We start from the raw sequence: 72,089 nt of genomic DNA, 5'->3' as shown, positions 1-72,089 counted from the left end.
AAATGATGTTGTGTGCATGTCAACTACTCCTATATGTAACATAGTACCGCTTTTTTGACTGTCCAGTCGAGAATGAATGGTGAGATCAATGTTAACAGAACTAGGTCCACAGCGCACGGAGAGTACGGTGCTACAGTACTCCACGAAACATGAACCATATGAAGCACGAATAGTATTAGGCAGGGTGTATGAAGGGTGCACGGGATGGGAGCAAAAGTTCCCTTCTCGGCCCACTTTTGGGTGTTTGGCAGAGTGCATGAAGGGTGCATGAGTCCACACTAGTAGGTTGACAAAAATACATGAAGAGGAAACAACTATATTGAGATGAGAATGCAACCAAACACACCCACACGCTTTGTGCTACAGTGACTGATCTGCACCATCTGAGTCTGATCCAACGGTCATGTTGCGCCGAGACATGGACATGCCCATGCAGAGGGCGCTTAAACACCACCGAAGTCCCTCTGCTTCTCGAGGCGCACGACGTTGGTGATGCAGGGTGCAACCGCCCGCAGAGCCCGCTCCCGGTCGACGGGAGCCAGCTCGTCAAAGAAGGCGTCCAATGGCACGAATGGATTCCGGTGACGGAGCCCTGAAAGGATTCGCCCGGCAACGGCGATGGCAGCCCGCAACCCCTCCTTGTCCAGCTCAGCCCCCACCATCATGCGGAGACGGCTCAGCTCCTCGGAGATATAGGTGAAGAAGGAGACCAGGTCAGGAAGCCGCAGCTCGTTGAAGTCGACCGGGTGGTCGAACGGGTTTAGCCCGACGGCCGGCATTGTCGCGCTGGCACGACGGTAGGTAGCATGCAGCCGCAACACGTGCGTGGCAACTTGGTTCACCAAGTGGCTGAGGCGATCCTGGACCTTGTCACGATCGGCCCGCTCGCGCTCCAGCGGCTCCCCTGACGGCCTATCATATCTCCCGCTTTCTGCAGCAACGCCGCCGACGCCTCGAGCATCTTTGTGGTGGACGCCTGCCGCTTTTGAAGCTCCGTGAACTCCCGCACATAACGGAGGAGCATGGCACTCCTCTCCTCCTTGAGCTCACGGAGCTCCACGTCCTTGGCCCTGAGCTCCGCATCCTTGGCATGGAGCTCCTGTGTCAGGAGCCTCACCTCGGACTCCGTGATCTGTTGTGCCACCATGGCACCAGGTAGAAGCAATGGGTAGAGGAAGCAAAGGGGGCGAAACGGTTGAAAGGCAATGCAATCTACGGGAAGGCGGAGGGAGCGGGGAATCTTTTGGTTTTCACCACGGTAAAACACCAGTCGACGACTTCTCACATCAGGGAGCAGTGGGTATAGGCGGAGTCATCGTGACTAATTGCTGCCGCGCCTGCTCCCGTCAATCAAAAAAATAAAAATCCTGCCGCGCCTGCTCTCGTCAATCAAATATTTAAAATCCTGCCACACCCAAACAGCAGAGCAACGCCGCGGTGGATATTTAAATTTATCTGCCAGCAAGTAGATAAAAAAAGGGGTGAAAAAACAAATGTGGCGGCAGCCTAGCTAATCGGTCGAATTAGCCCAACTAACTAGCCACTGTGCTTCACTGATGTACTCGGCGGGAAAGGTGGTCTTTCATGATTTGACGACTCATTTACTTGCTTCGGCGCTACGACCGAGGAGGACCCAGAAAACGCGCGGTAGGGCATCCCATGTCAGGAAGAATATATGCATGCACCACCCAGGAGGACCCCGAAACCACGCGGTAGGGTGTGCCACGTCTCGGCACGGAGGAAAAATGTGCGTGTAAAACTATACTGTATCAGACGTAGTACCTATGGTTCGACCTCGGGACCCAGCCAGTCGGTTGAAAACACCCCACTAGCCACACAGCTTCATCATGCAAACGTGGCACGAAGGATAGATGTGGTTAGCTCCGTCTCGACCAGCCACAACGTCTCTTGTTCTAGGCGATTCTTCTATTTTCCAAGTTTTTTTAGTTGTAATAACACCACGGCAAGCTAGCGCCGCTCTTCGTGTGTGCCCGTGCAAAGGTTAGACGATGGAGAGAAGAGAGATTGAGATCGCAGACCTGGGACCCACCAGTAAGTGAGATAACGGTCATGCACGTGTTGACGAGGCACTCCCTCTACTCTGCTCAATGCAAGTACTGTATAAAATCAAGTTATGGGACAAAGCCAACAACCGTTCGTTTTTTCAGGCTATCGACTTACGCTTTGTAGTCCAGGTTGCCAGTTCGAATCTTGTCTTTCAGATTTGTTAGTTTTAGGTCCAAATTTGATTAATGACAAGTGGGACCCCCGTGTGTTGTTCCGATATTTTAGTGTAGGATTGTTTTTTTGAACAAACACTTTGCGCGGTTAGACAAGTAACAGCATGATTTACACGTTTTTTGCAAGTTTACAAACAAAAATGGCAGCGGCATAGAATATCACATCCACCCCGCAGCTTAGATACTATGGTGATACGAGTTTTTACACCGTTGGAAGTGAGATCCAATGGCTTGGGAGTAGTCTTTGTAATTATGCACAATTTCCAAACTCTCCAAAGGTTTTTTTGCAAATAAAACATTCAGGCCTTGTGTGTGCCGCTGCATCTTCGATCCAACGGCTCCCCGGTGCTCATATTAGGTGCTCCCCGTAGCTTAATTACCCGCTACGGTGATTGGAGTAGTTGTGGGCTGAATGCTACGATAATATAATCTAAACCGACCGGAATAAATGCCTACACAAATTAATCCAAGGTTGGAGTGCCCATCGCAATGTAAATAGCTCTGGCTTTGCGAGGGATGGAGAGGTAGTAGCTTCAACGCGTGGAAGATACGGTGTGAGAAAGCGAGGTCAATCGAGAGACATATAGATAGAGAGACAAAGTGAGTGTGGTCCGACATTCATTGAACAAATATATATGCTCTGGAGAGATATTATCCGATTGAGATTTTTGGCAAGGGTGAGGGCTGTAAGATAGAGCTTGAGAGATGATCCAGTCACAGACGTGTAGATATATTTTGTGCGTGGGAGGAAGCAAGGTCAATCGATCACATAGGGTCGCCGTGCGATCGTAAGAGTGAGACGGGTTGGAGAGAGTGACCTAGATAGACGATGTGCGTGAGAGAGTATACAATGTGAATAGGTCGAACTGGGCTCAAACATGGTGATATATCGTTTTTGTCCGAGAAAGAGCGAGGTCAATCGAGACATACGGAGAGAGAGAGAGAGAGTTTGAGTGAGCATGGCCCACCATGAGGTCGAAAGAGTGGTGGCGGCTTGGATGGACTGACCTAGATAGACAATCTGCGTGAGAGAGTATAGAGTGTGTCGATCGAGGCCCGAACAGGGAGATATATCATTTGTGTGTGTGAAAGAAAACGAGGTTAAACGAGACTCAGATAAAGAGAGCGAGATTGAGCTAGTGTGGCCCGCCGTGCGGAAGAAAGAGTGAGACAGTCTCGAGGGAGTGACCTAGATATATAACGTGCGTGCGTGCGCATGCATGAGAGGTTGGGGGGCTAGATAGGCAATGCATGTATTTAGCGCGAGAGGGTGAGAGGGAGAGGGGGAGAGAGAGAGAGAGCTCGGCATGGGGTGCAATGGTGGGTGTGTGAGGTAAATACATTTGGTAACAGAGTGGAAAAAGGGGTTGTGTAGTTGAGAGACTTAGAGATCGAAACATGGAGAGAAGGAATGAACGTGTGTTGGAAACCGATAGCTTCCTAAGGTGGTTAGGAGAGGAAGATTGACCGATACAGGAAGTATGTAGCGTTTGTGCAGGGGGGGGCTAAAAACAACATTTGAATGTACATAGTACGAGACTTAATATCGATGTTTCAATTCGGTGTACACTGTAAGATTTGAACTGAGGACCGGGCATACGGGTAATTATTTCGAATTCGTGCCATACTAAGTTTCAAAAAGTTGACATTGACTCAGTTTGTTGTGCTATTTTGTAGGTCATATGTTTGAATCCATCCAAAAGTTTTATCACTACCATGGTGTTCATCATATACATATGAATTTGTATTAAAAAAGTAGCGTGGATACAGTGAAATGCGAAATCCACGTAGAATTGGAGATCGCTACGTGACACACACTCTAATTCAAATAACTAACTACGTGACACACACTCTAATTCAAACAACTAATTATGTGACACACACTCTAATCCACGTTAGCGTGGGTACCGTTTCGATTTCTTTTCCAAATAACTCCTCATTAATTAATTTATAGTACTCCCTCTGTGCACTTTTATAAGACCTTGAAGACATTTCAGACAATGTGCAAAACAGTTCATTTTAAGTTGTCTGAAACGACTTACAAAAGTGAATGGATGGAGTATCTCGTTTCGAATGACTAATTATCGTAAGGAAAACACGGGCATGGTAATACATATAGATTCGTTTGCATTCTCAAATGTAGGCGCACCAGGCAAACCAGGGTCGTGTCGGGGTGGACGCTGCTTCGGTGCCTTAAAGGCAACTGCCTTTGGGTCACTGACATGTGGGCCAGCCACCTGTTGGGCCCATATGTCATGGACACAAAGGCAGGTGCCTTAAGGCACCGAAGCATAGTCCTGTCGGGATGGTTGCTGTGTCGGACGGACGCGTAGCACCCAGCCACCCACCCCCTCCCCCCAAAAAAAAGGACGACGACAATATAAGTTCGCGCTTCCATGTTTCGGATTGAAATATCTGGCGGCCCCAATTCCAGCCCTACAAAATCTCTCTTCTCCACCGTCCCCTTCCGCGCCCAGATTGCTCAAATCCCTAATTCACCGCCAACCCTTGAATCGCCCCTCGTCTCGTCTCTTTCCCCACCGTTCCCCACCTCTGTGCCGGACGACGACGACGAAGACGATGGTCGCGCTTCACCACCGCACCGGAGCTACCTCATCTATGCCCTCGTCCATCGCACCGGGTGGTCCACCGACAACGTTGGCCGCCACAACCGACGTGCCTCACAGACACCGAGTTCCACCGCATCAGGTGCGCTTCACCGACGCCGTCTCCCAGCTCACCGGGGCTACTTCACCGAGCACATCATCGCACCTCCGCCCCCCGAAGCCGTTGGGGCTTCACCAACGGTCTCGTCCACCAGATCGTAGTGCTCCACTGCCACTCAAGATCTGCATCCGTGCACGGCCAGCCAACGCCAGCGCATCACCCTCAACGGCTCTGAAGTGACCCGCACTCTAGCTAGGCGAGCATGCCCAAACGCCGTCCCGAACTAGGTATCCACACATCACTCCCTTGTGCACTGTTCCGATGATGTTTGGATATCCTTTCACTACTCTCTTAGCTTACACGCCTATGCAACTCTGACCTTAACTCTTATTTCCTCTGGAGATATCATCTGAAACAAGCAAATCCATATTTTAGCGAAGCATGACGGCGCTACGTGATGTGGTACACATCCTGCACACCCGTATAACCTTGTAAATATCTGTCCTCCGGTACAACATCAAGGTCGATTCCTCTTATTTGATCAACCGTTCGCCGTGTCAAAAATGCAGAGGGGGATGCAAGGAGCACAAGGCCTGCACATCCAAGCAAGTGGTAACATGGACTTGTACATGGAACATCCCAAGTGCAAGCAGAGCTACAGTGAGCCTGTACAACGAGCTAGCGCAAGTCCCTGCATTTCATTTAATTCGTATTGGCATTCGTGTATGATTTGTGTGCAGTGGCTGATCCACGAATTCGAGTTACCAGGGGCGAACATTTAACTTAAAAAATACGAAGGCACTTGCACTCCGGAAATCAACATAACTTGAGAAATGTGAAGCTACATGCACTTTGAAAACCAGCTAATGATCCAAAGTAGTTCAGATTATAAACACTAAATGATGCAAGCACCAAAAAACACAAAATGCAACATGGTGTACAAGGACTACAAACATGGTCTGTACCTGCTTGAATTATTCGTTCTCTGGCTGAAAATATCGAAGTGTAATTGCACGTATAACCAGTGCGCAAACTGCATATCAATATATCTATCCTGCACAAGTATGCCAATAGTTTCAAACAACAGATTAGAAAAGTATTTATGCTATGTTGTGATGATACGGGAACTTTCTGGTAAATGGCCTCGACATTTCCTCAAGCTATGAAAATGCACTATAATTTGCTTGTCATCAATGCCTGCAAATCTCTGTCTCTCTCAACATAGTAGAACGTCATTAGACACTATATCCTTCAATGAGCTTGCAAAATGCTTGCATTAGATCCCTCATTAGACACTATATGTTCATCACCAGGAGCATGTAAAATGTCTGCATCAAATCCTTCATTAGCAGTCTGTTCATTAGACACTTCAAGCTCAAGAACAACATGAGCTTGTATGTTTGCACCGGAAACTTGATTAGATACATCAGATTCAGTCAGTTCAGTATTGATTGGGGGAGTTATAAAATACGTAGAAATTGGTTTCATTTTCTCATAGATTCCCTACATACAAGCAATTTTACAACACCGTCAGGTTTAACTATTGGCCAGAAATTGAAGAGTTGAATTAGATATAATCAGGGATGTGATGTACCTTCTCGTTGTGCATGCTACTCTTGCAAGCTGCGACTGTCCATTTGCGCAAGCTCGATGCCATGCCCGTGCTGCCGCCGCTGCCTCCCACGCAGGCTACACCCAGGGTTGGATCTTCATCTTCTTATCCTTCCGTTCACTTGAAGCCCGGCGATTGCCCTCCAACGAGGCCGCGAGGAAGTGCTGTGTCGGTCTGTCCAGCAGCGGCTAGGTTAGGAGCGAACCAGACTGGAGGCTGGAGCGAATGAATTGGGACTTTTCCTGCTGTCGATCGATATGGGAGGCGCTCGTTTGGGCCGCGAGCCTGCTATAGGGCCTGCCTTGCACTTATGTTATTGGCCCATTCAAATTGAAACATTTTTCTTCATTTTTTACATTGTCTGCTCGTGCGTTGGGACGAACAAAACTAGCGTGGGCCAACCTGGACGACTCAAACTAGGTACACACTTTCCAGCCACCTGAGGCGGCCGCCCATACCAGCCCCTATGGTGGCGTCGCCCCTTTTTGTGTGTATGATTGGATAGTGAAAAATATTCCAGTGGCGCTTTTGATTTACCCACAGAATGGTTGAATTGCTTGTTTCTATGAACTGAGTTCGCCAATAATGTGTAGGATGCCGGTCTTTTCATTCTATTGTAGATTGCTTAGATTCGATATGCCAAAAGTAATCGCATTAAATATACAGTAAAAGCCAGTGTGATGTGTTTGGCTACAACTAGTCTGACTACACGTCCTCATATAACATATCAAGGACGCACCATCTTACCAGATTAACCATTCGACTTACCCATTGTCGGTGTACTAGAGTAGGGGTACCCTAGTATCCCGAACTTGTGCACGGGCAGTCGCAGCACCCCGCGGCAAGACTTGCCAGGTGACCGCCAAGGTCCTCCGTGGTTCCTTTGGAGCCATTCAAGGACAAAGTATCCAAGCCAAGGAGACAAGACCCCGGCAAGAGGAGCTTGCCGGGAAGGCCAACAAAAGCATCTCAAGACCCCAGCAAGAGGAGCTTGCCGGGAAGGCCAACCAAGGCACTTCAAGGAACTTGCCGCGACGCGCCACGCGTCCCGGCAAGGCCCGGTGAGCGACAAGTTCCCGGACGCGACAAGACAACGACCGCGGCAAGGCGCTTGCCGCGGCAAGCTACCACTCTGTGACCGCGCTCCAGCACATCCACCAACGTGTCGCTCTGGGACCCTTCCAGGCGTACGTGGCGGGGGGCTGTGCAGCCAGCAGTGCACGGTGGCGAGCGGCCCTGACAAGATTGCCATCGTGGCGGGCGGTGGCGCTCCTGACGGTCCCTTTTGCACTTTTTAGGCGACGCAGACGGGCATCTAATGCCCTTGTCCCCTGCCGTCAGGGTTAGGTATGATACACTGTAGCAGGTAGCTGTACCTACCGCAGCACCTTTCCATTTTTACCCTTTGTCTCCGTTGCCACTTGTCGGTGACCCCTTGAGCATATAAAAGGAGGCCCATGTGCAACGTAGAGAGGGGTTGGGGGGTTCGGAGAAACAGAACACTCACGCTCGGTCTCGTTAGCTACTGGGGTGTACTGTAGCACTCCGCGCTCCCGAGCAAGAACTCAATACAAACCACAAAGCAGGAGTAGGGTTTTACGCATCCGTGCGGCCCGAACCTAGGTAAACCGCTCGTGTGCTTCGCCTCGATCCGCTCTTCGTGCGACCTCCGCCCCCGCCGAACCGAAAGGGACTCGGCCCGCCGGTCCCATAGGTGCTCGTGGATCAGTACCCCAGCATCTTTGGCGCTCCAGGTAGGGGGCGTCGAGGTTGTGTGAACCAGATCCGGTGTTCACGCGAGCTAGATCTTCATCATCTTCATCGACATGCCGCCGAAGAAGAAGTCTTCGGAGGCGGCTGCTCCGTCCGCCCTGCTACCACCGGAGCAAACGGCTGATGGGGCGGACGCCGGCGGAAGAACGGGCATCGACGAGGGAGCTCACGGTGCTGCCAGGTCCAAGGACAAGGCTGCGCTGCCCATCGGCGGCGTAGCCGGCTCCCACAACGACCGGGCGCACTCCAAGAGCTCGGCGTCCGTACATGCACCGCGCCCATCTCAGGAGGCGCGGGACCGGCAGCGTCATGGTACTCACGGTACCATGCGTTTGCTGGACCAAGATCGAGCTGGTGGATCTCGGAGTGCTCAAGACCAGCATGCACACCAACATGCTGGCACGAGCGAGGCACGGTCGCTTGGACGGGATACTGCTCCTTCTAACATAGTTAGAAGTCCGAGCATATCCCGCTCCTCGCATCGTTCGCCACCACCACCCGCCACTGCAGCAGAAGCTTTGGCGCGAGCTCAACTGCTCCTGGACTACCCTCCAACAGCAGACAAGATCGACGACTGGAGGGCCACCATCCAGAGTCTCATCGGCTTCACCAACGGCGACACTCAACGGCAGCCGAGCACGTCGCAGCCACGGCAAGTCAGCCAGACACGAGCCGGTGGCGACAAGACCGGTGGGGGTGCAACTACTGTGCACTCTCCACCCTGAAGGCCAAGATCGCCGACTCGCCGGATCCACCTCGACAGCGATTCCACCGCATCATCAGATCCACGAGCTCGTCGCGATCAGCGCGAAGTTCTTCACGAACGACAGCAAGAAGACGCTCGTACTCGCATCGAGCGCCGAAGAGAAGCGCGACGTCAATCAGACCGGCGCGCTAGGCCCTCTGTCGACATGCATGCGCCAGGGGAACCAGGCGACTTGCCGTACGCGGTAGGTTGCCCTGCGTTCACTCGTGAGCTGCGGCAAGTCCAGTGGCCCAGCATGAAGAATTTCAAGCCAGACGTACCAGAGAAGTACGACGGCAAGTCGCATCCGTCGGAGTTCCTCAGCATCTACACCATCGCGGTGCAGGCTGCTGGGGGGCGGGACGACAAGATCCTTGCCAACTACTTCCCGCTGGTGCTCAAGCCCAACGTCAGGTCCTGGCTCATGCACTTGCCGGACAACTCCATATCCTCCTGGGCAGACCTATGCCATCAGTTTGTCGGTGCCTTTACAGGCGGCCACAAACCTCATGGCCAAGAGAGTGACCTTCATCTGCTCGCCCAGAAGGAAGGAGAGCCCCTGCGCAAGTACATTCAGAGATTCAGCCGTGTACAGCACAACATCCCAGATGTCCACCCTGCCGCGGTCATCAGCGCGTTCCATCAGAACATGCATAACCGCAGGATGCGGGAGGAGATGGCGATGTGCAAGATCAGAGACGTTAGTGAGCTGTATGCCCTGGCCGACAAGTGTGCACGTGCTGAGGAAGGGAGGAAACTCCCTGGAGAGAATGCAGGAGCAGGAGGATCTGACAGCGAGGATGCTGCCCCGGCAAAGAAAAACCGGCGGCGGAACAGGAAGAAGAAAGGCAAAGATGTGCTAGTCGTTGAGCAGTCCGGCAACGAAGGTGGCGCCAAGAAAGCCAAAGTTGGTAGCTCCGGCAAGGAGATTGCCGCATGCACCAACTGCCAGGCTGTGGCGGTCGCCGACAAGTAGGACGGCACCGACAAGCAGTACTGCAAGATCCACCGCACCAAGGGCCATGACCTCCAGAGCTGCAAGAAGGTCGAGCAGCTTGTCCAGCAACAAAAGGCTGAGTATGAGCGACGAGACAAGGAGAGGGCCCAAGGAGGCGCTGGACAATCTGGCAAGAAGCGCGCCGGCCGGGGAGGACGCCGCGGCAAGGCCAAGCAGCGGCAAGGAGACAGACCTCCCCGCGGCCGCGATAAGGATGAAGATGACGACGACGACGAAGACATGGATGATGTCGAGACCAGCGAGCAGGAGTTCCAGAAAGCCACAGAGGTCTTGTGCGTTGACGGCGGTGCTTCTCTACATACTTCGCACCGCCAACTCAAGCAGTGGGTGCGGGAAGTCAATGCAGCGGAACCACCTGTCGAGTCACGCAAGCTTCTGAAATGGTCCAGCATGCCTATCATCTTTGATATTGAGGACCACCCTGATCACACAACTGCGGTCGGGTGCTTGCCGATGTTGGTTTCACCAACTATCCGCAACCTCAAGGTCACTAAGATGCTAGTTGACGGCGGGGCTGGCTTGAACCTGATCTCCTCCGCTGTACTCCAGAAACTCCAGATCCCTGACAGCGAGCTTGAAGAGACCGGCACATTCCAAGGAATCAACCCGGGAAGGAGCAAGCCGAAGGGGAAGGTCACGTTGCCAGTAACATTTGGCAGCGAGCTGAACTTCAGGACTGAGAGGGTCACTTTTGACGTTGCTGATTTTCCATTGCCTTACAATGGGATAATCGGCCGTCCAGCACTCGCCAAGTTCATGGCAGCCTCTCACTACGCATACAACATGCTGAAGATGCCAGGCCCGATAAGCGTCATCTCTGTCCCCGGCGACAAGAAGGATGCTCTTATCTGCACCGACAAGATCTACCGGGAAGCGGCAGCCGCAACAGACCGCAAGTCACTTGCCGTTGAAGCTCCCGGGGGGAAGAAGAAGACCAAGTCCGGCAAGAGTTCTGATGCCCACTCCGGCAAGCGCACCTCTTCGGAGTGCTGCGCCGCCGTCGAGGACGCACCATCGAGCTCCACCGGCAAGTGTAAGAAGACAATGGCAGCTCCGCCAGAGACCAAGAAGGTGTCCGCCAAGGAGGACGGCACTGGTGGTACCTTCACCATCAGTGCCACTCTAGACCCTAAATAGGAAAGCGCGCTCATTGCTTTCCTGCGGGCGAATGTCGACGTGTTTGCGTGGCAACCGTCTGACATCCCCGGTGTTCCCAGGAAAGTAATTGAGCACCATCTTGCCGTTTGTCCTCATGCACGGCCCGTCAAGCAGAAAGTCAGGAAGCAAGCAGTGGAGCGCCAAGAATTCATTGCAAAAGAGATCAAGAAGTTGGAAGCGGCAGGCCTTGTCAAAGGAGTGCTCCATCCTACGTGGTTGGCCAATCCTGTAGTCGTGCGCAAGGCGAACGGGAAATGGAGACTTTGTATCGATTTTACCGATGTTAACAAAGCTTGTCCCAAAGACCCATTTCCTTTGCCGCGCATTGACCAGATTGTTGACTCCACAGCCGGATGTGATTTGCTTTCATTTCTTGACGCATACTCAGGATACCATCAGATCTTCATGGCGGAAGAGGATGAGGAAAAGACCGCATTCATTACTCCATGTGGCACGTACTGTTTCATACGGATGCCTTTCGGATTAAAAAATGCTGGTTCAACATTTGCAAGGGTAGTCCAAGTCGCTCTTGAGCCACAAATACACAGAAATGTGGAAGCCTACATGGATGACATAGTGGTCAAGAGCAAGGACAAGGCAACTCTGATCCAAGATTTAGACGAGACCTTTGCAAATCTGCGCAAGATCAGCCTCAAGCTCAACCTAGAGAAGTGTGTGTTTGGAGTCCCCTCCGGCAAGCTTCTCGGGTTCTTCGTGTCTCAGCGGGGAATTGAAGCCAATGCCGACAAGATCAAGGCCATTGAGCAGATTGAAGCACCAAAGCGCGTCAAGGATGTACAAAGACTTGCCGGTTGCGTGGCTGCTCTCAGCAGGTTTATCTCTAGGTCTGCTGAGCGCGCCCTGCCGTTTTTCAGAATATTGAAAAAGGCAGGTCCAATGAAATGGACTCCGGAAGCGGAGGCTGCGCTGCAAGACCTGAAGAGATACCTGTCCTCCGCTCCAACACTTGTCGCACCTAAGCCACAAGAGAAGTTGCTGCTGTATATAGCGGCAACCAATCAAGTGGTTAGTGCTGCGTTAGTGGCAGAGAGGGAGGCAGATGATGAGCCAGCAACCATGGCAGGCGCATCCAGCGACAAGCGGGGGGCTTCCCCGACAAGCTCTGGTCCCGACAAGGATGGATCTGCGCAGACGCGCGAGGAGATACAGAAGAAAATGGTACAGCGCCCAGTTTACTTTGTCAGTTCCCTTCTGCAGGGGGCTAGGTCAAGGTACTCTGGCGTGCAGAAATTGCTTTTCGGCCTTCTCATGGCCTCGAGAAAGCTGCGCCATTACTTCCAAGCACATGAGATCACAGTTGTCACTCGCTTTCCGCTGAAGAGGATACTACAGAATCCAGAAGCGACAGGCAGGATTGTTGAGTGGGCACTAGAACTGTCAAGTTTTGGCCTTAAGTTTGAGAGTACTTCAACTATCCAAAGCAGAGCATTGGCAAAATTCATAGCAGAATGGACGCCAACACCAGATGAAGAAATTCCAGAAACGAGCATCCCTGTCGACAAAGCAAGCAAAGAGTGGCTGATGTACTTTGATGGTGCCTTTTCGCTGCAAGGCGCCGGCGCTGGCGTGCTGCTTGTCGCACCCACCGGAGAGCACCTCAAGTACGTAGTCCAGATGCACTTTCCCAAGGAGCAAGCAACAAATAATACTGCAGAGTATGAAGGCTTGCTTGCCGGTCTCAGGATCACAGCAGACCTTGGGATCAAGAGGCTCATTGTCAGGGGTGACTCGCAGCTTGTCGTCCGCCAAGTGAATAAGAGCTATCAGAGTCCGTTGATGGAAGCCTATGTCGACGAAGTGAGAAAGCTAGAAGAGCACTTTGAAGGCCTACAGATGGAGCATGTTCCAAGAGCTCAGAACGCCATCGCCGATGGCCTGTCAAAGTGCGCCGCACTTAAGTTACCTGTGGAACCAGGGATCTTTGTGCTCAAGCTGACTCAACCGTCTGTAACACCATCAAGCGGACAGAGCAAGAAGAGGAAGTTGATTTCTGGTGACTATTTTCCGGCAGAGCTTCCCGAAGCCGCCGCCAAGAAGGTCCCCAAGATCAACGCCAAGACCGCTGAGGAGCAATATGCTCCGGCAAGCCCTAGGGTTTGTTCCGTTGAAGCAGAAGCTCCCGACAAGTTTTGCTCCAGCAAGCTTGCCGGGGAACGTCAAGCTCCGGTAGATTCGCAGGTTCTCGCCATAGAAGCGGATGTTTCCGCAGCAGCAGATTTGCCTTTAGTCCTTGTTGTCGAGCCGCAAGCTCCAGCATGGGCGCAGCAGATTGTCCGTTTCCTTCAGACAGGAGAACTTCCCGAAGAGCAAGAAGAAGCGGAAAGAGTAGCTTGACAGTCAAGTATGTACCAGTTTGTCGACAAGACACTATACAGAAGAAGACTCAACGGTGTGAAATTGAATTGTATTCACCGGGAAGTCGGACAAAAGCTGTTGGCAGAGATACATGGAGGCATATGTGGACACCACATTGGCGCAAGAGCACTTGTCGGCAAAGCATTCCGGCAAGGTTTCTTTTGGCCGACAGCCCTCCAGGATGCAACTGCACAAGTAACCAAGTGTGAAGCGTGCCAGTTCCATTCCAAGCAGATACACCAACCAGCTCAAGCTCTCCAGACGATCCCTTTATCCTGGCCATTTTTGGTCTGGGGGCTCGACATCCTCGGCCCCTTTCCCCGAGCAGCCGGGGGCTTTGAGTACTTGTACGTTGCAATCGACAAGTTCACAAAGTGGTCGGAAGTGGAACCAGTGAGGAAGGTGACAGCACAGTCAGCAGTCAAGTTCTTCAGGTCGATTGTTTGCCGCTTCGGGATCCCTAACAGGATAATCACCAACAACGGTACGCAATTCACGAGCCGCACCTTCATGCAGTACGTCCAAGATCTTGGCGCCAAGGTCTGCTTCGCTTCTGTTGCTCACCCGAGAAGCAACGGTCAAGCAGAGAGGGCAAATGCTGAAGTGCTGCGTGGGCTCAAGACCAGAACTTTCGACAGGCTGCACAAGTGCGGAAGAAACTGGATCGAGGAGCTGCCGGTGGTTCTTTGGTCGATCAGGACGACGCCAAATCGAGCCACTGGCCAGACACCTTTCGCTCTAGTATATGGAGCAGAGGCAGTTCTCCCCACGGAACTCGTATACGGGTCACCTCGAGTGCTCGCCTATGATGAGCTTGAGCAAGAGCAGCTGCAACAAGATGACGCGCTACTCCTTGAGGAAGACCGTCTTCAGGCTGCTGTGCGAGCTGCTCACTACCAGCAAGCTTTGCGCCGCTACCATAGCCGCAAAGTTAATGCCAGAAGTCTCGAGGAAGGCGACCTTGTTCTTTGGCGTGTTCGGTCCGCCAAGAATTCCAACAAGTTGACGCCGAAGTGGGAAGGCCCTTACCGGGTGAAACGAGTCACTAGGCCTGGCGCTGTCCGCCTTGAGACCGAAGATGCCATTCCGGCGAGCAACTCCTGAAATATTGAGCATCTTCGTAAGTTTTACCCGTAAGGCGCGGTTGCCGGAACCTGTTCCGGCAACCACCTTTTGTACAAGTCTTGCCGCTGTTGCATGTAATCCTTTGTACAAAGCCGGGCGCAGACCCCGTGCATAAGTAAAGCTCATGTGCACCGCACATCTTGTCAATTTCATGCTTTCTATTTTTTGCATGTGTTATCTGACACTTTGTGCAGCACCTACTCCCCGGTAAGCAATAACGAGCCGTAAGGCTCCATATCTTTATTTTCTCTACTTTCTTTTTTCTCAAGGAAAGGAAGGTTCCCTCGCCCACAAGTTTGCCGGGGGGGAAAGGAGAAGATAATGGTATGGACCAGGCGTCAGGCGTCGTTCAAGAAAGTTTCGCCTTGCTGGGAAGCAAACAACAGAAAAGCTAAGTTGCCAAAGTTTGAGCAATCAGATTTTTAAATTTTTTAAGTTATCTCCCTTGAACGACCGCACTTTGTATGGAAAACCTGTGCGCGGAGGAACCAACTCGTAGCTAGTTGCGCCCTTACTTTGTTTCGAGTCCGCTCAACAACTTAAGTGAGCTGCAACTAGTTGCGACAAGGTTTCTTGTCGGTAGCGGCACCGCCAGCAGGCTGCTGACGTCCCGCACTCAGTGCTCGCGGCTCAGGTGCCTGCACCGGCAAGTTCCCTAAAAGCGTAGGGTAAAAAAAACATACAAAGGGAGGAATCAAGTAAAGGGAATAACATTGCAGTCATTACCCGGAATGGAGTTATATTACAAAGATAGCTTGTCGCGGCTCTAACAGATTGTTTTCATAACATGACAAACAGCGACAAGAAAAGAAGAAACGGGCGACCTAGTCTACGCGATCACCCTCGATCCTCTTGATCCCGCTCACCTTGTCCACAATGGGTGCGACAAGGGTCTTGAGCGCCTCCAGATCAGCATCCGGTGGCAGGGTCTTGAGGATGTTGGTGAGGTTGAGGCCCGGATTGCGGAAGGCCACCTTCACCAACACTTTCTGAAGAGCTCCCGTGCAGATCTTGCGTGACTCGTCGGCCAGCCGCTTTGGATCTTCTCCCGGAGCCGCTGAAGGGCCGTCGCCACGCCTTTGAAGAACAAGGTGAGCTTGGCGCTGGCTTGGAGGTTCTCATCAGAGGGATACCCAAGATCCTCCACCCCCAGCTGCGCCAGCTCCCTGTCAATATCTGCGGCAGCACTCACGAGGCTCTCCGTCCAGTGCTCCACATTTTCCCTGAAAGCATTCTGGCCGGCGACAGCACTTTCCAGCAGCACCTTGTCGGCCTTGATCTCCCCCTTCAAGGCCACCTCCTGCTCCTTGGCGCCGTCCAGCGTCTTGATCAAAGTGGTCAGCTTCAACTCAAGATCCGCGTTGGAGTCCTTGGCGGCGCTGAGCTCTTTGCCCTTCTCGGCGAGATCGGCCTCCAGCTGCGCCACCTTCGTCTCCAGCTCCTTCTTGGCGGCCTCGGCGGCTGCGGCAGCATCCTCTGCTTGCTTGAGGGCTCCGCCGAAAGTTCGCTCGCGCGCGGCAAGCTCCTCCTCGTGGGCGTCAAGATTGACCTTCCGCTGCGCCAGCTCGCCCTCCTGCGCAGACAGCTTCTCAGCGGCAAGCCGCTGTTGCTCTCTGACTTCAGCCTTCTCGAGGAGGAAGGCTTTCTGCTCTTCGGCGAGTTGCTCCCGCTCCTCCGCCAGGGACCGGAGAGCTTCCTGGTGGAGACCCCGGAGCTCCTCCGCGCGCTTCTCGATGTCTGCTCCCGCCTCCGCGACAAGCGCCTCGCGGGATTCCAGCTTGGCCTGCCGCGCGCAGTAGAGCGACAACAACTTCCGCAGCAGCCGCTCTTCCTCAGGCTCGTTGCTGCTGCTGCTCGGCGCGTCAACCAGCGTCAGCCCAGCGGAGGCGAGCACCTCCCCGTCGAAGATCTCTCCCTCGACCGGTGCCCTGGAGCTTGACGCCCAGGGGAGGTTGATGAAGACGCCATCGCCGGCCTTCAAGTAGACGCCTGGCTGGGGCTCTTCGGAGCCTGGCGCTGCGGCAGCGGCGGATGGGTCGGCGGTCGACGTAGCGCCTGGCGCTCCTGCGGCCTCAGGGCCGTCTGTGCGATCGCCAGACCCCTCGCCAGTTGCTGCGGCGGTAGCCTTGGCGGCCTCTGCACCGGCTGCTTCTTCGGTGGCAGCGACGTCGCCGGCAGCAACCTCGGTTTCCATCGGCTCCGTAGTAGATGGGTCTGACAACCGGAAAAGGGAGAAGGGTCAAGCAAAAACCCAAGAAGATCAAAAGAAGAAGAACCCAAGGGAAGTCTTGCAGCGAAAGGATTACCTGTACCGGGTTCTGCAGTCGTGGTCTCCGCCGTCGGGGGGCCGCTGGTGCTGTCCCTTGCCGGAGACTTCTCCCTTATCGGAAAGCTCTCCCTTGCCGGAGGACTCTCCCTTGGCTCCTGGTGGGGTTGCTCTGCTCCTACACAAACCAGCAGTCAGATATCAGCAAAGATAGAGTATCCATGCGCACCTCACAGCAGAAAGCGAACCATATACTTACGCTGGGGGCTGCTCTGGAGAAAAGTTGCCGGGTCCGGCAAGGTTGTCTCGGGCGCACCCCCTACTGTCGCAGTGGGTTCGTCCTCGATGACGATCACCGGGACCTTGGCTCTCTTCGCTGCTCTCTGGACCAGAGTCCTAAAGAGGAACAAGTTCAGAGTAAAGCAAATGAAATACAAGACAAACAGCAAGAATTGAAGAACTACAAGTACAACAAGAGAATCTTACTCTTCTTCTTCTTCCTCGTCGGAGCTGAACGCGGAGAAGTCGAAGTCCGGCTCACGTCCGACGCGAGGAGGCGGAGGAGTGGTTTCCCTTGGCCGCTTGGCGGGAACAGTGGCGGTGGTCTGAGACGACCCCGCTCCGGTTGCCGTCGCGGCGTGAGAAGCGACAGGAGCAGAAGCGGTGGTCCGGCTAGACCCCGCTCCAGTTGCCGTCGCAGCATGAGGTGCTCCCGCGGCAACGGTTTGCCGCGGTGGAGCATGTCACGCGGCGCGGCGAGTGTTGACCCGCCTGCCGCTCCGCTACGTCACCGGCCTTGCGGAGACGCCTTCTTGGTGGAGATGGAGGCCCTGCTTGCGGCGAGCTGTCTGAAGATGAGGTGGAAGACGAGTTGATTTCCAGCGAGCCGCTCGTATCCTTGGCGGGCTCGCTCGACCCGGCGCCATGCCCGGCAAGTTCTTTCTCGCCGACGCGCTCCTCTCGCTCGGCACGGCTTCCCGCCTCTGCTGCACCTGCCTCCTCCATGGTGAATCCAAATTCGCCCGCGGCTGCGGCTGCCGCCGCCTCTTCCAGCCTAGTGGCGATGCGTGTCATCTCCTCATCGGTGGTGTCGCGAGTAAGGCTATCCTTCTCGTCGGGGCGGATCGGCACTTCTACTAAGCCATCGAAGAATTGCTGCACGACGTCGTCTGCAGGCTCTTGCCAAGTTGGGACAATTCCATGCGAGTCGCACAGCGGCATCATTGCACGGATGCGGTCGAGCGCGGAGTTGTTGCACAGCGGAACGACACTCCCCGGCAACCTGAACACTTCGGGATGTTGGGGGTCATACTTGAACAGCTCCTGGAGCATCGCGTTGAGCTCCAGAACAGTGAAGTTGAAGTTGAGGCCCGGCCGCAGCCTCATGATATCCGCCGCATTCTTGAACTCCAGGCGGGTCTCCCTCGTTCCTGCAGGGGGGCGATGCGGCGGCAAAGGAAATCTGCGCCAACAGCGCCTACAGTGAGCCCGACAAGCCTGAGGCGTAGGATCCGGGTGACAGCAATCTTCAGCCTGTCGTCTTCCGGGGCCACGTCACTCCAGTCGCTGCCGCGTGCTACTGGGGCTTGGCGCCGGGCGGTGAATGGCTGCGGGTTCTCCTCGTCAATCCAGCACCAGTCTGCTCTCCATTCCTCCCACTTGCCGCGGAACTCTCCCTCCAGATAAGTGTCCTTCTTGCCGGCCCTTGAGATCCAGGCGATCCCGCCGGATAAAGGCCCTCCTCTCTCTACTCGGGGCATAAAGAAGTGGCAAAAAAGGGCTACATTGGGATGGACTCCGACAAAGTTTTCGCAGAGATGTGCGAAAACTGCCATCGTCAGAACGACATTGGGGGTGAAGTCAAGGAGGTGGAACCCGTAGGTGTTCATGATATCGCAGAAGAACTCAGAGAAGGGCGGGCAGAACCCACGGTAGAAGAACAAGGCGAAGAAGGGATATCCGTTTGGAGCCCTCTTCCAAGCGGTAGCTGGAAGTACCTTCGTGCGCGGATGCGCTCGCGTCTCCATCGACCAGAAGAGGTAGTAGTTCTCCCTCAGCTCCCTCGCGGCGAGCTTGGGGGGGGGGGGAAGACTGCCCGCTCCTTTCGCAGCGCCGCAAGCCGCTGCGCCTCGGTCGACTTCACAACCTTCCCCTTGTCAGCTTTTGGAGCCATGGCGGAAGTGGTGGAGGAGGTCGACGGCGTTGGTGGTGCTGGTGGCGATGGGGGGCGGAGCGCTGCTCTCTTTCGACTTTGGGAAGACAAGGGAGCGGCGGAGATTTCTGAGATTGAAGCAGCAACTGACGAATGGGCGAACTACCCCTGTTTCCTCTGCTTATAAAGAGGGAGGGGGCGGACGTTCCGCATTTCTGAATAAAGAAACCCCCCACGATCTCTCCCACGATGCCGCATTCAACGCGTGCCGTTCGGGGAGGGCGCGGTGGATGCGGAGAGAGATACGGCGTAACCTAGGCCGCGCGTGCCCGTGCCCTGTTTTGGGCCTGGCCCAACAGCGCTCGGCACCGTGTATGGCCCAGGCCCGGGGGCTCCAGTCGGTGTACTAGAGTAGGGGTACCCTAGTATCCCGAACTTGTGCATGGGCAGTCGCAGCACCCCGCGGCAAGACTTGCCAGGTGACCGCCAAGGTCCTCCGTGGTTCCTTTGGCGCCATTCAAGGACAAAGTATCCAAGCCAAGGAGACAAGACCCCGGCAAGAGGAGCTTGCCGGGAAGGCCAACAAAAGCATCTCAAGACCCCGGCAAGAGGAGCTTGCCGAGAAGGCCAACCAAGGCACTTCAAGGAACTTGCCGCGACGCGCCACGCGTCCCGGCAAGGCCCGGTGAGCGACAAGTTCCCGGACGCGACAAGACAATGACCGCGGCAAGGCGCTTGCCGCGGCAAGCTACCACTCTGTGACCGCGCTCCAGCACATCCACCAACGTGTCGCTCTGGGACCCTTCCAGGCGTACGTGGCGGGGGGCTGTGCAGCCAGCGGTGCACGGTGGCGAGCGGCGCTGACAAGATTGCCATCGTGGCGGGCGGTGGTGCCCCTAACGGTCCCTTTTGCACTTTTTAGGCGACGCAGACGGGCATTTAATGCCCTTGTCCCCTGCCGTCAGGGTTAGGTATGATACACTATAGCAGGTAGCTATACCTACCACAGCACCTTTCCATTTTTACCCTTTGTCTCCGTTGCCACCTGTCGGTGACCCCTTGAGCATATAAAAGGAGGCCCATGTGCAACGTAGAGAGGGGTTGGGGGGTTCGGAGAAACAGAACACTCACGCTTGGTCTCGTTAGCTGCTGGGGTGTACTGTAGCACTCCGCGCTCCCGAGCAAGAACTCAATACAAACCACAAAGCAGGAGTAGGGTTTTACGCATCCGTGCGGCCCGAACCTGGGTAAACCGCTCGTGTGCTTCGCCTTGATCCGCTCTTCGTGCGACCTCCGCCCCCGCCGAACCGAAAGGGACTCGGCCCACCGGTCCCATAGGTGCTCGTGGATCAGTACCCCGGCACCCATGCAGTGTGGGAAGAAAGAAGTATTGGGACTGTGTATCCAAGCAATTGATGCCATGGACTACTTCGTACAACCTTCTAAGCGAAAAAGAAGTTGCAGTGTGCCTGTACAAAGAACTAGCGTAAGTTCAGTTACCCGCTTCTCGGAATTTTAGTTAGCCACTTATTGCAAAATTGTTCAATTACGTTGCTTGGCTTAATTTAGTTTGCTACTGATTGCATAATGGCACAGCCTGTTAATCATATTGTAGACTGCGCCTATCTATGTGTTTGATACTTACTGTTAAGAATTACCTGTTTGCCTTAACTTAAATATCTACTTGTTTGTTTAACTGCTTTGCTGCTACAACAGCGGGTTACAATGATGTTAATAACTACTTTTCAGCATCCAATTGAAACTCTTTAATTCCTTGTTTGTTTAACTGGTTTGCTGTTATAACTCCCAGTTGAGATGTTTTGCTAACTTCAACTTTTCTGAATCCAATCTGAACTTTAATGGCAAAATAGGTTAGCCGAAGATCAAAGAGCGAGGTCCCCATGGACGTTGCATCATCCCACAGCAGTGGCACCGGCCCAATCGTGCATTATGAATTTCCAACTGCTGATGCTCTAGAGACAAAACTAGTGGTAGAAAGAGATTCTGCTTCTGCACTTAGAGATGAAGTTGACATGTTGAGGAAGCAAACAGTGCAATCACAAGCAGTACTCAAGACAACCGTTAAATATTTGGTGGATTTCAAAACGAAGCAAGCTGAGACTGACCAGATTGTTAAGGTCCTGAAGGAAAAAAGGAAATTAAATTCTTACTTGGTAAATCATAGGTGAAATGTTCTTTCCACAGTTGAATAACCTTTGTGTTGTATGTTCATGTAATCAATCAAACCATTTGTTTTAGAGATCATGTAATAATTGTTTTTTTGTAATTTTATTTGAGCACAAGTCTGTATTAATTGATAAGACTCGGAGGCATTTCATTTGGATTGCTGTGCCAGACCTACAAATATGCCAATCGGGTTGAATGTGCATTCAGCAATAGTAGTATAGATGGACCATAAGTGGCACGCATCGGAAAGGGCCAAGATGCTGGCTAAAAAAGGATGATGTTGTAGCCAAAAAAAAGTACAGCGGCCTGGCTTATGTATGTTAGTTGATATTATTGATCCATATACTCTATAAGTGTTTATATGTCTATTAGTTCCGTACATTCTTGGTTGATTGACTCGGTACTTGAATCTTGATACATCGCTTGTGTACATATCTAAATGGGAGTACACATTATGCTGCGTTTGACATTTGAGTTGGACATGAAGTGTTCCAAATATTCGAATTCACCTTAAACTGGATTCTAGTTTCTGAATTTGAGTATCGGCATTTGTAAACCATATTCATATATGACAGTGGAATACATCTTTGTCGTCCTTCTGAAGATATATAAAAACACATAGAATGATTTATAAAGGTTCATATAGGAATACAAAATGGATTTGAATTTAGTTGCCAGGGTAAACGTGGATGCTTATTGTCCCAAAATTCGAAACAAACAACAAAATGTCCACTCCCACATCGGCCGCCCGAAGCCAAGTGTTTGGGAGATGGAAATTACTGTCTACCCATTACACGGACAATCCATCGGCCCGATTTCCACTTCTCTAAATAGGGGTAGGTTAGTAACTTCAATTAGACATGACACGACCGCCTCTGAGCCCATTCCGACATGGTGGGCGTCAAACATGGGCGGCAAAACTCATTTGATTCAAGCTCGTCCGAAAGACCTCTGTTTCTCCCTCCATTCCCCATTCATACACGGTGGGCGGCGAAACACCCTCTCCTCGTCCGAAATAGATGTAGGCTAATATTTTAAATAGGGGCAGATGTGTAACTTCCATTAGACGTGACACAACCGCCCTACCTGTCAGCCCCGTTCATACACCATGGGCGCCAACCGTGGGCGGCAAAACACCCTCTCCTCGCCCGAAATCGATGTAGGCTAATATTTTAAATAGGGGCAGATGTGTAACTTCCATCAGACATGACACAACCGCCCTACCTGTCAGCCCCGTTCATACACCGTGGGCGCCAACCGTGGGCGGCAAAACACCCTCTCCTCGCCCGAAATAGTTAACGTCAAATATTTGGGAGATGCGAGATTACCGACCTATCCCCAACCGACGAGACGTCCAAATTTGAAACGGGGGATAAGTTCGTAACTTTCCCATATTTCAGACAGGCGCGTCCCAAAAACATGGTTCCCCGTACCTCTCCCTCCATTTTCCCATTCATACATCGTCCGCGCTAGAACACCCCATTCCCACACCAGCCTCCGTCCGCCACCCCATACATCGCCGCCGTCCTCCACCACATCCATCGCCACCGTCCTCCACCATGCCAGAGCGCCTACCAAGACCGCGTCGTCCACTGCTAGAGATGGACGTTTCTCATCCACGGCGACGGACCAATAGCCTTGCATCGCGTCCTCTCGCTTCATCGGCGCCGGCGTCCTCTTTGCTGGGGCCGCTCACACGATGTTCTCTTCCACCACAACGGGACTTATCCCCCGATGCACCCGTCTACCGTCGCAGATCTGCTTCAACGCCACCGACAGCCATCGCACCCCCGATGCCTACACGGCGCCGCAAGAGAGGTGGTACTTCATATCTCCTCAACTTTTTGATCTCAACCAGAAAATAGATCTTAACTTGGTTACACTACTTTCTTTTTAGCTCTTAGAATTTAGTTCTTAGTTCGCAGCAAACAACGGATGCTAAATATCATTTCTCCGGTTTGCAGCTTCAAATCTGCCATGGCCCAGCCATAATACTGTTTAATTGATCATGCTTAGGGTTTAATTGATCATGTTGGTTCCGTGGTGGTTTCTTTAATAGAAATCAGAGGGGAAACCCTCTTTTGCTAAAAAATATATGCTTAGAGTTTCCCCCTTTTATGATCACTATATGATCAGAATACATGCTTCATGTCATAATAACACTGCTCCTCCCATAAAGCTAAGCAAGCTTAGTTGTTCAAATACGAATCTGATATTATTAAAACAGAGTTGTTTAATTGGTCATCTAAATGTTCCTAAATTAGTTTCAAAAATGCATGTTCGCCGCTCGGGTGTGTATCTCTGTGTGTGGTCTGGTCAGCACGGTTGGGGAGGTGAACTTTGCATATGCAGGGGTTTATAGGGAGACACTCTCCGAGTTGAAACCGCAATGCATTCCATAGATAATCTGACTACTTTTTATGTTTTCATGAATCTCAGATTCTGAACAGCATCATAATGATTATGAGCTTGCACGCATGAAAAGAATAAAGCAGAACAATGCCATGGCGGTCAAACTTGGCATTAAGGGACTGAAATCAAGTCTGGATGCAATGCAATGCAAACACTCTCCACCTACAGATTCATGCTCAGAATATGATCCTAATAGTGATTCTGAGCTAGAGGGAGACCTAAGTCAATGTAGCTCCCTAGTGAAGGAGTCAGAGGAAGATGCCCTATCTTATTCACCCATAAAGGTACTTGCTCTAACTTTCCAAGGTTACATTGCTCGTACATATCTTGCAACTGATGCTTTGCATTGCTTCTACTTTGTTGAACTGCCATTAGCTTAGTTTACACATCGTGTATGTGAATACGCCCTGCCTATCCATTTTCAGTACATATTCCATCTGTCATCATACCATATTTATCCATTCAAATGTTGTTCTTGTGTATCAGACGTTCAAAAGGAAGAGGGCGATTGCTGATCGTGGAGGAGCACAAGCAAATTATTTGGAAAAGGTAGTGGCACTTGATAAATCAAATAGCCCATTAGGTGTAGTTGCAATATCACCTGACCCACAAAATACGCCAACTCTAGCAGACTCTAGCCCTACTACACTGGTCATTTCTGATGCCCCAACTTAGCAGACCCCAACTGCAGCAAACAGTATGATTATGCCAGTTGACATAGCACCAGCTGTACGATGCAAAACCCCCATTCCAACAAAGAGTACACCAAATCCAGTTGCCAAATCCCTTTTCGAACTAGAGAGAGCCCCAATGGCAGCAAATAGGACCCCTGTTCCATTTCTTCCCAGTTTAGAAGACGAAGCTTATGTTGTTGTCAGGAACTTTGTGCGCATATTTCCTTCATTGAAAGATTATACCGTAGACACAGAACAATTTCCAGTCTTCCTCCACAACTTACGCATAAGTAATGTACTAATGTTATTCATGGTCTTTACTGCATATGTTTCTGCTGACAGAAGACACAAGATTTCATTCTTTTAAATAGGCGAGGCGCATACTGGATTGTGATGACGAGCAAGGGTTGGTTGCGCTTTTCAAGCACTCGTTCATGAAGTATCGTTCCTACCCGAGGCCAGCGCACTTCGATGGCAAGCCTCTGAATGAAATTTCTGTAAAGTCTCCGGTGCTACATTTATCCGACGGTGACTGGAATAATCTTGTTACACATTGGTCTCGGCTGCAGCGTAAGGTGCTGTCTATGATATCACATCACAATTTGAACTACATTTCTGCATTTGCCTTAATGTCTCACTTGTACGAAAACTGTTAGCAGAAGAACATTCGTTCTCAAGGGACCACAGAATCTCGCAACTATACTGCACACTGCATTGCTCTTGTGAGTACCTCTTGCCCTGTATGACCATACTTACTTTCATAGTTGTTTGATTATGTAGCATCACTACACATGTTAGCCTCGTAATCGTCCATTTGGTGGACATTATAAGATCCGCATGGACTCTTACATAAATTCAGAATCAACCCAATGCTTTTGAAGAGGTTTAGCTCTGCAGTCCTCTTGTAAGGACTGAATGTGGTCTATCACTGTACTTACATTAACAGCTACTACCTCCGTCCCATAATATAAGAACGTTTTGTACAGTACACCAGTGTTCAAAACACTCTTGTATTATGGGAAGAGGGATTGGTTCATTTTGTAGCATTCTGCATCTTATCTCCCTCGCCCACCATTTACTAAAAAAGATCAGATCTATATTTAATCTTACCAACAAGTAGATTACACAGACAATGCCAGTGCAGAAGTGTAGCCCATTGCTCTTGTCAGTACATTTTGTCCTGTAACGCTTGTACTTCCAGGGATTGGTAGTTGATTATGTAGCATCAATCTGCATCTTATCTTCATTATCCTCTATCCCTTCCAGTATTATCATATCTATAATTACTCTCTACAAAATGTAGAGTACAGGCAATGCTTATGAAGAAGATTATGTGCTGAAATTCTTGAGTTATCCTTCCCTTGCCATGGAGAAGGGCATTATAAAGCCGGTGTTAACTATTAATGTAAGTTAGTCCTTCTAAAGCCTTTATCCTCAACTGCTGTTTAATTTGCTCATACTCCCTATCGTTTACTACTGTTTAGTTTGATGTTTCTACCAAAATGCATGTTCGTAAGAACCGTAAGTTCTAAGTTTTACTTATAAAACCAAATTCCTTATTCATACCATGCACATTACTTAATACTCCCTATATGTATGCTTGTTTTTGTGGATCTATAATCCAGTGTGTGGTGAAGCAGCCCACGTTTGCACCTTGTCATCTCCTGTTTTATCTTACTGATGTGGCTGATGATATGAACAACATGCCATGCACATTATCCAAAATAGATACAATGATTTTCTTTGCCCTTCATCTATGCTTGTTATGTTGACATGGTAATCCAATAGTGTGGTGAAGCTCCCCGCATTATGAATAATGCCAGATTATGCTATTGATATTTTGAACGTACTCTTTAATTTCTAATTTGAAATTGGATAGAATTGACAGAACAGTTATCATCTTTGTTTATACACGTGCAAAACCTGTCATCTCTCTGCTTTGTTTCAGGGTGATATGCCTGATGGCATGCACAAGTCTACTGAAGGCTGTGAGACAAACCCAACATATATTGCAGCAAAGAAGGCAAAACATCTTGAAGATAGCGAGAAAACCCGAAAGTCTTGTCTTGATGCAGTGTTCAAGTTACTTGAGACTAACAGTCAGACAAGCTCACAGAATTCGTTGTCTGAATCAGTTCGACTTCTTCAGTCCCAAGTTCTAGCAGAAAGGCATTCTGCAACTCAACTTCGACTTGAAGTCCTATCTCTAAGAAAGATTGCGGAGAACACCAATGAGAACCTCATCGCTAAACAGCTACACCTGGAAGCTATGACTGACATGCTAGACCGGTCTCACAGTCTTGCTCAGCAGCTTGCGAAGCAGTTCCCCCGCAAGGCTAACCTTTCTTGAACAGTCTTGGAAGTGGTCTCGGTTCAGTATTATTTTGTTACGCTGCAATGGTGCCCAGTTTTTGTAATCTGCTTCTTCATTGCGCTTTATGATCACTGGTGGCGAACTTTGATGCCCAGTGGATGTAATATACCTTAAATCCTTTATTGTGTAGTGTAGGTTTATTCTTAGTTACTATGCCGTAATTTCTTTATTGTATAGAGTAGGTTTGTTCTTAATTCCTACTAGTTATGCAGCAGCCCGAAATGAACCCCGGCACATGATTGTGCGAATCAAATCACGGGCTTTTAACAGGCCAAAATTGTCTGGGTCCTTGTTTGGCCCAATCAGATATCGGCTGTGAGCAGGCCGGATGCAAACCGGGCCGTAGTTAGGCCCAACTATATGACGGGCTTTTAACAGGCCGAAATTAATATAGGGCCGAAATGTTAAACGGGCCCTTAACAGGCCAAAACTAATATTAGGCCGAATTACTAAGTGGGCCTTTAGCAAGTGGGCCCAAAATCATAGTGTCTAGTTGATGGGCCAAATCTGATATGGGCCATAATTGAGCCCAAAGCCTCTTAGAGGCTGGACCTGATCTGGGCCGTAATTTGGCCTAGAACGTGGTAGGCTTTTAACGGGCCGGATCTCATATGGGCCACTATAAGGCCCGGAGCGTGGCAGGCCATTAATGGACCGGATCAAATATGGGCCAGCATTTGGCCCAAAACATGGCAGCCAGTTAATGGGCCGGCCTACTAGGGTCCTCAAAATCTTGTGGGCCTACAGCTGGGTCGGCCCATTAATGTCGGCGAAATCTCGTGGTCCTTTAGCTGGGCCGACCCATTATGACCCACAAGAATCTTGTGGGCCTTTACCTGGCCCGACCCATTATGGCCCGCAAAATCTTGTGGGCCTTTAGCTGGGCCAGCCCATTATGGTCCGCAAAATCTCGTGGGCCTTTAACTGGGCTGGCCCATTATGGTTCGCAAAATCTTGTGGGCCTTTAGTTGGGCCGGCCCATTTAAACTTGTTGGGCCGTGCCACGTGTCGACGTATCATAGGAGCCTTCTGTCCAATGAGTGGATGACATCTGTCGTGACGATGAGCTGACACATGTTTCCTCTAGCCAATGATGATTTTACACGTGGAAAATCCCCATTGGTCGGGGCTATTAACGGGTTATCGGATCCAAAACCCGACCCGATAGCTTAACGGCGTTCCGTTACGGTGGATGCCACGTGTCGGTCACCCTTGACGAAAGCACTTCTGTGACGCGCGATTTATCATCATGGAAGTGGACACTTCCGTGATGATAATTTTGGTAATGTCATGGAACACTTCTACGACAGCACAGGTATGACTATCTTAATTCTGTCATAAATTTGTCATGGATGTACATGCATGACAAAAAAAGCGACCTACTGTGACAAACACGTATCATCACGGAAGTGTATTTTTTTTGTAGTGCAATAAGGTTCAGTAGGGTAACATGGGTCATATCCTTGGGGATACATGAGGTGTAGTCATTAAATGCCCAAAGATTTTGTCTGATATTTCTATCTTAATTATCGAGCAACCCCGCAAGACGGATAGGGCCTTCGATAGGACAACTGATTCTTGATGCAGGACTTGTGCCGGTCAAGATGTAATTTGGACATATCCCCCATTCCAAATGAAGCAAGCACCTATTGTTGGGTGGCTTCCCGAGCACAAACTAATATCATTTTGATCCCAACACTAATACATGGTTGTAAGCATTAAGACCCCATCCCCATACCTTCTTTTTATTATAAGTATTTGAATCACTATTTGCTCATTGATCCGGTCAAAAGCTGGATTTGACACTTTATCAAAAACTTGCTAGAGACCATCGCTTCAAGGGAATCTTCCTCTCATGGGTTCGATAACCTAGGGTCACTGTCGGTGTCAAAACCGGCGGATCTCGGGTAGGGGGTCCCGAACTGTGCGTCTAAGGTCAATGGTAACAGGAGATAAGGGACACGATGTTTACCTAGGTTCGGGCCCTCTCTATGGAGGTAATACCCTACGTCATGCTTGATTGATATTGATGAATACGAGTATTACAAGAGTTGATCTACCTCGAGATCGTAATGGCTAAACCCTAGAGGTCTAGCTGGTATGGCTATGATAATGAATCTCTCCTATCCGAACTAAGTCCTCCGGTTTATATAGACATCAGAAGGATCTAGGGTTACACAAGGTCGGTTACAAAGAAGGGAATCTACATATCCGGTCGCCAAGCTTGCCTTCCACGCCAAGGAGAGTCCCATCCGGACATGGGTACAGTCTTCGGTCTTCGTATCTTCATAGCCCATCAGTCCGGCCCATGGCTAACAGGCCGGATGTCCGAGGACCCCTTAGTCCAGGACTCCCTCAGTAGCCCCTGAACCTGGCTTCAATGACAAGATATCCGGCGCGTAGTTCTGTCTTCGGCATTGCAAGGTGGGTTCCTCCTTCCAAACTCCAAAATAGTGTTCGGACGAATTGATCGTGTCCGAACCTGTAACACGCACCACACACAGCCGTAGAGAGAATACAATAATCCATGAGTCCAATTCGCTGACAACTTTTTACAACATGACATCACGTCCGTCTGGTCATAATTTCGAACCATTTTTCTTCTGCCACTCTGCGTTTCGAGACGCGGTTGCCAATGGCACATCTTGTCAAAGCAGAGATCGTGTCCCCTTATTACGACATTCTCATCAATACGGGCGTGGGTAATCCAACCGTGCCGTTTACACAGCCTTCGGGAATAGGCGAGTTTTAAGGCGAGCAGGAAGGCGTTTGATATTCGCTGCCCTTATAAGGAGATAAGATTCCCCTTTCCTCTCCCACTCCTTCTCTCTTCTTCTGCCTTTCCACTCTTGAGCTCCAGCGCCCAAGTTCTCATCTGTTCCCACTCAAGAAAGCACTCAACCATGTCCGGATCCGGAGGTCAAGGCAAGTGGATGGCTTCCTCCATCAAGGAGGAGGACATCGCCGAGCTTCGGGCGGCCGGGTACCTGGTGAAGGAAATCGCCCACCGTCTTCCAGCCCAAGGTCAAATCATTCCCATGCCGAAGCCCAATGAGAGGGTAGTATTCATCCCCCATTTCCTTCGCGGGCTAGGGTTTCCACTCCACCCCTTCATCCGCAGGATAATGTTCTACTACGGGATAGACTTCCACGACCTATCCCCGAACTCCTTCCTCAATATCTCGGCGTTTATCATCATGTGTGAGGCCTTCCTCCGCATCCAACCCCACTTCGGGCTATGGCTCAAAATCTTCAATGTGAAGCTGTAGGATCGAAAGTATGTCTAGAGGGGGGGGTGATTAGACTACTTGACCAAATAGAAAACTAGCCTTTTCCCAATTTTAGTTCTAGGCATATTTTAGCAACTTAGCACATGTCAACCAATCAACCTACACATGCAATTCTAAGAGTATAGCAGCGAAAAGTAAAACAATTGCATCTGAAGGTAAAGGGAGGAGTTTGGAGTGTGCAAACACAATTAGAGACACGAAATTTTTTGGCGTGGTTCCGATAGGTGGTGCTATCGTACATCCACGTTGATGGAGACTTCAACCCACGAAGGGTAACGGTTGCATGAGTCCAAGGAGGGCTCCACCCACGAAGGGTCCACGAAGAAGCAACCTTGTCTATCCCACCATGGTCGTCGCCCACAAAGGACTTGCCTCACTCGGGTAGATCTTCATGAAGTAGGCGATCTCCTTGCCCTTACAAACTCCTTGGTTCAACTCCACAATCTTGACGGAGGCTCCCAAGTGACACCTGATACGTCTCCAACGTATCTATAATTTTTGATTGCTCCATGCTATATTATCTACTGTTTTGGACAATGTTGGGCTTTATTATCCACTTTTATATTATTTTTGGGACTAACCTATTAACCAGAGGCCCAGCCCAGAATTGCTGTTTTTTGCCTATTTCAGGGTTTCGAAGAAAAGGAATATCAAACGGAGTCGAAACGGAATGAAACCAACTGGAGAAGTTATTTTTGGAAGGAAAGCTACCGGAAAAACTTGGAGTGCACGTCAGGAAAGGAACGAGGGAGCCACGAGACAGGGGGGCGCGCCCACCCCCCTAGGGCGCTCCCTCCATCCTTGTGGGCCCCTCATGGCTCCCCTGACGTATCTCTTTCACCCATATATACCCACGTACCCTAAAACTACTGGAGAGCACAATAGATCGGGAGTTCCGCCGCCAGAAGCCTCCGTAGCCACCGAAAACCAATCTAGACCCGTTCCGGCACCCTGCCAGAGGGGGAATCCTTCTCCGGTGGCCATCCTCATCATCCCGATGCTCTCCATGATGAGGAGGGAGTAGTTCTCCCTCGGGGCTGAGGGTATGTACCAGTAGCTATGTGTTTGATCTCTCTCTCTCATGTTCTTGAGGTGGCACGATCTTGATGTATCGCGAGCTTTGCTATTATATTTGGATCCTATGATGTTTCTCCCCCTCTACTCTCTTGTAATGGATTGAGTTTTCCCTTTGAAGTTATCTTATCGGATTGAGTCTTTAAGGATTTGAGAACACTTGATGTATGTCTTGCGTGGGATAACCGTGGTGACAATGGGTTATTCTATTGATTCACTTGATGTATGTTTTGGTGATCAACTTGCGGGTTCCGCCCATGAACCTATGCATAGGGGTTGGCACACTTTTTCGTCTTGACTCTCCGGTAGAATCTTTGGGGAACTCTTTGAGGTCCTATGTGTTGGTTGAATAGATGAATTTGAGATTGTGTGATGCATATCGTATAACCATACCCACAGATACTTGAGGTGACATTGGAGTATCTAGGTGACATTAGGGTTTTGGTTGATTTGTGTCTTAAGGTGTTATTCTAGTACGAACTCTAGGGCTGTTTGTGACACTTATAGGAATAGCCCAACGGATTGATTGGAAAGAATAACTTTGAGGTGGTTTCGTACCCTACCATAATCTCTTCGTTTGTTCTCCGCTATTAGCGACTTTGGAGTGACTCTTTGTTGCATGTTGAGGGATAGTTATATGATCCAATTATGTTATTATTGTTGAGGGAACTTGCACTAGTGAAAGTATGAACCCTAGGCCTTGTTTCAACACATTGCAATACCGTTTACGTTCACTTTTATCATTAGTTACCTTGCTGTTTTTATATTTTTCAGATTACAAAAACTATTATCCACTATCCATATACCACTTGTATCACCATCTCTTCGCCGAACTAGTGCACCTATACAATTTACCGTTGTATTGGGTGTGTTGGGGACACAAGAGACTCTTTGTTATTTGGTTGCAGGGTTGCTTGAGAGAGACCATCTTCATCCTACGCCTCCTACGGATTGATAAACCTTAGGTCATCCACTTGAGGGAAATTTTCTACTGTCCTACAAACATATGCACTTGGAGGCCCAACAACGTCTACAAGAAGAAGGTTGTGTGGTAGACATCAAGCTCTTTTCTGGCGCCGTTGCCGGGGAGGTTAGCGCTTGAAGGTATATCTTTAGATCTTGCAATCGAGTCTTTTAGTTTCTTGTTTTATGACCAGTTTAGTTTATAAAATAAAACTATAAAAAAGTGGAATTGAGTTTGTCTCATACGCTTCACCTTTTTAATATCTTTCGTGAGTATGATGGAAAGGATAATTGTGCTCAAGTGCTAGAAGAAGAAATCTATAAAATGTTTGGCACTAAATATTTGAATGATGAGCATGATTGCAATGTTGTTAGTACAAATTCTTTGAATATCCATGATACTAATGATGATTGCACTAGTTATGATCAAAATGTCTCCTATGAACGTGTCAATTTTTGTGGAGTACATTGGGTTTGTAAGTATACACCAAATAGGGAAGATAGATATTGCAAGAGGCATAAGTACTTAGAAACTAAATTGTTGCAAAAAAGGCTAGATGAATGTGCTAAAAATTTAAATTATCTTGGCCATACTTGTGAGCTTTGCAATGAACATGATCATTTCAGTACCCAATGCAAATTGTTTCATGATCATATCGTGTCCAAAAATTGTGATGACTTGATTTCCCTTGCACATCATAATGAACTTAGTTTGCTTATGGGTTATGAAGAAATGAACTAATTATCTTCCAGAATTTTCCCGTTATAAACTTCTTGGATTTGATCTAGAGGAAATTTATATGCATTGTGCGGTGAATTGTATTGAAAATCCTTATATTGCCAACTACATAAAGAAAAGAAAACAAATAGAGGATGAAGAGAATACTAATGAAAGGGAAGAGACTTCCCAATATCCTCCTATTATTTCTTATGATGAATCAGGTAACGAGGAGGAGCCTCCTATTCAACTAATCTCATTAATAAGGAGCTCCAAAAAGAGGATTGAACCCACACATGATGTGGTGAAGAAGAAGAAAAGAAAAAGGAAGAGAGGTAAAAAGATATCTCCCCCAAATAGTGCTGCTCCTATTACTATTGTTCCTCATGAAAATATAATTGTGGAAGATAATGATACTTCTTATGATCTTGAAAATCTTTTTGGCACTTGCTTGGACGAATATGATAATTGCTATACTATTGGTGCTATCCATACTATTAATGATGAGAGTGATTATGCTTATGATATGAAAAGGCCCAAGCATAGGGATGCTATGTTTGATGAAGATGATGTTTTTGAGAATATATTTTCCGCAATTAATGTTTGTCACAAGCTTGGGGATGCTACGCTTAATGAAGATGATATTTTTAGTCTCCCAAGTTTTGATATGCAAATTTATAATGATGGTAGCATGCCTCCTACTTATGATAATTATTGTGATGATACATATGCTATAAAAAGTAGTGATGGTTATATTTATAAAACTTGTCATGATTATGATTACCCTTTTTCTGAACATTACTCTTTTAATGTGGAAACAATTTATAGTATTCGAGTTTCCTATGATACTCCCACTATTCCGAATGAGAAGAATTTTGCTTATGTGGAGAGTAATAAAATTTCTATGCTTGTAGATCATGAAAAGAATGCTTTAGGTGCTGGTTATATTGTTGAATTCATTCATGATGCTACTGAAAATTATTATGAGGGAGGAATATATGCTTGTAGGAATTGCAATAATATCAAGTTTCCTCTCTATGTGCTTAAAGTTTTGAAGTTATGCATGTTTTCCTTTCCTATGCAAGTTGATTCTTGTTCCCATAAGTTGTTTGCTCACAAAATCCCTATGCATAGGAAGTGGGTTAGGCTTAAATGTGATAGTCATATTCTTTGTGATGCCCTCTTTATGTTTCAATTCTTATCCTTTATGTGAGCATCATTGAAATCATCATGCCTAGCTAGGGGCGTTAAACGATAGCGCTTGTTGGGAGGCAACCCAATTTTATTTTTGTTCCTTGCTTTTTGTTCCTGTTTAGCAATAAATAATTCATCTATCCTCTGTTCAGATGTGGTTTTATGCTTTTAATTAGTGTTTGTGCCAAGTAGAACCTTTGGGAAGACTTGGGTGAAGTCTTTATGATCATGCTGTAAAAAACAGAAACTTTAGCGCTCACGAGAATTGCTGCCAGTTTTTATTAGAGAGTGCTATTGAGTTAATTATTTTTGAAGATGATTAATAGACAAATTACTCACGTCCAGAAATTTATTTTAGAATTTTATGAGTTCCAGAAGTGGTCGAAACCTACAGATTACTTCAGACTGTTCTGTTTTTGACAGATTCTGTTTTCTATGTGTTGTTTGCTTATTTTGATGAATCTATGAGTAGTATTGGAGGGTATGAACCATAGATAAGTTGGAATACATTAGATATTACACCAATATGAATTTAGAATGAGTTAATTATAGTACCTTATGATGGTGATTTGCTTTCTTATACTAACGGAGCTTACGAGTTTTCTGTTAAGTTTTGTGTTGTGAAGTTTTCGAGTTTTGGGTAAAGATTCGATGGACTATGGAATAAGGAGTGGCAAGAGCCTAAGCTTTGGTATGCACAAGGCACCACAAGGTAATATTCAAGGACAACCAAAAGCCTAAGCTTGGGGGTGCCCCGGAAGGCATCCCCTCTTTCGTCTTCGTTCATCGGTAACTTTAATTGGAGCTATATTTTTATTCACCACATGATATGTGTTTTGCTTGGAGAGTCAATTTATTTTGTTAGGATTTGCTTGCTGTTATTTAGAACAATGTGTTGCATCTTTTATTTCAATAAAAGTGGCATTGATAGCCTTTACTATGCCTATTTTAGAAGTCCACATGTTGCTGTTTGAAAACAGAAAGTTTACTGCTGTTGCAATAATTCCCTAGAAAAGTAAGAATGTGATAAAATGTTGAAACCTTTTGAATATTAAGCTCTGATAAATTTACTACAGTGGGAATTTTCTTTCATAATTTTTGGAGCTAGGTAAGTATGGATGTTGCTGCATTCTTTACAGACTGTCCTGTTTAGGCAGATTGCTGTTATGTTTGCATTGTTTGCATATGTTTGCTTCTTTAATGATTCTATTTGAGGATACGACTATTAAATATGCAGAGGCATTTAGTATGCAATGTTGAATAATAGTTTTAGTGATTTTCTACAGTAGATTATGATAAGGTTTTTGCAATGGTTTATACTAACCTATCTCACGAGTCCTTGTTGAGTTTTGTGTGGATGAAGCTTTTGAGATTTAGGGAGACCGTGATATGAGAGGAATTAAGGAGACACAAAAGTTCAAGCTTGGGGATGCCCAAGGCACCCCAAGATAATATTTCAAGAAGTCTCAAGCGTCTAAGCTTGGGGATGCCCCTGTTGGCATCCCACCTTTCTTCTTCAACAACTATCGGTTAGTATCGGTTGATCCTAAGTTTTTGCTTCTTCACATAATGTTTGCTATTCTTAGAATTTCATTTTCTTTTGCTTTGCTTGCTTTTTGAATAAAATACCAAGATCTGAAATTATTAAATGTTAGAGAGTCTTCACATAGTTGCATAATTATTCAACTACTCATTGATCTTCACTTATATCTTTCGGAGTAGTTTGTTGTTTGCTCTAGTACTTCACTTATATCTTTTAGAGCATGGTGGTAGTTTTATTTTGAAGAAATAGATGAACTCTCATGCTTCACTTAGATTATTTTGAGAGTCTTAATAGCATGGTAATTTGCTTAAAATCTTAATATGCTAGGTATTCAAGATTAGTAAAACTTTCTTATGAGTGTGTTGAATACTAAGAGAAGTTTGATGCTTGATGATTGTTTTGAGATATGGAGGTAATATTATCAAATTCGTGCTAGTTGAGTAGTTGTCAATTTTAGGAATACTTGTGTTGAAGTTTGCAAGTCCCGTAGCATGCACGTATGGTAAATATTGTGTAACAAATTTGAAACATGAGGTGTTATTTGATTGTCCTCCTTATGAGTGGCGGTCGGGGACGAGCGATGGTCTTTTCCTACCAATCTATCCCCCTAGGAGCATGCGCGTAGTGCTGAGGTTTTTGATGACTTGTAGATTTTTGCAATAAGTATGTGAGTTCTTTATGACTAATGTTGAGTCCATGGATTATACGCACTCTTACCCTTCCATCATTGCTAGCCTCTTCGGTACCGTGCATTGCCCTTTCTCACATTGAGAGTTGGTGCAAACTTCGCCGGTGCATCCAAACCCCGTGATATGATACGCTATATCACACATAAACCTCCTTATATCTTCCTCAAAACAGCCACCATACCTACCTATTATGGCATTTCCATAGCCATTCCGAGATATATTGCCATGCAACTTTCCACCATTCCGTTTATCATGACACATTCATCATTGTCATATTGCTTAGCATGATCATGTAGTTGACATAGTATTTGTGGCAAGGCCACCGTTCATAATTCTTTCATACATGTCACTCATGCATCATCGCAATCCCGGTACACCGCCGGAGGCATTCATATAGAGTCATATCTTGTTCTAGTATCGAGTTATAATATTGAGTTGTAAATAAATAGAAGTGTGATGATCATCATTTTCTAGAGCATTGTCCCAAGTGAGGAATAAAAAAAAGAGAAGGCTCAAAAAAAGAGAAAAAAAGAAAAGAGAAAGGCCATAAAAAAGAAGAAAGGCCAAATAAAAAAATGAGAGAAAAAGAGAGAAGGGACAATGCTACTATCCTTTGCCACACTTGTGCTTCAAAGTAGCACCATAATCTTCATGATAGAGAGTCTCTTGTTTAGTCACTTTCATATACTAGTGGGAACTTTTCATTATAGAACTTGGCTTGTATATTACAACAATGGGCCTCCTCAAGTGCCCTAGGTCTTCGTGAGCAAGCAAGTTGGATGCACACCGACTAGTTTCTTTTGTTGAGCTTTCATACATTTATAGCTCTAGTGCATCCGTTTCATGGCAATCCCTACTCCTTGCATTAACATCAATCGATGGGCATCCCCATAGCTCATTGATTATCCTCGTTGATGTGAGACTTTCTCCTTTTTGTCTTCTCCACATAACCCCCTCATCATATTCTATTCCACCCATAGTGCTATATCCATGGCTCGCGCTCATGTATTGCATGAAGGTTTATGAGTTTGAGATTACTAAAGTATGAAACAATTGCTTGTCTTGTCATCGGGGTTGTGCATGATGAGAGCATTCTTGTGTGACGAAAATGGAGCATGACTAAACTATATGATTTTGTAGGGATGAACTTTCTTTGGCCATGTTATTTTGAGAAGTCATAATTGCTTAGTTAGTATGCTTGAAGTATTATTATTTTTATGTCAATATGAAATTTTATCTTGAATCTTTCGGATCTGAATATTCATGCCACAATTAAGAAGAATTACATTGAAATTATGCCAAGTAGCACTCCGCATCAAAAATTCTATTTTTATCATTTACCTACTCGAGGACGAGTAGGAATTAAGCTTGGGGATGCTTCATACGTCTCCAACGTATCTATAATTTTTGATTGCTCCATGCTATATTACCTACTGTTTTGGACAATATTGGGCTTTATTATCCACTTTTATATTATTTTTAGGACCAACCTATTAACCAGAGGCCCAGCCTAGAATTGCTATTTTCTTGCCTATTTCAGTGTTTTGAAGAAAAGGAATATCAAATGGAGTCGAAACGGAATGAAACCAACTGGAGAAGTTATTTTTGGAAGGAAAGCTACCGGAAAAACTTGGAGTGCACGTCAGGAAAGGAACGAGGGAGCCACGAGGCAGGGGGGCGCGCCCACCCCCCTAGAGCGCACCCTACATCCTCGTGGGCCCCTCGTGGCTCCCCTGACATATCTCTTTCACCCATATATACCCACGTACCCTAAAACTACCGAAGAGCACAATAGATCGGGAGTTCCGCCGCCAGAAGCCTCCGTAGCCACCGAAAACCAATCTAGACCCGTACCGGCACCCTGCCGGAGGGGGAATCCTTCTCCGGTGGCCATCTTCATCACCCCGGTGCTCTCCATGATGAGGAGGGAGTAGTTCTCCCTCGGGGCTGAGGGTATGTACCAGTAGCTATGTGTTTGATCTCTCTCTCTCTCTCGTGTTCTTGAGGTGGCACGATCTTGATGTATCGCGAGCTTTGCTATTATATTTGGATCCTATGATGTTTCTCCCCCTCTACTCTCTTGTAATGGATTGAGTTTTCCCTTTGAAGTTATCTTATCGGATTGAGTCTTTAAGGATTTGAGAACACTTGATGTATGTCTTGCGTGGGATAACCGTGGTGACAATGGGTTATTCTATTGATTCACTTGATGTATGTTTTGGTGATCAACTTGCGGGTTCCGCCCATGAACCTATGCATAGGGGTTGGCACACTTTTTGTCTTGACTCTCCGGTAGAATCTTTGGGGCACTCTTTGAGGTCCTATGTGTTGGTTGAATAGATGAATCTGAGATTGTGTGATGCATATCGTATAATCATACCCACGGATACTTGAGGTGACATTGGAGTATCTAGGTGACATTAGGGTTTTGGTTGATTTGTGTCTTAAGGTGTTATTCTAGTACGAACTCTAGGGCTGTTTGTGACACTTATAGGAATAGCCCAACGGATTGATTGGAAAGAATAACTTTGAGGTGGTTTCGTACCCTACCATAATCTCTGTGTTTGTTCTCCGCTATTAGTGACTTTGGAGTGACTCTTTGTTGCATGTTGAGGGATAGTTATATGATCCAATTATGTTATTATTGTTGAGGGAACTTGCACTAGTGAAAGTATGAACCCTAGGCCTTGTTTCAACACATTGCAATACCGTTTACGCTCACTTTTATCATTAGTTACCTTGCTGTTTTTATATTTTCAGATTACAAAAACTAGTATCTACTATCCATATACCACTTGTATCACCATCTCTTCGCCGAACTAGTGCACCTATACAATTTACCATTGTATTGGGTGTGTTGGGGACACAAGAGACTCTTTGTTATTTGGTTGCAGGGTTGCTTGAGAGAGACCATCTTCATCCTACGCCTCCTAGGATTGATAAACCTTAGGTCATCCACTTGAGGGAAATTTGCTACTGTCCTACAAACCTCTGCACTTGGAGGCCCAACAACGTCTACAAGAAGAAGGTTGTGTAGTAGACATCAACACCTAACCAATCTAGGAGACACCACTCTCCAAGAGGTAACAAATGGTGTGTTGATGATGAACTCCTTGCTCTTGTGCTTCAAATGATAGTCTCCCCAACACTCAACTCTCTCTCATAGGATTTGGATTTGGTGGAAAGATGATTTGAGTGGAAAGCAACTTGGGGAAGGATAGAGATCAAGATTTATGTGGTTGGAGTGGAATATCTTGACCTCAACACAAGTGTAGGTGGTTCTCTCTCAGAAAATGTATGTTGGAAGTGTAGGCATGTTCTGATGGCTCTCTCCACGAATGAAGAGTGGGTGGAGGGTTATAAATAGCCTCCACACAAAATCTAACTGTTACACATAAATCACCAAACTTGGTGGGACCGAATCATGAAACTCGGTCAGACCGATTTAGTTCAAAATGTGAACGTTAGGGTTTTCAGTGGGGCCGACATGTCAACTGCTTGTCCTCAAGCAATTCAGTTGACAAACTGAAAGAAAGAAAGAAAGAAAGAAAGAAAGAAAAACTTTTACAAACTCTGTTTGCTCTTGTTGTTGTAACTATGTCAAGCCAGCATTCAATTTTTTAGCATAGATCATAACTAACCACATTTGCAATAATTCTCAGGTCTCACAATTACTCATATCAATAGCATAATCAACTAGCAAGTCATAATAATAAATCTCGGATGAAAACACTTTCTCAAAACAATCATAATATGATATAACAAGATGGTATCTCGCTAGCCCTTTCTGAGACCGCAAAACATAAATGCAGAGCACCTTTAAAGATCAAGGACTGACTAGACATTGTAATTCATGGTAAAAGAGATCCAATCATAGTCACACCCAATATAAATTAACAGTGATGAATGCAAATGATGGTTGTGCTCTCCAGCTAGTGCTTTTTAATAAGAGGGTGATGACTCAGCATAAAAGTAAATGGATAGGCCCTTCACGGAGGGAAGCAGGGATTTGTAGAGGTGCCAGAGCTCGGTTTTGAAATAGAGATAAATTGTATTTTGAGCGGTATACTTTCATTGTCAACGTAACAACTAAGAGATGGCGATGTCTTCCATGCTAAACACATTATAGGCAGTTCCCAAAAAGAATGGTAAATTTTATACTCCCCCTCCACCAACAAGCATCAATCCATGGCTTGCTCGGAACAACGAGTGCCTCCAACATACATCAGGTCCCAGGGGGAGTTTTGTTTGCAATTAATTTTGATTTAGTTTGCATAAAGCATGGGACCGGGCATCCCGGTGACCAGCCATTTTCTCGTGAGTGAGGAGCTGAGTCCACTCCTCTTGAGAATAACCCGCCTAACACGGAAGATAAGGACAGCCTTTGTTGATACATGATCTATTCGAGCATACAAAATAGAATATTTATTTGAAGGTTTAGAGTTTGGCACATACAAATTTACTTGGAACGGCAGGTAGATACCGCATATAGGAAGGTGTAGTGGACTCATCTAGAATAACTTTGGGGTTTAAGGATTTGGATGCGCAAGCAGTATTCCCGCTTAGTACAGGTGAAGGCTAGCAAAAGACTGGGAGCGACCAACTAGAGAGCAACGACAACCATGTACATGCATTAAAATTAATAAACATTAGATGCAAGCATGAGTAGGATATAATCCACGATGAGCATAAATATCGTGAAGGCTATGTTGATTTTGTTTCAACTACATGCGTGAACATGTGCCAAGTCAAGTCACTTAAATCATTCAAAAGAGGATACCACCCCATCATACCACCTCATAACCATCTTAATATCATGTTGGCATACAAGGTAAATCATTATTACTCATAGCTAATCAAGCATGGCACAAGCAACTATGATCTCTAATTGTCATTGCAAACATGTTTATTCATAATAAGCTGAATCAAGAACGACGGGCTCATCATATTTACAAAAACAAAAGAGGTCAAGTTCATACCAGCTTTTCTCATCTCAGTCAGTCCATCATATATCATCATAATTGCCTTTCACTTGCACGACCGAACAGTGTGAATAATAATAAGAGTGCACGTGCATTGGACTAAGCTGGAATCTGCGAGCATTCAATAAACAGGAGAAGACAAGGCAATATGGGCTCTTGGTTAAATCAACAATAATGCATATAAGAGCCACTTCAACAATTTAATTACGGTCTTCTCCTACTGACCCCCAAATAAAAGAAATAAAACTATTTACACGAGAAAGCTCCCAACAAGCAAAAGAAGAACGGGAAGTATTTTTGGGTTTTCTTTTTAATTATTACTACTACTAATTTTTTTGGTCTTTCTTAAGGTTTAACAAACATATAAGAAGAAAGTGGGAAAAGGAAAATAAACTAGCATGGATATTACAGTGAAAAAGTATGAGCACCGACATCTAGCAATGAGTGTGTGTGAACATAAATGTAATGTCGGTGAGAAATACGTACTCCCCCAAGCTTAGGCTTTTGGCCTAAGTTGGTCTATGGCCACGGCTGGCCTGGCGGATATCCATAATAATAGTTGTTGGGGCCGTACTGTGATGAGGAAGAAGAAGGCTCCAATTGCCACTGGCTGGCAATCATCTCCGGATCCCACTGATAGTTAGACTGCCGTGAAGGATCAAATTGTGGTTCCGGTTCTGGCTCCTCGACTGGTGCATGGTTTCGGTAGGCGTGAATAGCCGTCAACGGAACAAGGTACGTGCCTGCAGTCAAATCAAACAAAGAAGGAGCAGGCAAGGTAATAGTCTCAGGATGATGTTTATTAAAGAACAATTGATATCTAAGCTCCCCTGCCCTATTTTTAACAATAAAATCATGTGCCACCATACTTTTATGATCTAGATAAACACGGGGTAGCACTTTTTCTTCTTTCTCAGCATGCCTAATAGGTATGTTAAAATGTGCTGCTAGGCGTGTGGCATAAATGCCTCCAAAGATGGGGCCCTTAGTACGGTTCATATTTAACCGTCTAGCAATAATACCACCCAAACTAAAAGTGTTATCACTATATAAACCTTGGAGCAGAATAATTAAATCAGATACTAAGGTTTCCAGAATTTCCGCGTCCAATTAAACAACGACTAGCAAATAATGCAAAGTAACGCAAAACAGGAAAATGTATGCTAGTGATTCGTGCATCGGAAACCTTCCTGGTTTCTCCTACAGTGATATTATCAATAAACCCAGCCACATCATCATGATGTGGTTCTTCTGTCTTGCCCTCAAAAGGGACTAAAAAAATCCGACAGAAATCATAAAGTGACATCTCCTTAGGCTCATCATATAAATGAAATTCCACCGTAGGTGGTGAGTTCCTAGGATGAAAATAAAAGTTTTGCACAAACGTATTTGTGAGTAAGAGATACTGATCGCATTGGTTGTGGAGGAAAGCGGCGAGGCCTGCATTGTGGGCTAATTCATGAAAATCTTCATACATATCGGCTGCTCTCAAGAAATCTTCAGAAGGCCATTCACACGCCCGAATCTCCGCGGTGCGTGGCAAATTATACTTAGGCTTCGGTGCCTTTTTCTTTGAGCTTTGGCTTGACGAGCCCCTCAATAATCTCCTCATCATTTTTCTAAAACAATCTGAAATTTTTAGTAACTTCAAACAAAAATGAACCAACTTCAATAATACTGATAGCAACTACTCCTACAAGTGCCTAGAGCCTATATCAAGCATTAGAACTACTTAGGACCATAAAAATTTGACATGCAAGCTCAAGAACATGGTCACCTATGCAGCACAAATTTGCAAAGAATAAAGCACTAGAACAAAAACTAATTGGACCAATGGAGGAGTCACATACCAAGGAACAATCTCCCCAAGCAGTTTTGCGAGAGGTGCTTTGAGCAAGGAGATCGAAAATGGCAGCAAAAGTGGCTGGAACTCGTGCTTGAGTTGGTTTTTCGGGTTTGTGTGAGATAGAGGAAGAAGATGAGTGCTGGGATAAGTGGAGGAGGGCCACCGTGAGCCCACGAGGCAGGGGGGCGCGCCCTATAGGGGGCGGGCGCCCACCACCCTCGTGGCCAGGTGGCAGCTCCTCCCGTGGTAATTTTTGCATAGTAAATTCTCAAATATTCCCGAAAAAATCATATTAAATTGGCATGGCATTCTGAGGACTTTTATTTTCGGGATATTTTTATATTGCATGGATAAGTCAGGAAACAGACAGAAAATACTATTTTTTACTTTATTTAATATAAATAACAGAAAGTAAAAGTGGGGTATAGAAGTTTGTGCTTCTAGTTTCATCCATCTCATGCTCATCAAAAAGAATCCACTAACAAGGTTGATCAAGTATTGTTAACAAACTCATTCCGATAATCATGAAACCGGAGAAATTTCGAATAACACTAAGTTACCTCAATGGGGATATGCACGTCCCCTATAATAAGAATATCATATTTCTTCTTGACAGTAGGGAGAGGAAATTCAAAACCTCCAAACTATGAACTTGAGGTTGTTTCCTCGGAAAGTGTACCGTATGCTCATTACCATTAACATGAAAAGTGGTATTGCCTTTGTTGCAATCAATAACAGCCCCTGCAGTATTAAGAAAAGGTCTTCCAAGAATAATATACATACTATCATCCTCGGGATTATCAAGAATAACAAAGTCCGTTAAAATAGTAACGTTTGCAACCACAACAGGCACATCCTCACAAATACCGACAGGTATAGCAGTTGATTTATCAGCCATTTGCAAAGATATTTTAGTAGATGTCAGCTTATTCAAGTCAAGTCTGCGATATAAAGAGAGAGGCATAACACTAACACCGGCTCCAAGATCACATAAAGCAGTTTTAATATAATTTCTTTTGATGGAGCAAGGTATAGTAGGTACTCCAGGGTCTCCAAGTTTCTTTGGTATTCCACCCTTAAAAGTATAATTAGCAAGCATGGTGGAAATCTCAGCTTCCGGTATCTTTCTTTTATTAGTAATGATATCTTTCATATATTTAGCATAAGGATTTGTTTTGAGCACATCAGTTAATCTCATACGCAAAAAGATAGGCCTAATCATTTCAGCAAAGCGCTCAAAATCCTCATCATCCTTTCTCTTGGATGGTTTCGAAGGAAAAGGCATGGGTTTCTGAACCCAAGGTTCCCTTTCTTTACCATGTTTCCTAGCAACAAAGTCTCTTTTATCATAACGTTGATTCTTTGATTGTGGGTTATCAAGATCAACAGCAGGTTCAATTTCTACATCATTGTCATTACTAGGGGTAGCATCATCATGAACATCATCATTAATATTTTTACTAGGTTCATGTTCATTACCAGATTGTGTTTCAGCATTAGACATAGATATATCATTTGGATTATCAGGTGGTTCAGCAATAGGTTCACTAGAAGTTTGCACAGTTCTATCATTTTTCTTCTTCTTCTTTTTAGAAGAACTAGGAACATCAATATTATTTCTCTGAGAATCTTGCTCGATTCTCTTAGGGTGGCCTTCAGGATACAAAGGTTCCTGAGTCATTCTACCAGTTCTAGTAGCCACTCTAACAACATAATCATTTTTCTTACTATTCATTTCATCAAGCACTTCTTTTTGAGCCTTAAGTACTTGTTCTACTTGAGTGGTAACCATAGAAGCATGTTTGCTAACAAGTTTAAGTTCACCTTTAATATCAGCCATATAATCACCCAAGCGTCTAATCATATAAGCATTTTCTTTTAATTGTCTACCAAAATAAGCATTGAAGTCATCTTGCTTAAACATAAAGTTATCAAACTCATCCAAGCACTGACTAGCAATTTTAGTAGGAGGGACTTCAGCTTTATCATATCTATAGAGAGAATTTACCTTTACTACCTGTGTCGGGATATCGGGATCAGGAGGTTCTTCAGTAAATAAATAATTGAGATCATATGTTTCTTCAACAGGTGGTATATTAAGGCCATGTATTTCTTCAATAGGAGGTAAATTCTTAACGTCTTCCGCTTTAATACCTTTTTCTTTCATAGATTTCTTTGCCTCTTGCATATCTTCGGGACTGAGAAATAGAATACCTCTCTTCTTCGGAGTTGGTTTAGGAATAGGCTCAGTAATTGGAGCAGGAGTTGGCTAAGGAGCTGGCCAATTACTTTCATTTGTCAACATATTATTCAATAGAATTTCAGCTTCATCCGGTGTTCTTTCCCTGAAAAGAGAACCAACACAACTATCCAGGTAATCTCTGGAAGCATTGGTTAGTCCATTATAAAAGATATCAAGTATTTTGGGTTTCTTAAGAGGATAATCAGGCAAATCATTAAGTAACTTGAGAAGCCTCCCCCAAGCTTGTGGGAGACTCTCTTCTTTAATTTGCAGAAAGTTGTATATTTCCCTCAAAGCAGCTTGTATCTTATGAGCATGGAAATATTTAGCAGAGAAGTAATAAATCATATCCTGGGGACTACGCACACAACCAAGATCAAGAGAATTAAACCATATCTTAGCATCGCCCTTTAATGAGAACGGAAATATTTTGAGTAAATAGAGGTAACGTGATCTCTCATTATTAGTGAACAGGGCAGCTATATCATTTAACTTAGTAAGATGTGCCACAACAGTTTCAGATTCATAGCCATAAAACGGATCAGATTCAACCAAAGTAATTATATCAGGATCAACAGAGAATTCATAATCCTTATCAGGAACACATATAGGTGAAGTAGCAAAAGCAGGGTCGGGTTTCATTTTATCTCTAAGTGATTCTTTGTTCCATTTAATTAATAACCTCTTAAGCTCATATCTATCTCTGCAAGCTAAAATAGCTGAAGAAGCATCCCTATCAAAAAGATAACCTTTAGGAATAACAGGCATGTTTCCATCATCACTATCATCATCGTATTCAGATTCAATAATTTCTCTTTCTCTAGCCCTAGCAATTTGTTCATCAAGAAATTCACTAAGGGGCACAGTAGTATCAGGCATAGAAGCAGTTTCATCATAAGTATCATGCATAGCAGAAGTGGCATCATCAATAACATGCGACATATCAGAACGAATAGCAGAAGCAGGTGTAGGTGTCGCAAACTTACTCATAACAGAAGGTGAATCAAGTGCAGAGCTAGATGGCAGTTCCTTACCTCCCCTCGTAGTTGAGGGATAGATCTTGGTTTTTGGATCTCTCAAGTTCTTCATAGTGTCCAGCAGATATAAATCCCAAGTGACTCAAAGAATAGAGCTATGCTCCCCGGCAACGGCGCCAGAAAAAGGTCTTGATAACCCACAAGTATAGGGGATCGCAACAACTTTCGAGGGTAGAGTATTCAACCCAAATTTATTGATTCAACACAAGGGGAGCCAAAGAATATTCTCAAGTATTAGCAACTGAGTTGTCAATTCAACAACACCTGGAAACTTAGTATCTGCAGCAAAGTGTTTAGTAGCAAAGTAATATGATAGTGGTGGTAGCGGCAACAAAAGTAAAGACATCAAAAGTAATGTTTTTGGTATTTTGTAGTGATTGTAACAGTAGCAACGGAAAAGTAAATAAGCGTAAACCAGTATATGGAAAACTTGTAGGCACCGGATCAGTGATGGATAATTATGCCGGATGCGGTTCATCATGTGACAGTCATAACATAGGGTGACACAGAACTAGCTCCAATTCATCAATGTAATGTAGGCATGTATTACGTGTATAGTCATACGTGCTTATGGAAAAGAACTTGCATGACATCTTTTGTCCTACCCTCCTGTGGCAGCGGGGTCCTATTGGAAACTAAGGGATATTAAGGCCTCCTTTTGACAGAGAACCGGAACAAAGCATTAGCACATAGTGAATACATGAACTCCTCAAACTATGGTCATCACCGGGAGTGGTCCCGATTATTGTCACTTCGGGGTTGCCAGATCATAACACATAGTAGGTGACTATAGACTTGCAAGATAGGATCTAGAACTCACATATATTCATGAAAACATAATAGGTTCAGATCTGAAATCATGGCACTCGGGCCCTAGTGATAAGCATTAAGCATAGCAAAGTCATAGCAACATCAATCTCAGAACATAGTGGATACTAGGGATCAAACCCTAACAAAACTAACTTGATTACATGATAAATCTCATCCAACCCATCACCGCCCAGCAAGCCTACGATGCAATTACTCACGCACGGCGGTGAGCATCATGAAATTGGTGATGGAGGATGGTTGATGATGATGACGGCGACGAATCCCCCTCTCTGGAGCCTCGAACGGACTCCAGATCAGCCCTCCCGAGAGGTTTTAGGGCTTGGCGGCGGCTCCGTATCGTAAAACGCGATGATTTCTTCTTATTATTTTTTTCTCTCCGAAAGCAAATATATAGGGTTGGAGTTGGCGTCGGAGGGTTTCCAGGGGGCCCACGAGGTAGGGGGCGCGCCCCCCACCCTCGTGAGAAGGGTGTGGGCCCCCTGGTCTTCATATTTGGCGAGGATTTTTTATTATTTTTTGTAAGACCTCCCGTGGAGTTTCAAGTCATTCCGAGAATATTTGTTTTCTGCACATAAAACAACACCATGGTAATTCTGCTGAAAACAGCGTCAGTCCGGGTTAGTTCCATTCAAATCATACAAGTTAGAGTCCAAAACAAGGGCAAAATTGTTTGGAAAAGTAGATAAGACGGAGACGTATCATCAACTCGGTGGGACCGATTTTGTTAGGGTTAGGGCATAACGTAAGCTCGGTGAGACCGATTACACAAACTCGGTGAGACCGATTTTGGTAAGGGACTAACAGAGAGTTGGTTAGGAAAACTCGGTGGGACCAATTCGTTCATCTCGGTTGGACCGAAATGTTACGAAAGGGAAACAGAGAGTTTACATTGCAATCTCGGTGGGACCGATCGCTCATCTCGGTTTGACCGAAAAATTACGAAGGGAAACAGAGAGATTACAATCCCATCTCGGTGAGACCGAGATCCCTATCGGTGAGACCGAAAAGACTGGGGTTTCTGGCAGTGGCTATGTCAACTGAACTCGGTGGCGCTGGATAGAAAGTTTCGGTGGGGCTGAGTTTGACTTTTGGTTTGGGACATATGTGGATGTGAGAAAGTAGTTGAGGACTTTGGAGCATATCACTAAGCACTTTGAGCAAGCAAGCCATTAGGCAACACCTCATCCCCTCTTAATAGTATTGGCTTTTCCTATGGACTCAATGCGATCTTGAATCACTTAAAATGAAAAGATGTAGAGTCCCAAGCTTTGAGCTTGAGCCAATTCTTTGTCCTTAGAATTTTGAGGGATCCACTTTTCTCATCCATGCCATGCCAATCATTGAGCTTTCCTGAAATGTTTATCTTTAAGTAGCATTAGCTCAATGAGTTATATGTTGTTAGGAATTACCAAAACCACCCAGGGATAGTTGCACTTTCAATCTCCCCCTTTTTGGTAATTGACGACAAGATGACCAGAGCTTCGAAAAATGATAAATAAGATTAAAAAAACATCGTCTCTTTGAGAAGTATGTGATAAGCAAGAGCTCCCCCTAAATTTTTGCATTATTTAAAATTTTCTTTTGAATGCAAATGCACAACCGATTAGGATCATGGGTTACTCTTCCATGTCACATACATTTTGGTGGAGCACTCAAAATGATAGAGATTAAAAGCATGCACTCATCACCAAGCAAGTGAATGAACATATAAGGATATAAGAGATAGCATCATTCAACCAAGCATTAAGGTAGCATATGATCAAACACATGATCAACAAGTATCTCACAAGGACATAAAGTATCTCACACAAGCACTCAATAAAGAAGTTCAACCAAAATAGCACGAGAGATAAAAAGAACGACACTCTCTCTCGAAGCCTATGATCTATACATTTTTCTCCCCCTTTGGCAACAAGTTACCAAAAAGTTCAAAAATGCATAGTGCTAAACAACTCTCAGGCTTGATCTTCGGGAGGTGGTGTAGAGAGAACTCCAAGGATGAAGGCTTCCGATGAAGTAGTTGGAGCTGATGGAGTGGCTGCTGGAGGTGGCACTGGAGCTGTGGCTGCTGGTGCTGGTACTGAAGCTCGAGCATCTGAGACTGGCACTGCAGAAGACCTCTGGCTTTGGGGCACTCTAGCAAAAGCATCTGTAGTTGACTTTCCCTTCTTCTCCTCTGCTTTCTCTTGAAGTTGCTCAACTGCAGTCTGAATCTCAGTCACCTTCAGATCAAGATCATAGAATTTTGTTTCCACAATCCTTTCCAGGCTCTCCCGATTCTGAGTCAGGGTGGCCAAGCCCTTCTCAATCCTCAGTGTAGCTTGAATCAGATATCCAAGCTGATCTTGCTTGCTCTTCAAGAAGACCTGAGATGCCTGTTCAGCAGTTGGCATCCTTGCAGCTTTCTCTGCCCTTGCCTTCCCTCTCTTCTCATGTGCTTGCATAGATGATGGATCTTCCTCAGTCATTACAATAGTATTGTCTTCAAAATCAGGGTAGATGGGCAGGTGCTCCTTATCCAAAAGATACTTGCTTGTGCCCATTGAGTTGATGAGCTCCTGAATTTGTGGGGCATACCCACAACTCCTCTTCTGATCAGCTGCTGTCCTTTTGATTGTCTCCACAATCAGACTCATGACTTTGAATTTTTGAGGCACATCAAACAAATGTAGCAAGTTGATGGCATGTCCTGTGATCATCTTGTGATCACCTGACTTGGGTAGCAATGTGTGTTTGAGGATCCAATTTATAGTAGGCAGACTAGACAACAAGTAGTGGACAGATCCAAACTTGTGAGTATCCAAAGCAGCATCTGGGATCTCTTTGTACATGTTGGCCATTGTGTTGTGGTCTTTCTTCTTCTCAGCATATACATCCAAGTCATCTTCAGATCCTTCAGATTCTTCATAGTGATAATATGATAATAATCCCAAGTGACTCAACAAATATAGCTATGCTCCCCGGCAACAGCGCCAGAAAAAGGTCTTGATAACCCACAAGTATAGGGATCGCAACAGTTTTCGAGGGTAGAGTATTCAACCCAAATTTATAGATTGCACAGAAGGGGAGCCAAAGAATATTTGAAGGTGTTAGCAGCTGAGTTGTCAATTCAACCACACCTGGAGATTAATTATCTGCAGCAAAGTGATCAGTAGCAAAGTAGTTTGATAGTTTTGATAGTAGTGACAGCAGCAATAGTAACAGTAACAATGATACCAGTAATTTTGTAGCAAGTGTAACAGTGATGATAGCAGTAATAACTTAGCAGAAACAATATAAGATAAATTCGTAGGCATTGGATCGGTGGCTTGTTGGATGATATTCCTAGGGCGATACAGCACTAGCTCCAGTTCATCAATATAATGTAGGCATGTATTCCGTAAATAGTCATACGTGCTTTATTAAAAGAACTTGCATGACATCTTTTGGCCTACCCTCTCATGGCAGCGGGGTCCATATTGGAAACTAAGGGATATTAAGGCCTCCTTTTAATAGAGAACTGGAACAAAGCATTAACACATAGTGAATACATGAACTCCTCAAACTACGGTCATCACCAAAAGTGGACCCGGTTGTTTCCACTCCGGGGTTGCCGGATCATAACACGTAGTAGGTGACTGTAACTTGCAAGATCGGATCTAAAACATGGATATAATGATGATAACATAAATGGTTCAGATCTGAGTTCATGGCACCTGGGCCCAAAGTGACAAGCATTAAGCATAGCAAAGTCATAGCAACATCAATCTAGGAACATAGTGGATACTAGGGATCAAGCCCTAACAAAAGTACTAACACGATTACATGATGAATCTCATCCAACTCCTCACCGACTAGCGAGCCTACGAAGGAATTACTCACTCCCAGTGGGGAGCATCATGGAATTGGCGATGGAGATGGGTTGGTGATGATGAAGAACGAAGATCCCCCTCTCTGGAGCCCCAAATAGACTCTAGATATGCCCTCGCGAGGAAGAATAGGGCTTGGCGGCGGCTCCATCTCGTGGACCACGATAATTCTTTCTACCTGACTTTTTTTGGAAAAATATGATTTTATAGCATCGGTTTCAGGGTCTGCGGGGCCACCGGGTGGGGACAACCCACCTGGGCGTGCCAGGAGAGGGGGGCGCACCCTGGTGGGTTGTGCGCACCCAGGTGCCCCTCTCCGGCAGGTCTTGGCTCCAGAAATTCTTATTATTGATATAAAAAATCCTCACAAAGTTTCGTTTCATTCCGAGAACTTCTATTTCTGCACAAAACAACATCATGGTAGTTCTGTTGAAAACAGCGTCAGTCCGGGGTTAGTTTCATTCAAATCAGGCAAATTAGAGTCCAAAACAAGAGGAAAAGCGTTAGGAAAAGTAGATACGTTGTAGGCGTATCAGCGGGCAACCGCTAACAGGGGTGTCCCACGAGTAAAACCATGCCCAGTAACTGTCAAAGGCTTTGACCCGACGACAAACCCCCGTTTAGGCTCTTGCGAGGGTGGGCCGCGCCGTGGAGGGGAAAAGTGAGGACTGGCTTAGAGCATGGGAAAAACTGAGGACTAAGGGAAGAGGGGCACTGAAATAGAAATCCCTTTTTAAACCAATTTAACCTCAAACCTTTTCTATGATTAGTACACAACATCCAGAGCCCCATGTTCAAAATTTGCCACCTTTTGAGTTAGTTTGCAATTTTTGCGATATTAATTGACTTTCCGACAACTGAAAATGGCAAAAATCTTTGAGCCTGCAAACAAGCTCGAAAAGCGATGAAACTTTGCATGGTGTCTTCATTGGACACCTATAGGTTGTGGTAAAAAAATCGAGATTGTTACGGCAAAAACTTGATGCACGTAATGTACAAACCGGACACTCTCCCACCAACTGTAAGGGTTTCGAATGAAAACCGCCGCCCTAGACACACAACTCAATTTTTAAAAATTATTTCAACTCAATGTTGAGGATATTGCTTATCGTTAGCGTCTCGGTCTACTGGGGATTAGAGATATCGGAAATCGACCGATTAATCGATTTTATTGGTCGACTATTAATCGGCCATTTTTTGAAAATCCTAGGTCCTCAACACTAAAATATGCTATATTCAACACCAAAAAAATATTGGACAGAAGAGTTACCATGATTCCAATCATTTGAATCCTCATATAATGACAAACAAAATAGGACAGTAGTACATATTGCATAACAAGTTCCACAAAACACAAATAAACAAAGTTTTTGCAAACATAGTGCTAGGAATAGGCCCGATTTATCAGTATATTCCCGACATATCGCTTGTCAGAGAGATAAATCGGCCCAAATGATAAATGGTGAAGATAAGGCATAATCTTATTAGTCAGCCCCCAAGTAGTGATAAATCGTTGTATCGGACGATTTTTTTAACAGTGTTTCAACTTCAAACTTTTTCCATCAGTAATAGACACTACCGGAAGCCCCATGCTAAAAATTTGTAACTTTTTTAGTTGGTTTGCTATTTCTCCCGCATTAGTTGACTTTTCGGCAACTAAAAGGGGAAAAATGCTTTGAGTGTACAAATGAGCTCGGAAGGGATGAAACTTTGCATGGTTTCTTCATTGGACACCTATAGGGTGTGGTAAAAAATTGAGATCGTTTCGGCAAAAACTTGATGCATATTGTGTTCAAATCGGACACTCTCCCACCAATCGTAAGGGTTTCAAACGAAAACCATCTCCATACACACACAATTCATTTTTTAATACTTTAAACTTCAAACTTTTTCCATGAGTAACAGACACTATTGGAAGCCACATGCTCAAAATTTGCCACTTTTTGAGTTGGTTTGCCATTTTTGCAGCATTAATTGATTTTCCGGTAACTAAAAAGAGCAAAAAAATTGAGCGTGCAAACAAACTCGGAAAGGGATGAAACTTTGCATGTTGTCTTCATTGTATACATATAGGTTGTGGTACAAATTTGAGATCATGACGGCAAAAAGTTGGTCACGTTGTGTACAAACCGAACACTTTGCCACCAAGTGTAAGGGTTTCAAACAAAAACCGCCGCCTTACACACATTTTTTAAAAATTATTTCAACTTCAAACTTTTTCCACGGGTAATATACACTATTGGAAGGCCCATGCTCAATATTTGCCACTTTTTGAGTTGGTTTTCTATTTTCGCGTCATGAATTGACTTTCTGGCAACTAAAAAGGGCAAAAAGCTTTGAGCATGGAAATGAGCTCGAAAAGGAATGAAATTTAGCATGGTGTCTTCATTGGGCACATGTAGGGTGTGTTAAAAATTTGAGATTGTTATGGAAAAAAACTAGATGCACATCGTATACAAATCGGACACTCTCCCATGAAGTAGCGGACAAACAAGCTATGATAGGTTTAGTAAATACGATTTCCTTAGGAATTTTTGGACCCCCTTCAAATTTGAGCCTACTCTAAGTTTAGTACATATGGTTTTCTTTGGATATTTTGGACCTAACTTATGTGTGGCGGGCGTCTATTAGGGTTCGCCACAGTAGACTTCAAGATATTTAGAATTTATTTTGATGCGGGTTACCACAATTTATCTGTGGCAGGCATATGTTTTGCCTACCACAGTTGCATGTTAAACTAGTGGCGGGTCCTTTTTGGCGCCACCACTGGTAGCTTTCATCATGTGTCCAAATTTGGAAGAGTTTACTTGTGGCAAGTTGAAATATCCGCCCACCACTGCTCTGCGACACGAGTGGCGGGGTCTTTTTGTTTCCCGCCACTATTACTTGTCCAAAATAGCAGTGGCGGGTCCCTAGCCATGCCCGCCACTAATTTGAGGCCACCTATAAGCCTTTCCCAGTAGTGTTGTGAGATTGTTGAGATACTTCTATTTTCTGGTGGAAATTTGTTCCAGAAATCCCTCCATTATGTTCTAGGATTTCGAACCATGTGGGATTAATTACCCACTAAAACACAATGATACATCATCAACAACATCATGGATAGTTTACAACCTGTTCGATTATAAATAACTAGTAGTTAATTATTCCAAACAAGGATGTTGTTACTTTGGTTTGTATGTAGATCATCTTAATTTGCAACCAAGGAGAAATAGGTCAAGGAACTAAACAATTTGAGATGTTTTTTCCTTTAGTGGGAATATGCAAATTAATGAGTTTAGAGCATTTAATTAACAACACCATACATTTCTTTCCTCTTGCATCAAGCATATGGATTTCTACTCTAGTTAGTGTAGATTGAGTTGATGTTTGTGTGACTCTTTTTTCCCCTTCATTTGAACTAATATGTTGATATGTTTCTTTTTTGGAGCAAGAAGTGTTGCTTCAGGAGACTTCAACTTTGTATCAATTTTGCAAGAAAATGTAACAAGCTATGCCATTTCTCCTTTGGATTCCTTTACCAATGATTTAAACCCCTTTTCCTCTACTAGTCTTGATAATGGTATGTCCTCTTATGATTTACAAGGCCAAGGGGCATCAAGAAGAGATCAAGCTGAAGTTGGAACATCAACTAACTCTGGAGAAAAGAGAGTAGTGCCTATGAAAAATAGGAAGAAGAGCCAAGCCAGTATGGTACTCGTGGACTACATGGAGTTTTGGAAGAAACTATCTACAAAATTGGCCGAAGAGTTGTAGGAATCGAAGCAAGATGACATGCTCTCGATTGCAAACTGTGTGGTTGTGCTAGATCCAATGGAAGATATATCAATTGTAGAAAAAGCAAAGGCACCGCGGCTTTCAAATGCCAAATGAATCAAGAAATATTCATCAATACCAATGACTCAAAGCTTTGGCTTTATTTGTTGAAGGAGGAAATTTATGTGATGGAGAGAGCATAAGGTATCCATATTTGTCATGTGGTTTCTTATCCACCGCTAGCTATACATCATGTTCTGTATTTGGCATTATAGTTTCATTCATTCCGAACAAACTTTTCACCACCGAGAGAATGTTCCATTGTCTTCTTCATATCATTTTGATTTAGTGGAAGCCCCAACTTTAGTAGATTGACTAAGAAAAACTAGCTTCAGCGAAACATTTGGTAATATGTAGGCATCACATAAGTGTTGGAACTAATCTTGTATTAAGTGCATAGGATCAGGCCCTGTTTGTGTTGTTGCATGTTGTCGTAGTCATGTAGAACTAGCAGGGTTACCCGAGCAATTACGCAGCTAGAATAACCCTTTTTGATTATTTCCTCTATCCACTATATGATTTCCCAATAAACTATTATTTGGTTAAATAGGCCATGAATTATATGTCATATACATAGATTATGATCAAAACTGAAGTCACAATGATACATTCTAGTGCATTATATTGTTAAACAAATTCCTGGTTGTGTGAGGTTGAAAGATTGATGCAAGACAATATATGAAGGCAATATATGGGGTTTGATACAGATTTTTGTTTCCCCCTCTTTGATCCACTCCTCCTCCTCCCCGTTTTGTATCATTGCAGCCATATGTGTTTGAGGGATACATCACCAAGAATTACATCTATACATGAACATTGCATATTTAAAGTTCTCTTCTCCCGCGCAAGTCGATGATTGGCTGCATTATTTGATGCCTTTCTCTATCAATGCAATATGCTGCCTACCTAGATAGGTATCCATAGATGCTTACCTTACTATCACCACTTATGGTTTGTAGTATATTGACAATTTTTAGATTAAATATTCTCTCTGACTCACTCTCTTTAAAGCTTATTCATGCTAATCATGTCCATGCTGCTGTGTATCATCTTGTATTTTATATATTTCCACTCATTATATGAATCACCAACTATATTAATTATATATATCTAGTAAAATGGTGTATAAAATGTAGTAATTCTGAAAATATTTTTTTCACTACCCAACTTTGTAATTTACTACATCTTTACAACAATTACTATATTTTGACTGTGTTACTATATTTTGTATGTACTGTTACTGTGGTGTAGAATAAGCTATTCTACACTCACGCTTAGTTTAGCGTTACTATATAGCGCTATTCGTCATTCTGGGTGAGGAATAGTTATTCCTCACCCCTTCTCTAATTTGACATCAATGCAACGTATTTTTACGTTTCGTGAATTTTGTCTTATTTCATACATAGAAAGAGAACGTAAGAAAATATGTACTCGCTGTAAAAATTATTTTATGTTATATAAAATTACGAATGTAAGAACATAGTGTAAAACGTACATAAAATGTGATTTTTCTGGTCTTAGAACCTATTTGTTATACCAAATTTTACATATTTAATTAATATGCATGTAACTATTTATATTGTAAACGTAATTTATTTAGGAAGCGATCGTAAGATTACCTCGGGTGAAGAATAATTTATTCTGCACCCTGGGTGATGAATAGTAACAATATATGTATATATATATATAATGAATTTCATATGGAGTGAAAATAATATTAGCCAATTGTATTTTATTTCTTATTCAGAACCCCAATTTTATACCTATAGTATGCTTATATTCTTCACCTAGTAAGAATTTTATGTACTATGAGTTATTAAGTAAACTTGTTATCTTTATCATATCAATCTAGAGTTTTATCTGCTATGTATTTTTCATAAACATCTTGGTTCAACTACAGTTGTACAACGTTGTTATCTCCACATCTGTGCAAAATATATTTCATCCTATGTCGACGAACGTGGTGATTTCTTTTCCGACCATATTAATGTAAAAGATAAATAAACAGAATCAGCCGCACTGTAATAATTTGGATTGAGAGCCACCATGATATACAAATATATATTTCAACATAATTTTGTTCCATCTTTTTCCTACTGATCGCTTTATTATAATATAATTGAGTAGTCACTGCCAAAATAAATTGAATAAACTGATGATTAGATGCATGTATTTTATTATGGCTTTGGCGTGTGTGATGGGTCCTTACGAATGTTATTTTTCTTGCTGTCTTAACCTCTAAATGCACCGTGCTTTAATTTTAGTTGATTCATTTCAATAAATTTACTTTTGTGACAAATGGATATATTTCGGACGCGGAGTTTCTGCTCCCCGGCTCATCTGCACCCGTGCTGAGAAAAAAAATCAAAACAAATACTAGAAAAGATCCAAATTTTTTTGTGTGGTAGATAATTTGATGCGTGAGATCTGCTTCAAATTTCAACTCATTTAGACATCTGAGCAGCTCTTGTCAAAAAGGACAAATTCAGGGTCTGTAAAAAAGTTTACTGTTCACGCACTGTTCTAACCTGATTTGTCTTTTTTGCTGAGAGCTGTTCAGATGTCCAAATGAGTTGAAATTTGAAGCAGGCCTCACGCATCAAAGTATCTACGACACAGAAAAAATTGGATTTTAATATATATTTTTCTAGTATTTGTTTTGATTTTTTCTTATCGGGAGCACATGAGCCTGGGCATGGAGTTGGATTTCCGGCATATTTCATTTCTAGTGTTGTGGTTATATGTCATCTTAATCATCCTCTCGGCTGACTTCTTACCACTCACTAATTATTCTTATCTTCCTACAATGCATCGACGTCCTATTGCATGTGGAGATGACATAATCTATTTGTATAGAATTGATGCATATGGTGGCCAGTTCGTGTCATCTCTGCATTGTCGTGATGTTGTGGGCTTCTTCTTCTACAATGAAATTTAACAGGTGCCTTGCTAATCTTAAAAACAAAATGTCGTGACTAAGAATATACCTCTTTTTTTCTTCAAAAAGGAGGGATAATCCCTGCCCTCTGCTTTGGATGATGCATGCAGCCAAGGGCACATTATTGAAGTAGATTCTTCTTTTCTCTAAAAAAAAACCTCTTGCCCTGAAATACATCCTATCCTTATTTCATAACGGAGTGTTTCCCTTGAAGTCTACTTTGGCCAAATCATTATTATCTATGCTATTTTTAAAACCGGCTTCTTTTTCTTATCGGTTTCTCCCGAGCTGTGAGGAAAACCTTGATATATTAGATTTTGCTTGCGGGCCCAAAAGATAAGAATTAGATTTTACGCCATCCGAGACATAAGATTTTTCTGATTACCACTCGTGAGGACCAAATCATCATATTTGTTTCTCAAGGGCTTGGTCTTCCAAAGCCCAAGGATTCAACAAAGATGCTCGAGGGCCATGCAATGAAATATAGACTTACATCTTGCCATACATCCATAAGTTTCTTGTACAAAACAATCAAGGCGCCATTGAAGCCAAATTTTGTACTTATGAAACTGAACTCTAGACTTGAGTCAATTCTTTTTTTCTTTTCTTTTTTTGCGGGAGAGACTTCAGTCAATTCGTGTGGTGCAAATTGCGTTGGCAAGCCGGGTGGAGCATGTGTGCCATGCTCGCGCTTGTGTTTGCTGACTTGGGTCGCCATCTATCTAAACAGCTTCATGGCCTTCCCACTCCGTCCCTTCTCGTCAGATCGATGTTGATGTAGTGGACTCGTCGATTTCGCTAAGGCAGGCTCGTCTTGTAAGAGCTTGTAATTTCCGTGTCAATGGAAGGGAATAACCTGGTTTGAAATCGTCATAAGGACTTGTTTTAGACATTGCCGGGTGGACTCGCTTACAACCTTGCCGCAGACTCACGACGATTTTGTGTGTTCATCAACTTCTTGCCGGTGCAAGATCGATCGCGGTTGTCGCTCAAACTTATTAAAAAAACTGAAATATCTTAGCTGCCGTCAAGGAAGAAAAAAAATAAAGTGTAGATTAAAAGGAGAAAATATCAAATAATGATAGGGTTGTTTATTTTTTGAGAGAAAACTTTCAATCTATTCATCTTCAATCATAGCAGTACAACGAATACCAGAAATAACAAAAATTACATTCAGATTCATAGACCACCTAGCCGAAGGTGCGCCGCCATCATCGCCTCTCCATGGCCGGAGTCGGGCACAACTTGTTGTAGTATACAATCAGGAAGCAACCGCCGTCAATGAATAATAACGTAGATGGGAAGGATCCAACCCAAAGACACACGAATATAGACGAATAACGACGAGATCCGAGCAAATCCACCAAAGATAGATCCGCCGGAGACACACCGCCACACGCCCACCAACCATGCTAGACACATCGCCGGAACGGAGGCCAGACGGGAAGACCTTTATTTCATCTTCAGGGAGCTGCCGCCGTTTCACCTTCCTGAACAGGACACAACTCCTAACAAAACGAAAAGGAACGACTAAAATCAGAACCCTCCCGCCGGCTCTTGATAGGATCCACCCCCCCCCCCCCCCCCAACACCCTAGGGCCATCAAAGATGAGGCGGACTTACGGTGACACCGATGAGAGGCAGAAACCCTAGCTTTTCTTGGAGGAGGAGAAGGCGGTGGCTATCTCACGGCCTTCATCTGCCCGTTTGTTGATTGGTAGTAGGACATGATATAATGCACGTCCAAAGATTATTGAGTTCACATTGGGTACGGACCAGTCTCTGTTTGTTTAGCTTGTGTTCCAAGGAAACCAGGATCACCATCCCTGGTTAATTCAATCGTGGTTGGGTTTGTTCGGCGCAACGCAGGCTGGCGGCCGGCCAGCCGCGCATGTTATCGGTGGTGATGACGAGGGCAGGCAGGCAGGGCACACGATCCGCGCCGATCTGAGCACCAAAAGCCGCCACCGAAAACGTTGCAGGGGCAGAGGCAGGCCCGATGGATCCGTCTTTCCTGGCCTAACAGTGCTGCGGGCACGCAAGAGGCAACGAGCAGCTGGATTCGGGGCTTTGTGCGTCGGTCCTCACCACATTCTTTCTCATGCAAAGCCATCACGTACGCGAGAAGCCATGGTCACATCCATGCATGCTTCATTGATTGAGCTTGTGCAGCTTAGCTGCTAGGTACGTCGACCGACGATCCCGCGGAGGAAAGCGCGCCCGGCAGCTTCACAGGGACTGCTCGTTCGGCGAGGAAAGATTGCATACTGGCATCCGACTTGCGCCCGGCCACTGCCGGTGCTGCTTTGTCGTTTAATTTCCACCTAGGGATCAGATACAAAAATGAGATTCAGAAGATCCAACTTTAATCTATATCTATATCTATATATATATATATATATACCTATACCTTTTATATATTATTATTATTATTATTATTATTATTATTATTTTATTATAAAGCAATGTGCGTTTCTCCAATTATTTCATCCGTTCACCACCAAAAGATTTCTTTTTTCTATACGAGGTGGTACTAAACCTTTGTACGTCCGTATGTTAGCAAAAGAAAGAGATTTGTCTAGAATAACGCCCACGCTACGACCCAGTAAGGTCAGCCCATTTTCTCCTGCACACGCAGCAATAAGTAAACCTATTTCCCGCACCAAGCGGTAGATAGTTTAACGTACGCACAAGACGTCAAGACTGGGCCGCCCATTTTCTCTATGTTTTGTTTCTATTTTTCTTCTTCTGTTTCTCTCTTTTTATTTTCCGTTTCTTTTTTATTTTTCCTATTTCAAGTTTATTTTTCCTTTTTTCTGAAATTCGAAATTTTCAAAAAATTCGGAATTTCACTTATTCAACTTTTCGGCAAAAATTTCGAATTCCAAAAATGTGTTCATATTTTAGAAAATGTTTGGGATTTTTTTGTCGTTCAAAATTTTCAGAATTTGAAAAATTAATCCCATTTTTTTGAAATGTGTGTATTTTTTAGAATTGCTCAATATTTAAGAAAATGCATTTGAAAAATGTGTCACATTTGAAAAATATTCGTGGTTTACCGATATGTTCATAAATTGAAAATAATGTTTACATTAAAGAAACAAATTTTCTAAAATTCTTCTGAATGTTCAAAATATGTTCCTGTTTTCAAAATTTGTTCAAAACTTAAAAAATGGTTGTATTTTTAAAAAGGTTCATGTTTTAAAGAAATTTTTGTGAATTTCAAGAAATACTCCGTTTAAACTTTTTTTCTTGTTTATTTTTCAAAAATGTATGGAAGTTAAAAAAAATATTCGTAATTTAGAAAATTGTTCATGCTGCCAAGTATATTACGAAGTTCATGTTATGGATTCTAAATTGTGTTCCTATTTTAAAAATGTTTGCAATTTTAAAAATTTGATTGTTACAATTAAAAAATGTTTTGGTTTTTCCAATTTTGTTCAAGATTTAAAAACTGCATTTAGAAAATGTTACAAACTTGAAAAATATTATTGTTTTAGTGAATGTTCAAAAATTGAAAATATTTTTTGCATTGAAAGCACATTTTCTATATTTTACTTCTGAACGTTCAAAACATATTCCCATTTCCAAAACTTGTTCACAAATGAAAAAATCTTCGTATTTTTTATAAACAGCTTCATGTTTTAAGAAATGTTTATGAATTTAAAAAATGTTCCATTCAAATTTTTTGTTCGTGTCTTTTTAAGTGTATGGTTTTTTTTAATTGTGCATGTTGCCAAGTATATTAAGCAATTCATAGTTATCATTTTTTGAAAAGTTCAGAAAATGAACAAAATGTTTCAAATGTGACATTGCTTTATATTCTTAAATATTCACGCTGACCATTGGAGGACGCGTTTGTTTGAGTGGCTAGCAACATGTGGTCGGGTCTTTGAGATCGTGAGTTCGATCACTCCCATACTTGGCCTGCGCTGCATCCGACATATCGAGCTAAGTCGGTTTGTCAAGAATAAGGGACACCATAAATTATTAACGTTTGGTAGCTTCCATGTGCAAATAAAACAAAATGTGCTGGTTATCTATAATTGAAGGAAATTTTGGGCATATTCCAACAAAAGAGAATATAGTTGTTTGGCTCTAATTAAAGGGTGTCGTGTTGACCTAGAGAATACGGACATGTGGGGGTCTTGATCCATTCTTATATCGAGTCAGATGCATATAATTTTATTATCTCGTTGCAATGCACGGGCATGTGTGCTAGTCTAACTAAAATGAAAAATGTTTGGATCTTCTATACCGCCTAGGGATCAGATACAAAAATGAAATTCAGAAGGGGACTGAAAATGTTGAGACATTGTGCGTCTAACATTTAAAGTTTAAAGCCGATATATGAATTGAGATTCAATCTGATTGTGAACACCATTGAATCCAGTTCAACCGCTGAAATGTTTGGTGTAATTCACTGTGGGATTTGTCCCTTTTTTTTTACTCTCTTGCTTTATAGAAGATCCAACTTTAATCTAACTAAAATTCCAAGAAAAAAATAATCTAACATTTTGTGGCGTGATTGATGGTGCGTCGTTTATCGTTGTTGTTGATTTTCTTTTGTTTTGTTTTTATAACCTTTTGTTTAGAAGAGTTTTAACATATTTTTAATGAAAACTTTGGCATTTTTTTTACCATTTTCCTTCTTTTATAGTACTGTTGAGATTGTGAACACCAACGAATCCAGTTCAACCAATAAATGTTTGGTATTCGCTGTCGGATGCGTCCCCCCCCCCCCCCCCCCCCACCCCTCCCCTTTTTTCCTTTTGCTATAAAAGATCCAATTTTAAACTAACTAAAATTCCAAAAACAATGATCTAACATTATGTGGCATGATCGATGGTGTAGCTTTTATCGTTGTTGTCGATTACCTTTTGTTTAGAAGAGTTTTAACAAATTTTGTAATGGGAATTTTGGCATGTTTTTAGCATTTTTCTTCTTTTATAGTAGTATTTTAACCTTTTGGTTACAAGCGTGTGGTAGTGTGGGTCATTGCTTTCGGTCGTGTCCACTCCGAGGGAAGGCCCATGTAATACCTATTTGAACAATCAACAAACATTGTAGAAGAGGCCCGTCCTAGTTTCAGACACAGAAAGTGTGCTTCGTTTGGGGACCTCCTGTATAACCCTCGTTGGGGCGCCACCATGTGCCGCCCGCTGTGATGCCTACGAACGGCTCACTGCATGGTGCGGGAACTGGGCCGCCCTAGTAACCAGTTGTTGCATCATGATGACCTCATGCGTGTATTTTCGTTTGTCTTCACATTTTTATTTTCCTTTTTCCTTGTTTACTTTTGTTTATATTTCATAATATTATATATATATATATAATACAAAAAGAACTTTACATAAGAATTTTAAAAATGTTAATCACACATTGAAAATGTTAAACATGTAAATAAAAATAGTAATCATGTGTAGGAAAATGTTGGTTCAATAAAAAATGTCGCGTGTTTCAAAAAAGTATGTGCCCTTTAAAAATATTTGTATAAAATATATTAAAAATGTTTTGTATCTTCAGAAAAATGTTCACGAGTTTCCAAAATGGTTCCTGACACTGTCAAAAAAATATATACAACATAAAAAAAGTTTTGCATTGTATAAAAAAAACTGTACTCCTCCCAATCCATATTACTTGTCACTCGAATGGATGTATTTAACACGCAAATACATCTAGATACATTCGTTTTAGCGACAAGTAATATGGATAGTAGGGAATGCCATTAAAAAATGTACATGGAATTTAAAAAATCCACCGATTGAAAAACATGTTTGGGACATTTAAAAAATATTTACACAATGTAAAAAAAGGTGGTCCTGTAGGCTAAAAAAATGTGTACTTCCATAAAAAAGAGTATTTGGGAAAAATATTACTATGTATTCAAACATGTATTTTAAAAAATGTACATGCATTTGAAAAATGTATAAAGTGAATCATAAAATGTTTTCGCATGTGCTCTAACAAATTGTGTACTAAAAGAAAGAAGTCATGTGTGACAAAAAATGACAAAGACACAAAAACAAAAAGCCAACAAAACCGAACGAAACATATGAAACCAAGAAAGAAACAAATAAAACCAAAGTATAACAAAGAAAGAAAGAAATAAAAATCAATATAACGAATGATAAACCCAAAAAAGGAAAACTAAAGAAAACCGGTGAAAAACATATAAAACCAAGGAAAAAAGAAAAAGAAACTGAATAAGAAAAAGAAAACCCAAACCTACACGAACCTACAGCGAAAACCCGAAAACACCACTGAAATAACTAAAAGAATAGAGCAAAATGAAGAAGTAATGGAAAATTGAAGTAAACCGATGGAACAACAAATAAAACCTAATAAGTATAAACGAAAGAAAATGAAAAAGGGGGAAAACCCTCTACTACAGGAATGTACAACGCGCATTGAAGGAACATACCTACTGAGCCATCCCACTACTCACCATTTATATCCCACAATACGCGACGTAGAAACAACCCTCGCCCATGCAGCCCCCTGTGCATGGGCCAGCTAGGCTGCAGGGGGTGTCCTGAGCTGTTTGCCGAGCTCAAAGCAGCTCAGGTTAGAATCCTGTTTAGAACATTTTTTCTTCTTTAGGCCCCCTTGCCTCTGGCTGCCATCTTGGCGCTGAGAGGTGGGGGAAGGGGGGTGCTCGGATCTTCAAGACATCTATGTTCTTCGTCAATGTTTAGTGATCATAATAGTTTGTGAAAATAAATTTTCTCTTTGTTCTTTTGGCGGTGCCATGAGGTTGGAGAGTTTTCTGTCCTCGCAGATCCGATTTATTCAAATCTGATGATTTTATATTGTTGTGTCAAGTTTTTTTGTTGGCCTGATTCTTTATGGAGGTGAAATCTTTCATCGAGACCATGGTGAAGATATAGTGATTCGGCTGCCGACACTTCTAGGGGGTCATCCCTGGCCCAAGTACGTTCGTCGATCAAGGCTTTCCATCTTTTTGGATGGGCGACTCAAGATGCTTTCAAAAACCATTATTGGTAATGTTCGTGCGGGTGAAAGAGTGACAACATCATTTCTTCAGTCCAATTGCAGCCTTTTTACCGAAGTCTTTGGTGTATTTCTTCAAGCAGAGATTCCGTGAAGAAGTTATTTTCAAGAGGTTTCATTATAATTCTTAGTCATAGGAGTTACTTTGTATTTTCTTGGATCTGAGGTCCAAATCAATGTACCTGTAATTGTTATGAGTATGAATGAAGTTATAGGTGTTTCTAAAAAAACATATTTTTTTTATTTTTATATATATTACAAAAAACACTTTATATAAAACATTTGAACAAAAATTAATCAAGAATTATAGAAAAGTACAACGTGTATAGAAAAAAGATTGTCATGTGTACAAAAAAATATGTATAAAAAAGATGTGTATATAAAATATGCTTCCCATGTACTAAAAAATATACAAATGTGTATGAAAAAGTTGATCATATATTTAAAAATTATTAATCAAGCACTTACAAATAATAAAATTGTACTAAAAAATGTATATACATTACAAAAAAAACTTAAAAATGTTAACTCTGCAAAGAAAAAATGTTGAGCATGTATTCCATAAAATGTTAATCAAGCATTTAAAAAAATTCAAATGTGCATGGGAAAAATGTGTTTATACTTCCAAAATATTGGATATATATATATATATATATATATATATATATATATATATATTGTTACTATTCATCACTCAGGGTGCAGAATAAGTTATTTTTTGCCCGAGGTAATCTTACAATCATTTCACAATTAAATTATATTTCAAATTCAAATAGTTACATTCCTATTGATTCACTACGTAAAATTTGGCATAAGAAAATAAAAATATAGGTCATAAGACAAGAAAATTTGCAGTTTATGTGTATTTTACACTATGTTTTTACGTTTGTAATTTTCCATAATATAAAATATTTTTTACGATGATTATATATTTTCTTACGATCTCTTTTTTCGTTGGAAATAAGACAAAACTTACGGAACGTAAAATTATGGGGCATTGATGGTAAAATAAAGGGGGGGTGAAGAATAACTATTCCCCACCCAGGGTGACGAATAGCGCGACCCTATAAGGCTGCAATTGGATATATATTACAAAAAACACTTTACCTTAAAATTTGAAAAACGATTAGTCAAGATTTTATAAAATTATAATGTGTATAGAAAAAATATTTTTCAAGTATACAAAAAAATATCTATGAAAGCATATGTGTATATAAAAAATGTTTCCCATGTATACAAAATATATATATATGTAAAACATTTGAATTTTTTTAATCAGGCATTTGGAAAAGTTAAATGTTTATAGAAAAAATGTTTCACATCTATTCAAAATTTATACAATGTGTATGAAAAAGGTTGATAATGTATCCAAGAAATTATATCAAGCATTTCAAAAAATGTTAATCCTCCATTAAAAAACTGTTAATCAAGAATTTAAAAATGTTCATTATGTATAGAAAAACCGTTTAGCATGTACTCACAAAAGGTAAGTACTGTATTTGCAAAAATGTTAATCAAGCATTTGAAAAAGTCAAATGTGTATGAAAAAAATATTAATCTTGTATTTGGAAAAAGTTTATCAAGCATTTGAGATTTTTTTACATGTGTATGAAAAAAATGTTAATCTTGTATTTGGAAAAAGTGTATCAAGCATTTGAGAATTTTTTAAAATGTGTATGGATAAAATATTGACCATGTATTCAAATAATGTTAATCTTGTATTTGAAAAATGTGAAACGTGTATTAGAAAACTGTATTAGATATGTACAAGAATGTAAAATGTGTATGGAAAAAAGTAGACAAAAAGACACTTTTTTGAATGGTAAGCACTTTTTTTTAAATGTTGAAATTGTATTAAAAAGATTTCTAGTGAATAAAAAAATGTTGAATATTTACTGACAAAAGTTAATTTGGGTTGGAATTTTTTTGATGAAAATAGACAAGAAAAGAAAAAAAAGAAGAAAACAAAAGAAACATAGAATACCAAAGTCTAACGAAGAAAGAAAGACAAATGGATGAAAACCAAATTTGTAATGAAGAAAAAAGAATAACAGAAGGAAAATGTTGAGAAAACAAAGGAACCGAAGGGAAAAATAGAAAACAAAAATATATAAAAGTAATATTGTCACAGCCCAAGAATTGGTTGTAACTAGTTGCACAAGCATTCATGCATCATGTATATATTTCTGAAAGTTGAATTGGGGAAAGTGGAAAGCCTCAGAAATCTTTTCTGAAAATGATCAACATTAAAAATTGCTTCAAATAAACCCAAGAAAATGTTCCTGTTCATTTCTGGAAATATTGGCAAGAGGTAAAATTCAAACCAATATTTTTGGAATCACAGAAATATTTATTTGGGCCTTTGAATTAAGTCAATACTTATTTGAATTGGAGCTACTAATTCCTATAAAATATTTGCTAGCTCCAAATATTCTGAAACTTGGTGAGGGCCTCTGGTTTAAATCAGATAGTGCCCATAAAAGTTTGCAGAATTTTATAAAGTGTTTTAGTATTTAAACTAAGTCAAAACATACTTCAAAAAAATAGAAAACAGAAAATAGGAAAGAGAGAGAGAGAAGAACTCACCTGCCTCACCCACTTGGGCCTCCTTACCCGGCGGCCCAGCTAACCGGCCCAGCCCACCAAGGGCAGCACTGTCTTCTTCCTCCTGCCAGGAGGAGAAGCAGCTGCGTGCCCGATGGCCAGCGAGCTGCGCTGGCTCCTCCCTGCCTGCGTGCCCCCCCGACTGCCTGGTCGCCGCCACGCACACCCCCCGACCCCCTCGTCCTCTCTCACTCTCTCCCGACATCTTCCCCCTCCTCTGCTTCCTCTTCCTCCCTAGCCCGAGCACAGCCACGGCCGCGCCGTCGTAACGCCGCAGCCACCGGCCCTACCGCGCCTCGTCGACGTGTCCATGACCTCCGCCTCGACTCCCTCGTCCTCCCCGTAGACTCGCTTGACGCGGGACGCACCGCAGCACCGCCATCGCCGTCTTCTTCAACCTCGGTCCGCCGAGATCGCCGGCGACCATGCGCCCGCTCCGTTGCTTCCTCGAGCTCCCTAAGACCACCGCTGCACTCCCCGTGAGCTTCTCCTTCGATCCCCACTTCCCCCTTGCTCGTTTGCGCCGTGTAGTCCCCGCCCTCTTCGAGCCCGAGAGCATCTCGCCGCCGGCCATGGCGTAGCCGTGGCCACAGCCGCGCAAGCTCGAAGCCGAGCACACCGCTGTGCTCAGCACGCTTCCAGGAGCCGGGCGCGCCCACCCATTCGACCTACCGTGCCCCCTAGCGCCAACCCGCACCAACCCCGAACTCCGGCCGCCGCCTTTGAGCTCGTGGCCGTCGACTCCGGCCACCCTAGGCCCGGCTACTGCCACCAGGCGACGCGCTGCAACGCCAGCTACCTGTAGAGCCCAACCGCGGCTCAAACCGCGGCCTGTACACGAAACCCGAGCAACTCCAGCGAGTTGCCGCCACGGTTTTGGTCGCCGGCGACTTAACTCCGGCCGTGCCGACGTGGCACCATCATTAGTGGCTAATGACGCCACTAAACTAACCCCTAGCTCACTGACGGATGGACCCCACACCTAATTAACCCCAGGTTTAGTTTCCTGTTTAGATTAGTGCTAACCCTATGGACCCCACGTGTCAGCTTTGACTTTGGTCAAGTCAACGTTGGCCGGTCCCACTTGTCATCCACCCAAACCAGCCTGAGACACTGACGTGTGGGTCCCAGCCGTCAGGTTTGACCTGGACTGACCCCGTTGACCTGGTGACGTCACAGTGACGCTATGCTGACGCAATAAGTATTTTCTGGATTTACTTTTATATAGGAAATTCCAGAAAATGTTGCAAACTTCAAAAATTCATATAAAATCAACCGTAACTCCAAATGAAATAGTTTATATATGAAAAATTATCAGAAAAATTCAAGGAATCCATCTGTACCATTTTCATGCATGTTAGTTAACCTCACTGTTTAGGATGAAACATGATTAGGGCAAATTTCATAATAGGTTTGGAGTTGGAATTTGATATAGTTTTGAATTCCACTTCAATTAAAATGACTTTCTGTTGCATTAGCCCAAATCACAACATATTGCCATGTCATGATCATGCATCATATTGTTGCATTGCATTGACTGTATTCTTCCTTGTTTGCCGGTAATTGTCCCCTCTCAATAGACGTGGTTCCGACGACATGTCCGATGACACCGATGAAGAACTATATTATCTTCAGAAGTGCCAGGCAAGCAAAACCCCCTTGTTCATTCCGATACAAACCACTCTCTCGCTCCTGCTCTCTTTTACTGCATTAGGACAACAACGATTCAACTGTTACATGGTGCGGTAGTTGAACCCCTTTCCTCTACATGACCTGTCATTGCCACAGTAAATAGATGAAACCCACTAGCATGAGTAGGAGTTGTTTGAGCCCTGATGTGCCTACTCATTTATGCTTGTTTGTCATGCCTGCTATTGCATAGAGTCATGTCAGGTCTGGTTCATCGGGGATGAACCGGAGGTGTGTAAACATGTCCTACAATGTGTGAGCCAAGTGTGTGAACACGATTTGGTAAAGGTAGCGGTGAGAGGCCATGTAGGAGTACATGGTGGGTTGTCTCATTGAAGCCGTCCTCAGGAACTGAGTTCTGTGTTTGTGATCCATGAAACAGTTACTACCACGCATTGGGCCCGAAACCAATGGACCCTCTCGGCTTCTTGATCACCCTTATCCTCTGTCCAGGAGTTGCAACTAGTTTCTGGTGTTTATAGGATATGTGTTGGCGGCCGTGCGTAGCGCTGACCCTAGGGGTGGGCTATGATGCGGTAGATACACCGTGGCCGGGCATGCCGGGCGCCCGTTTGGTGTCTCGGAACCCTGTACACATCGTCCGGGGCCGTATGTGGAAACCTCGGCCGGACTCCCTACGGATGGAACCTGGATAGGCGATAAACCTGGACTAGAGACTTGAGTGTTTAGGTAGGCCATGGCCGACACCCTCGTTGGGCTTCCGCTTGAAGGTTGCCGAGTACATGTCATGTAAACGGCGGTAAGTGGTGAGAGCGTGTGTGAAGAAGTACACCCCTACAGGGTTAACATCATCTATTCGAATAGCCGTGTCCGCGGTAATGGACTTCTGGGTTGCCTATAATAGTTCATAGACAAGTGAAAGTGGATACTCTAAAACTCGCAAGATAAGTGTGAGTGCTATGGATGGCCTTCTCGTAGGGAGACAGAAGTGGATCCATAGTGGTGTATTGATTGGTGAATATATGGACTCGTGTGCGCCACCTCAAAAGAGTTGCTTGCAGTCGTAGTTCAGGTTAGCCACTGAGTCAAAGCTGGCTTGCTGCAGTTAAACTCCACCCCCCTTGTTGATACCGATGCATATGTAGCTAGTTCTGATGTAAGTCTTGCTGAGTACCTTTGTACTCACGTTTGCTTAATTTATGTTTTGCAGAGAGAGACTTCAGTCTCGCTAGTAGTTTTCCGCGTGGACTTCGATGTTAGCTTGATACCTCAGCTACGATCTTGTGCCTCGGCAGGATCTGGTAGATAGTCAGGCTTCTTAGCCTTTTCCATTTGTAGATGTCTGTACTCAGACATGTTAAGCTTCCGCTTGTGCCTTGATTTGTATGCTATGATTGTTGGGTCATGTGACCCATGTTTGTAACATCTCGCTCCTCGGAGCCTAATGAATAAATACTTGAGTTGTAGAGTTATGTTGTGATGCCATGTTGTATTTACACATATCGAGCATATTGTGTGTATGATTGAAATGCTTGGTATGTGTGGGATCCGACAATCTAGTTGTTTAGCCTTGGCAGCCTCTCTTATGGGGAAATGTAGTCTAAGTGCTTCCATGAGCCTAGTAGTCCGCTACAGCCCGGTTCACCGGAGTCCTGTTAGCCCAGCACTACTGCTCAGGACACTTGACTGGCCGGCATGTGTTTCACTTCGTTCCTGTGTCTGTCCCTTCGGGGAAATGTCACGCGGTGACATCCGGAGTCCTGCCTAGCCTGCTACAGCCCGGGTTCCCGGAGTCCTGTTAGCCAAGTGCTACAGTCCGGATTCACACGCTGCTGACCGACATGCTCGATGTGATTCATGTATGCCTGTCCCCATAGGTTAGTGCCGCTTTGGGTTCACGACTAGCCATGTCGGCCCGGGTTCTCTGTCATATGGATGCTAGCGACACTATCATATACGTGAGCCAAAAGGCGCAAACGGTCCCGGGCCATGGTAAGGCGACACCCGTGGGAATACCGTGCGTGAGGCCGCAAAGTGATATGAGGTGTTACCGGCTAGATCGATGTGACTTGGAATCGGGGTCCTGACAAATATTTCATTTGTAGATGAAAAATGTACATAGAAACAACGGGAAAAGGATACAAACAACTCATAACAACAAAAATAAGTCAATTAAAAAGGTTTTACAACCATTTAAAATCATAAAGATATCAAAAAACGGACAAGCCATGAAGATATCATGATATCTATTTTACGATTATGCAAAACAATAAGACAATGAATGCTCAAGTCATGTATATGGTGATGATGGAAGTTAAATGGCAATATATCTCAGAATAGCTATGGAAATGCCATGATAGGTAGGTATGGTGGCTGTTTTGAGGAAGATATAAGGAGACTTATGTGTGATAGAGCCTATCATATCACGAGGTTTGGAATGCATGATACTGAAGAGGCTAGCAAATTGCGGAAAGGTGAGAGTGCATATAATCCATGGACTCACATTATCCATAAAGGACTCACATACTTATTGCGAAAGTCTACTACGCATGCCCCTAGGGGGAGGGGAGGTTGGTAGGAGTTAACCATCGCGCGCCCCCGACCTCCATGCAAAGGAAGACACTCAATAATAAATCATGCTCCAACTTCTTAGCATAATGAGAGACTATACGTGCATGCTTCGGGAATCACAAACCTTAATACCAATTCTTACTAAACCACAATCACTCACTAGTACCTCCCACATATTCCCATCTCTATATCGCAAAACTATTGCAAGTGATCAAACATATCATATTAAGTGATCCACAAGTTTTATGTAGGATTTTATGACTAACCTTGTGAATGACCAATTCATGTTAACTCTCTAAATAGATATAAGTGAAGCATGAGAGTTTAATTCTTTCTGCAAAAGATTTATCCGCGCTCTAACAAATTTAAGTGAAGCAAAAGAGCACTCTACAAAATGACGGGTTTCTAGATATAGAGAAACATGCATCCAAACTTCAAATGATATAAGTGAAGCGCATGA

At 44.2% G+C, this 72,089-nt stretch overlaps 1 pseudogene; it reads left to right on the top strand.

The window, feature by feature from the left end:
• The first annotated feature begins 17,904 nt into the window (after positions 1 to 17,904).
• Positions 17,905 to 54,995, top strand: LOC147981374 (uncharacterized; annotated as a pseudogene).
• Positions 54,996 to 72,089: the final 17,094 nt, after the last annotated feature.

This window comes from Triticum urartu, chromosome 3A (assembly GCF_056163025.1).
Source record: "Triticum urartu cultivar PI428250 chromosome 3A, HENAU_Tu73, whole genome shotgun sequence".
NCBI classification, from domain to species: domain Eukaryota; kingdom Viridiplantae; phylum Streptophyta; class Magnoliopsida; order Poales; family Poaceae; genus Triticum; species Triticum urartu.
The sequence above is the reverse complement of the archived record's forward strand: the minus strand, read 5'-3'. Positions and strand labels throughout refer to the sequence as shown.